Below are 72,089 nucleotides of genomic sequence, written 5' to 3'. Positions count from 1 at the left end.
GATTTCCTTTACAATTCCTTGAACATCTGATTTTTACTATCCCTTCATTTTCAACATGTTCATTAATATTATATTGATCTTTTTGACATATTACATTTTTGTCTACTCTTTTCTCACTTAATTTAATTTATATACTTTTTATGCTTTCTACTTTATGCTTGTCATAACTTACATCCTTTTATTTTTCAATATTATATTCTTTTCCCTTGTGACAATCAAACCAAAAATGTCCATTCTGCTCAGAGATTTTGCATTCATTTTTACACTTAGTCATCTTATGTCCTTTTTCTCCACAGTGGTAACATCTGATTTTCAAACTCTCATTTATAAGACGTTTAACACCACCACAAAATAATATGCTTTTGGCTGTCCTCTATATCTAATTGCTTCCACGTTGCCAGTAACATGAATAACACTTGGCAAATGTTTTACATCTTTTTGATACTTCAAAATTATATCCCACTCGAACCCCCATTCCAAATACCCCTTTCATATTTTACTTTTCCAGACATACTGAATCACACATTGTTAAAAAATAGCATTTTAAATCATGCATCTCAACTTCATCGATCAGAAATTTCACATGAACCTTCTTGATTCCCCTGTCCAGAAAAATATACTCATTCCATTGGGATTAAGCCTTCTTAGCTTCACAGTTAAACAAAAATACCTTCATACTTTTACAATGAAAGAAAACTTTGCCCATTGGTTCTTTGGTCTCAAATGTCAAGTTACACAAACATTATTTTCCCAAATGAATCAGTGGCCTAATATCTCTTGTTGCAAACCCTAATGGTAGGACTAGATTGTCCCAGATAAAGTGTCTATTTATAACTTTTCCTTTTTCTTATTCTTTCAGTAAATCATCTTTTCTTTTTAACTATATTAACAGTCTTTATAGTTCCTTTTGTCTTTCCTGCTGCTTCAGCATATCACCTTTTGGAAACTTTATCAGTCACCTCATTTAACTATCTTTCCTCCTGATTATTTTCATTTCTAGTCTGATCATTCTCTTTATGAAAGGATTTTCCATTACATCATGTTAATCTCTAATTCCTCTCCAGAATCACTTACTTAATAATGATACAAACTTTTCATCAAATGATCCACCAGATGCCTCTTCATTAACTACCATTTCTGTAGCTTAAAAATGCTAAACACTATTTGTAACATCCACTCCATTGTCCATTCTCTTCTGCCTGACTGACAAAATGCTATCTCCTGCTTCATGACTAGCATTGCCATCAGAAACACAAACTTCTCCATCCTCCATTATACACTCTGCTTCTTCTAGTTGACCCCATACCTGATATAGAAGTAAAAAATGCAACTACAAATATATTCCTACACTCAACAAAGAGTAGGGGAAGTTGCCCTGACATCCTGGCCAAATTTCCCATAGTAGTATAAATACCCCTTTGAGTCTACTCTGAAAACAGCCTACTAGTCTGGTATGACTAACCTGGTCAACAAAGAATAAATAAATAAAATACTATTATTACTTATTAATACATTAATTACTAGTATATTGTTGCTTATTAACATATATTATTTTTTTAAATTACTTCAAAATCAGTTATGCAAAGCAGGACATCACATGTCTGTATTGCACTTAATTTAATAGTTTACAAGAACACAATGAGTGACATTTTATGCCAGTTTTAAAATGAATCAATGAGCTATGACTCCTGTTGTACAAACAGAGTAATGGAACAGTGCCTTATTTTCTGTTATATTTTGAATTCTTTTAGTAAGTTACTGTTTAATCATGCAATAAATATATGTACAGTTGTGCTTGTCTTAAGCTAGTCTACCTTTTTTGCAAATTAACCACAAATTATAAGGCCCAAATATAAAGCAAGATATCTCAGAGGTCATTTTCTACTATAATATACAAATAAAATGTTGCTAGTGCTCAAACACCAACGCTTAGAGTTACATGATTTGTAACTTCAGAATAAGCTGGATAACTCATGTGATGGCACACATCTGTGCTGCTTTCCTAAAGCTGGTGGCCAATTATATCAATTATACATATTATACATTGCATACCTCATATGCCATGTTTCTAAAAGATTACCTTATCTTAAACAAAACTCAGCCATTAACATAACATTTTTCCCATTTTAACAGACCTACTTTCATTTGTATTTTTTTAAAGTTGATCAAAGGTTTTCCATCTGTGACTTGGTATAGGACCAAATGTGATCATTACTATTAAATCTACATACAACACTCAATAGTGTTTACTGTCATTTCTGTTAGTTAGATCAAAGATAGGTGACTGTTCAATAACATTGCATAGTTTGTCTGAGTTTGATGTTTAACTGTTCTTTTAATTTTAACTTACATGAGTTGGAGAATATACAATTTGATTGTTCGATACTCTTACCTTTGCTTTAATTCTACCACTTATCGTTTTGATTTATATGAATACAGGATGGTGATCTGCCTGATTGAGGTTGTTAATGTATAATTTCATTATTCTTTCAGGGGTTAGAGTGACATACCAGTTACAGGGGCCAATAAATTTGAACAGAGCCTGCTGGTATGCCTTTTTCAAGTCATTGAAGTCGGTGGGGATGTCAGAAGGGTGAAAGGGTAAAGACAAGAACCTGGTGGGTATATTTTTGATAGTTTGGGATCTGAGAATGGGAGCCTTTTGGCTTTCAGTTTTGAGGATGATGGTAGGAGCCTGCAGAGGTGCAAATGTTAATGTTGAGACTGCGAGACTACTATGTGTCAGAGAGAATGGCCTGACATTTTTCCAGATGATATCTAACCACCACCTGAACCCCCCCCGCGATAAGATCACAATCCTATATTGCTACCTCTCAGTCCCACCCAAAAGTTTTTTGTTCCAGCTGGGCAAACACTTTTGCTGACATGGGTGTATAAAGGCAATAGCAGTGATAGCACAGGGGCTTACTGGCAGTTAGTACAGAAGAATATGACTATGAGTTGTTAATGATCTGGTTTCTATAGCCCACTGTTTGAATCTTTCAGCCTCCTCCTACCTGCTGTATAACTCTAAGCACCTCAGTTACACAGAGCTGTGGGGTAACTGGGGAATTGGTCTGCGCAACTTAATGGTCTTCTGGACTTCATGGTTAATAACAATTCATGAATGTGTAAGTGCTACAAAATAAATGAACTGCCTTTTTAATCAAGTGTGGACATCTGATTGTCCAGCATATGCGGCTCCTCATAGGTAGGATGTGATGTTTAGAGCAGATTTCACTTCTTCTGAGGTTGCAGCCAAATTAGATGATATAAGAGAAATTTCTTTCTAAGGGTTATGTTTGTTAGTGGAGTTTATTGACCCTCTACCTAGGGAACACATGGTTATTACAAATAACACTTTATGTACCTTTTTTGAAAGTCAGAATGTATTGTATCACATGGATATCTTTGCTTTGTTTAGTTAAGATTTCTTTGACCTCTTCTATCAGTAGTCCACACCTCCTTAGACAGGCAAAGCATGTTAGGTAGAGGTTGGATTCTGCAGCAAAGTTATGTGATCTAATATTCTCTCATTTCATACAAATTACACACTGGTCCATGTAATCTCCGAAGAGTTCCCTCCTGCATGGCAGAAGCTTTAGACAAAAAACAATAAATAGTCAGCAAATGGAATGAAGTAAAAAAAAAAAAACATCTCTTATGTAGCCTAACATAGTCCCAAAATTAGACCAAAAAGTCCAGTGGGATCAGTGCTCTCTCTCTCTCTCTCTCTGTTAACAATTTCAAAATGAATTAAAATAAAACAAAATAAACTATAAGTTGCTATGTATATATACTGAACATAGATAATAGCTCTTCAGTCTACCATTATCGCAGAATTGCACTCTAGGCAATAATGAGAACACCGGGCCTTATATAAGGTGAGAACACTGGGCCTTATATAAGTTGTGGTTAAGAATGCAAATAACTGCAAATGTAAACAGCCCTTGCCACACTTCCTAACAAATAAACACTGACTGATGTTCATTTAACCAGAAGGTTTTTTGACAGAAGCCGCTTAAATGACTGCCAACACTGTTTGCAGGGAACAATTGGCACCTGTTGTTCAGTGCAAATCATGCCCCTTAACAACTTATACCTAGGGCAGCCACCATTTTTGCCACAGCCTTGGCAAGGCTCTGGGATTATCCAAAGCAGAAGCTTTGCTGGAGCATCCACTACTCAGATAAAGTGATCTGCACATGGTTTACGCTGTTCTTAAGAAGGGTGGAAGTAGCACTAATCCTCAGTGAAAAACACTGTGTGAAGTGTAAAGAATACTCTGAAGAACATGTCCCTCTCTAAAAGGCCATGTTAAATGTAGCTGGTAAGAATAGATCCATTTCAGTAGATGGTGTCACTGGAGTGACTGAAATTAGACAGATGTGCACTCCCAAGGCTGCTGGACTGAATAACAGCTGGCTGGAAAAGTTGAAAGTGCTTGTTCTTGTCATATGTCATGCCTGATGAGTCTTTTTAGTGTTGCATATAAGATTGGAAAAGCAAAACTGGATTTGCAGACTGGGGTGGAAGACAAGACAAGACAGTGTGAGTCAGTTATAGAGGCATCATAGTCCTCAGCCTTCATGAACTAGCTTGGGCTAGGGTGTTTGAATAGACGAGTCTGTCCAATGGTCATTTCTCTGGTTCAGGTGGAGAAGTGCAGGTTCCATCATAATTGTGGAGCAATGAACATACCCTTTGCAACTGCATGGATATTGAAGGGGTCGCAGACATTTGTCAATACTATCTGCATCTGCTTTGTGGACTTGCAGATGGCATATGACTAAAGAGTATGAAATATCACATGAGAGACATTATAACAATATGGGTTTCTGAGACCACTGCTGTGTGTCATTCGGTCCTTGTATTTGAGAAGAGAGAGTTGTGGTTGCACTCTTGCTGATACCTTAAATATCTTCAAGGAGGGCACAGTACTCCTCAGTCCCATGCCTTATCTGTCCACTTGTATATGATTTCATTGGAAAGGATGTAAAAGAGCAGCTGAGGTTTGCGAACAATCTAGTATGGGGGTATATAAGAACTGCAACTCTGTTGTTTGTAGCTGATGCTGTCCTCTAGGCCTTCAAAGGTTCATAGATTCTTACTAAACTTATAGCCACAGAGATGAAAGATAAACTCAGCCACATCATCAAATATTTGTAGACACTAACAATGTCCCCATTAGGTATACTTTCTCCAAATATTTATGGTGAAAATTTGTAATCACTCATCCAGTTATACTGGCTGGTTTTAAAACCTGCTAGGGAAATGTTCTGCTTTATAGGTAAGGGCAGCATATTCCAGAAAGGCAGGCTTTAGGTAAATGTGATTTCTTGTGCACTGACATACATTTCCAGAGAGTGTGAAATGGTTGGGCTGAAAACTTGCAATTCTAAATCTAAAGTCAAGATTTTCTTCCAGAAAAAAGTAAATTGCACTCTGGGCAAAATTGAGAACGTTAGTCCGTATAACCCTACTTTCTCCCTTAGCAAAGATCATGAAAAAATGCATCCACAGACAATTGCTAGACCACCTAATCCAAAATAACTTACTTTCAAACTCTCAACATGGTTTCAGACCTTCCCACAGCACTACTACTGTCATCCTTTCCTTTACTAACTGTATTAACAAAAACCGTAACCTCAATATGCTTTCCTCTGCACTGTTTATAGATCTGTCTAAGGCATCCGATATGGTAAATCACCAGATACTTATAAATATCCTCAAATCCCTGTCACTAGATGCACTAGCTATAAAATGGTTCCAGTCCTACTTAGATAACACACAACAGGCTGTACTTTGGCATAAAATTCTATCTACCCATCTGCCCGTTAACATTGGTGTTCCTCAAGGGTCCGTATTAGGACATCTCCTGTTTTCAATATTTATCAATGACCTTCACCTAGCAATCCCCCAAGCTACATGCATACAATATGCAGATGAGTCCACACTTATATGCTCAGCCACATCTATATCTGAACTTCACTCCCTTACCCAAACTGTGTTTAACACAGTTGAACAATGGTTTACACAGCACTGTCTCCTTCTGAACCTCCAAAAAACTAAACTCTTATTTTTTAGTCCTACTTGTAAGTCCCCCCCAATAGACTTCACAATAACATCCAATAATGGTACTCTCATATCCCAGATCCAACTTCCAAACTACTAGGTATCACCATAGATAACAACCTTAACTTCGATACCTATATTAACAATACTCTAAAATCTGTTAATAGAAAACTAGGCTCTCTCTACAGGATCAAACCCTTCCTCTCTCCTGCAGCTAGAATAACTATTGCTCACACCCATATAATTTCTACTCTCCTCTATGCCTCACCCATATATACGAATCTCTCTAAAAACAACCTTAATAAAATGGAAAACTCCTACAATAACATAGCCAGATTTGCTGTTTTAATCTAAATCAGCTAGGATGGCTTGAATTACAAAATCAACTTAAATTCCAGCAACTGACCATTGCCCATAAAACCCTTTACCAACCTACCAGTACCCCTATACTATCTACGCTCATTACCCCCTACAACAATCTAAAGACCTTATGATCATCACATAAACTTCTTGTAAATATTTGTAAATCAAACAACAGGGCTGGGGGCTCTCTTTTCTCTAATACTGTTGGAAAATCCTGGAACCTTCTTTCTAACAAACTTTCCTCTCTTCCCTCTATATCGCACTTTAAAGCCAAATTGAAACTTTTCCTTGGAACACACTGGCTGTGCCCCTGTACTAAACCTGACTGATCAACTAGCTCTTCTTACTTGGTTCACCCTACCCTCCTCTTCTCAGTAATCAAGTTCCTTTTCTTAATCACAACTTACATTGTCCTTCAATACTGTTACTTACATCTTCAGTATCTCATTAAGGAGACTACCTTTACTAATATATTGTATAATTTCAGCTCCTACTTTTTCTTTATGACTACTTTTATTACTAATATATTGTATAATTCAGCTGCCATCTTTTCTTTATGATGCATTGCAACTACATTTTGTATTGTACTAATTGTATCTGTATATTTTGCACTATGTTATGAACAAATGACCTCTTTGATTATTCTCTGTACTGCACCTGCAATGTTCATTATATACATTAATTTTTATATATGTGATTTTGTTTGTTTCCTCAGAGCTCATCTCCCCGGGCCTCTACTGAAAATGGATATATATCCAGTTAGATTAGCCCAGTCAACAAATGTAAAATAAATAAATAAATAAAATAAATAATTTGTGGTTAAGAATGTAGATGCTGGTACTTACTGACTGTAATTCTCAGCAATTTACCAGAAAAAAAATACAAGGAGCAAGACAAAAATATGAAGCAGAATCAGGCATTACAAAGGGAATAGAACAATGGCTTTTGTGTCATGGTGCATTTTCTGAATGTTAAAAAGTAGGAAACTCAGATGTCTGACATTATTCACTAACTGCAATCCTCAGTGATTTCCCCAAAGAAAACACAAATATGAGCTGCAAGGCCAGAAATTATGCAGATATCAGCGATGGTCTGATAACTCATTTGGTTATAAATGTTTTGTTAGTTTTAGCCTCAGTTAAGGAGGTAAGCTTTATCAAGTGCTTGACAAGGATGCCAAAAGTTTTTAAGTTTGTCTTCTTAAAGTGCAATGGTGGATAGCATCAGGCAGTGATTTATTTTACTTGTTACAATACGAATAGTAGGGCAGCAGTTCACATCTGTAAAACTGCTCTACTGCTATAGCATTCTAAGCAGCATGCAAACACAGTACTCCATTATCACCTCACTTTGCAGGTGAGGAAGCAGTGATTACCTTAGGCAGAAAAGTGTCTTGTGACTTTGTTTACAAGTGGGATTTGAGGGGATTGGGATATGACCAAAGCTGAGTGCAGCAAGAAAGCAGGCATTACACAATAGTGTAGAGGGTAGAGCTATGGAAGGACTATGGATACTTTTCAGGCGCACTCAGTAGGCATGTCAATAGAATGGAGGGAAGCACAGGGTACAAATTATATTGCCCATAGTCTTAAACATCTGTGCCAAAGTATCATACTGACTGACATTGTTACAAGTACTTCATGTGTCATATATAAATTCATAGTTGTTAGTAACTGACGTTTGAACCTATATTCAGTGTAGCAGTCCCTTTTGACAGGTTGATTGGTTTTATGTCTAGGCTTTGCTCCAGGGTAACTGGACACTGGCTGGTCAGTAGCTTATTGACCCAGTACTGCTGGGCTTTTATGGTGGGTACATATTGCCCAATCCAACCATTAGCATTGGTCCCTGGTGTTGATTGGGTTCTCAATTCAATTACCATCAGCAGCTATCCATGTCCATTTTTTGGTGACATTAGTCAAACTGACCAGATCACCTCAGCCAACTTTTATATCATTGCATGTCTAGCTCTGACACTGCATGCAGTCTGTGATCTGTGTTCTCCTTTCTGGAGGATACTGCACACCACAGGTGATGCTTAACGTGGTTGCTATACACAAATCTTCCTTCAATTCTGCACAAAACTTCATTCAATTTTTGGGTGTATCCTGTTAGCGTACCTCTCAAGCTCAACTCAGGAGGTTGGGTTTGAACTCAGTACTTTCCATCTTCGAGACTGAAGCACTTAGCATGTATTTGGGAGGTAGGGGAGCCCCACAAAGGCATGAGAAGACCATGCAAACTCTGCACAGGCAGTAGCCACAGGTAAGAATTCAATTCTGCATGATGTGTCTAGGAGGAGATGGCATTAACCATTATATTAATTGTTTTGTGTGTATCGAGAAAACATGGTGGGAAGACAGTGCAGCTAAACCCAGATAAGTCCAGATAAATCTTCTGTGATCTAGAGTCTACCACTCAGAAGGAGGACAGCCTAAAATGGTCAAGGATTGCAACGAGAGAGAGTCTTCTAAAGACAAAAAGGGGTGCCAGCCGAATTGATGACAGATGCATGGCAATCATAAGTCAGTGAACAGATAGGGCAGTATTCATAATATCAGCCTATGCCCTGCAGCAAGAATGTGAGGCTAAGAAAATGAGTGCATTTAGGCAGTACTTTCAGTCCCTGCTAGATAGAACAGGACAAAATGAGTTGTTTCTCATTATGGGGACTTGAGCACTCACGCTGGGACAGATAGAACAGGATATGAGGATTATCTGGGAAAACATTGGTAGGGCAATAGGAATAGCAAAGGAGGAGCTATTCTAGACTTCTATCTGGCAAATGGTTTGATGGTGGCCACCGTATGGTTCACCAAGAAAGAGTCACAAGATTGCATACAAGAATGTACAAACTGATTAGCAATAATAGCATATGGGCACATTTTGCTGTAGCCACTGTAAAAAGTTTCCTGTTATTCTGAATGTTACACTATTTCTCATAACTAAGACAGCCAATCAAATTCTTGACACTTTTAATGCAATAATGACAATTGCCTGATTTTTTTGAAAAGTTAGTCATTTGTAGGCAAATGCTAGTGTTTATTTACATCTCTGTTAACAGTCTAAAGATCAGTGCTCTGTTTTAAAATAAATGCCAACTGCAATCCTTATGAGACTTCTTCTAGTTAGAGTAATAATAGTACAATTCTCAGCTAAGACACTATCCATAGCCTAGAAATGAGAAGCCTGTTACAGCTCTTACAACAAATCCTTTTAGCACTTTTTTAATTAAACCATGTAATCATCATATTTAGAAGCTAACCTCTTAACTCTTTTAATTTGTCCCTTAGGTATATTCAGAATAACATTCTGAGGATAACAGCTTGTGGATTGTGACATTTATTATAGTCTACTCACTTTCTATGAATTCTTTTATCAAAAGTGCCTGCTGATATATTTTTTTTGAAACAGTGACCTCTAAAAAGAAATTTCATTAAACTTAACACAATAATCAAATATAGTATAATGATAAATATTATTTTAACATTGAACATAACTTTTCCACTAATACACTATCTTCAGTTGATAAAAAAAAAACATTGCACAGTCTTAAATACCTTTAACATGTATTGTTGTATATGTGAAACAGACAAAAAGTATGACAAACAGTAGCTCTCATGGTGATATCTTTGTTTTGTGCTCTTAGTGTGATGTCATAATAAAAAAATACTTATTTTATTCTTACTAAAATATTATAATTAGTTTATGATTTCTGCTCTCCTTTCATTTTTGTATATCTGTGATGATGGATATCTTTCTGAAACAGTTGATACATTAAATTTCATTTTTTACAAAGAGTGTTTTTGCTGTTTTTGCTTAGAATATGTACTTCATTTAGCTGTTGTTGTTGGGGAGCTCCTGCATGAAATATTTTAATCAATTATCAAAAAAAAAAAAAAGCTATAACACATTTCAAATTCTGTACTTACCTCTCTATTATCTAATTTGGTCGTTTATGCACTATGTTGTACAATTTCATTATCTTAACTTCTCAGTCTTGAAAATGCTGACTGTGAAGCTATATGATGACTTAGTCTTTGGTCAACATGTCCTGTATATATGTCCTCAGTCTGTCCTGTAGAAGATTACAAAAGAATACATGTCACCAAATAGGGTATGTGTGTGTGTTGGGGGGGGGGTTAGACTGCAGGTACGAGGTATCTCTAACAATATGGGCTAGATATAGCTGCAATTTTGATAACATCAAATTATGGGAGGGAAGTACAATTGTTTATTGTGCTTCTTTGTGATTTATATTGTAGTTTATTACTGAAATAATCATTGATGAAGATTTGTCAAGTTAGAGCTCCATGAAAGAGTATTTTTAATGGTTTTGTCAGAACCCAGTCTTAGCCTGGATCTGCAGGGAGACCAAATAAACTCCTAATGCACTTTTTGGCAAGTATTAGTGGGCATACTGTAGAAAACTGAATGGTAAGATATTGTACTATGAGGCATATATGAGCCTTGTCAATGGCCTATATGAGCTTATAACTATAAGCAAGAATTAAATTAGAAAGGTTGGTTCTACAGGAATAGTATCCCTCTTCTAGGTAAATCCTGGCATTTAGTTGTGGACCTGAATATTTTTACTTAGTATCTAGGGAGGAAGCAGCAAGATTTAGATCAATTTAGTAGATGTCTACTCTTCTAATTCCACCCCCCAACTTGGAGATCTCAACAAAAGCAACCACGCTTCATTACCAAGTCCCATATAATCAGATAATTCACACAGTAATCTGCATCCTTCCTAATCTTTATTCAAATGGATTTAAAACAATCATTAGCTATGCATTTCTGTTCATGCTGCCTTCACTTAAACACCATTTTAATAACTTGTACCAGGCACAATAAAACCAGTCTGTATCATGCATATTTAAGTGGGTACATGTGTATGAAAATATGTATATATGGTTCCCATTCAGAAGCCTGAAACATCATAAGCCTGAAAATCAAAATCCTGAAACCAAAAGCCTGAAAATTCAGAATCCTGAAAACTCAAAATCCTGAAAGCCCAAAATCCTGAAAGACCAAAATCCTGAAACTCAAAATCCTGAAAACACAAAATAGACATACTGATGTCATTGTGGCTTTGCTATTGTTAGCCCTGTGGTGTTAGGTCATGCGTTGGGGTCAGGTAAGTGTGCGGTTGGTTTTATTTTAGGGTTAGGGCGGTTTAAGTGAGTTAGGGTTAGGCAGGTTAGGCATGTATGCAATAGTGACAAATATTGGGGTTAGGGGCGGTTTAAGTGAGTTAGGTTTAGGGCGCGGGTCAGGTGAGTGTGCAATAGTGACGGACCTTAGGGTTAGGGTTAGGGTCAGGGTCAGTTGGTAGATATTAGTGTCTGTATAGTGACATATTAGCATTATTTGTGTTTTCAGGATTTTGAGTTTCAGGATTTTGGTCTTTCAGGATTTTGGGCTTTCAGGATTTTGAGTTTTCAGGATTCTGAATTTTCAGGCTTTTGGTTTCAGGATTTTGATTTTCAGGCTTATGATGTTTCAGGCTTCTGAATGGGAACCGTATATATATATGGCTTTCTATCACATTAACTTAACATTTTGTTTCTCTTGTTGATTTTATTATTTTTACAATGTTATTCAATTGTTATTATTATAAACTCTGGAAGAAATAGTTTTTTTGGAAGGATATGCAGTCTTTCTTCCAAACATGCCTCTGAAAATGAGCCTTTGCTGTCTAAACCAACTTCTCCTGGTGAAATAAACAAATACATAAATACATATGATTGCTGATGAAAGTGAATGCCTTTGTTCTTACATGTCTTCTTCTGATAGCTATAAGCCCTATAGTAAACTCCCATACATAACTGAGTAAGTACAACGCTTTATCCATATTGAAATCAGCAGCACTGATTGCATGGAGTATAAGATGGCTTAGGAAGGAATGTTAATAATTGAATCTCTTTATTGATACTGACGTATTTGATCTAACTTGCTGTTGTCTATAGACACATTGCAAAGCTGAATTTTTTTTGATCTCACAAACTTATTCAACCAAGCACATAACCTTCTCTATTGTGAAGGCAATTAGGTACAGTTAGATAAAAATTTGATAGTCACTAAACTCTGTGATTTTCTAGAATTAAACATTTAAATTTGCCTGATACTATTTTTATTTGCTTTTATTACTTAACCTGTCAGTGCTAAATCAATCAATTTTCTCTGTTTGCATAAACAGTATACCTAACTTTTACTCTTCCACTAAATTCATAGACAAGAGGGTTTTTTTTGTCTGTACAAGTAACAATATGCCTCACCAGTCCATTACACTAAACAACATTTGATGTAAATTGTAAAAATGGCTGTTTGATGTTTGGAAATAAAACATATTTAAGTTTCTGGAATATTCTTCAGCAACCACCTTTTCGATAATGTAGGCTTTTAGGAAAAACATTAGACTGGCAATGAAGCACTGAGTGTGCAATGAGCCCAACAAAGAACTAAAATAGTCTATAAATCTTTCTCTGATTTGGCATTCACACTGCAGCCATAAGGCAGTCTGTCAAGGTAAAGCAAAGAATCCTGTACTGGAAATGAGCATGTGTAATAAATGCAGCCAGATGTTGCATATTAGGCACCTGTAGAAACATCCTGACAGTTATACACCTGGAGAAAGAAATGCCTGTACAGCAGACTATTAAACTTCTCCATGCAAAGGCTGACCAGTGGCATTGGAAGGCCTTGAGGTTAGAAGACATGGCACTGAAGACAGCATAACACCTTGGTGATGTCATAATATCATTGGTGGTAGTGGCTGAAGATGTCTAACTCCTGCTTGGAGATCTTGAGGAGCTACATTTTCAGATGGTAAACAGTTTTGTTGATATCCAGGTGGGCTAGATTGTTAAAATTTCATAGATTCTTATAGTGTTCTACAGGTATCGTGTCTCTTTATATCTATGCTCTCTCTTTTTTTTTTTTATAAAGGACAGTAAGTCACCACAATACCTCATTTCCTTATTAAAGTGACTTTGGAAAAAAAGGTACTATATTGTGCAGTATGGAGCATCATTTAATTTGTCATTTTTTCTAAGTCATTTGTCCTTATACTCACATTTTGCTTTAAATATATGCATGATTTCTAAATCGTTTATGACTGCTTCACTTACAAGATTTTATTGCTGACATCCATATCTTGCTCACATAACAATCTCTGTAAGATTAGAGACACTATTATAAATTTTTATTGTAAACCTTTCCATAACCTCAAAGAGGTGCATAACAAGTTTTCAGGTGTGTAGAGAACCATGATTATACTCCAATATTGGGAGAAAAATAAATTTGTAAAGTGCTTGTCTAGTGAGAGACATGACTGTAACAGTGTTTGGGAGTGTATGTAACTATTTTTACACACTCCTAAGATGTGTTATGATCGAGTATTACACTAAAAACTCATCTTGCCTCTCAACTGTCCCAAAGTATTTTGCTGTGTCACTAAATATTTCAGTCTGTCAAAAATGTCAGCAATACAGTCTCATTCTTTTTTTGCTCAGAAAATAAATATTGATGTAATACCTGTTGTTTCATTTATTTTTAAGTAAATTAGAGCAATATTTAACAACTTTCTGTGAGCTTCTTACTTTGCCTCCACTCCTATTTGTATTCTGCTGCTGCTGTCTATATGGCAGTACTCACCGCTTTACTAGCTTTCAAAGCCGATAAAACACTTTGTGTTATTTTTCCCCATTCCTTCTTTCTGTAACTAGTTGTACATGGAGGCGATAAAGCTTCACATACTAAAAAGAATTATGATCATGTCTCCAGTCATAAACTTTATGTGTTCTTGATATGACCTCTCAAACTTTGCTTTTGAGGTAAATTTCTTGGCATCGATATCCCAAACACATAATAAGCCAGTTTTGATTGGTGACCCAATCATAATTCTACATGTTCTGCATGACTCCCTCATTAGAGCATATACAGTGGCCACAGAGAACAGCAGTAAGAGGCTAAAATAGCTTTGAGAACCATAAAGCATTTCTTCCTGAAGTGTTCAATAGCTCTCAGTGTGTTTAGTCCTTCAGAGGTGCCCTTAACGTCTGGCTGCTGTCTTTGTGTTCATGTTAAGGATTTCATGGATTTCAAAGTCATAAAACACTTTGTGCTCCTATACTTTTATTCTTTAATTAGTTGCACATCACAACAGCTGAAGACCTGGGATCCAGTTACATCTAATAAATGATACTGATTGACACTCATTTGTGTTATCACTGGTGTAGGACCTGCTGGCTTTTCAGCAGAAAGATTAATTGCCAATGTACCACGAATTTCCTCTTTAACTGTGTAGATGTGACATCAGTGCTGGTATATATAAGCAGTAGGAATAGGGGTGCAGCTCCTCACATTTGATGATACAGATGAGCTTCCCGACTGCATAAATATCTTTTTGTATAATTTTGTTCATTTGAGCTCATATTTGTGAGATCATAAATATTTTATCAGGGAGCAGAAGTATCATGCAATACAATTAATTATGATCCACTCTCCGTGATCATAAGAAAATAGTTTTATGTTCTGAAAGTTAATTTCTTGAAGTCCATATCTCAAGCATATAATGAGTTGCAACAGTCAGAGTCCAAAGCATATTCATCTCTGTTATAGGCAGTGAAGCTTGAGTATGCATTCCAAAGTTAATATGTTTAGCATATTGTCTGAATGTAGAAAACCAATAATGCAAGAATGTAGTAACAAAGGATATTGATTTTAGTTCTTACTGCAGTGTCTTATTAATTATCTATAAATCTTATATATGTATTACTTATTCTTAAATGTCTACACTTGTAATATTTTCTCCAGGGCTGTACTTGAAATTGGACAGCTGTGACTGATGCACTGTCTGGTAAGCATATATATATATATATATATATATATATATATATATATATATATATATATATATATAAAATACATAGATTCCAATGATTGCAAACATGAATCACCTATATATGCAAGGAAGTACTGCAATTCTGTCATAGGGCTGTATTTGTTTTTAGGAAAAACAGCATCCCAAATAATATAACATAACATAACTAATAAGTAAGATACAAACAAACTGATGTAATTGGCAGAATGCACTTAATTTTTGCTTGTATGTGGACATAGTCATTTTTGCCTGCTTAGGAGGTAAAGTTGCATATGATACAGATGACTCAGTACCAATTATTATTATATATTCCTCAATGTTATTTTATAATCCTGACTTAAAAAAAAAACACAAACACTTTTTTCCCCTTGTTATCAACCAGCTATAATAAATCCATGAGTTTTTGAACATAGCTTTATCATCTGTAGACTGTCCATTCTGTCCATTAAAAAGACATTTTAGCAGTTGCAAGTTTTATCCTAGAAACTATTTACTCTTCATTATTTCATTTATTTATTTATCTGTCCTTTTAAACCAGGATAGTCTAACTGTGACAATGGCCCATTTTCAGCAGAGGTCCAAGGAGTAAATCTGAACAGATAATAATCATTTAAATGGTAGTTGAGTATCTATATAAGGAGAGAAAGTCTGGCAACAGACTACATATTTTACAATGAATTGGGAAGAAAGGCTCCAAAAAAGCATACATAAAAATGTTTTACAGTAGCTGATAACTAATTATATACAAGGGGAGAAAATCCACGCAACAGATTAAAACACATTGAAATACAGTTATAAAAATATTAGGAATATGATATGTACTGCATGTAGCAAGATACACTACAGAAGTGGGTAACCCATGTCAAGCAAACTAATACACAGTTATTCAAAATATTGACTATATTTCTAATAATATATGGAACTGAAAAATAGTAGAGTATTCTGCTGCCAAAACAGAGGAATAGAATGAGATAAGGAATAATGAGAAGGAGGGAAAATTAAGGACATGGAGAGAGAGAGTTATTATTATTACAACATTGAGACTGTCATGGAAGGATATGAGAGAGGAAATTAAACAGTAAGTGTTGGCTGAAGAGGTAGAAAAGTATTAGTAGTATGGTATCGTTAAAGGGAGGACTTCTTCTGATTTTGGGCCATTGCAACCTGATAAGATATGGAAGTTTCTATGAATTTAGAGTGAGAAAGGCATACTAATAGTGAGTAGGTGGTCATGCATCTGTTTTGAGGGTTGTGTATGTACAGTTCCAGGTATCAGATATTTTTTTTTTTAGATTTGCCTTGAAATTGGAAAGGTTGCTAGTATGTTCAAGGGATGAGGGAATAGAGTTCCAGGAGTGGCCTACATCATCATCAATCCCCATTTCCTACATGTAGTTGGGGTGTCATGTCACTTGTTACCATCTCCCCTTATTCAATAGCACTCTTCTACCTTTGTCAACACTCATGCCTGACTGTTGCAGGTCTTCTCTCAAATAATCCATCCACCTCAGGAGGGCACTACATAGCAGGAACAGAAAGAGGTTACTACTGACAAGTGTGGTTTTTAGGGGGTGATTAACATTTTGTTTCCAGACCAAAGTGGCCTAGCAGGGGTATATGTGTGTAATAAGTCTAGTAGGTCTTTTCTTTGTAACAGTTTGCATATTAATTTGTAAACTAGGAGCAGCTGTGTTAGTAAGTTGTTTGGGTAATTCAAGCCATTCAAGCTGCTTTAGTGCTAAGCAGTGCTAGATTCTGTTTGATGAGTTAGTGGCAATTTTTTCTGTTTTATTATAGTACTGGTTTATTTTATTTCTGATGGAAGCTTGAATATTAATTAGTACTGGGGAACCATATAGTAAAGTGGGGAATAGGAGTATAGAGGCCAGGAGTTTCCTGCATCAATCAGTTAAGTAGTTTTTTGCAATATAGAGTGCCTTAAATTTTTGCTGATTTGTTATATAGTGTGTTGCAAACTTAAGTCAAATTTAAGATTATCATCAATTGTCATACCTAGTGGTATGGAAAATGACTCCTATATGAGTGTTTTTGGACACTGTTTTTGAGAAATTCTGTTTGAGGTGTGTATGGGCTTCTGAGAGGAATAGCAGCTTTGCTTTTTGGATTGAGTAGAAGCTTTGAGTTAATGAGCCAGCTTTCAACTGATACAAACGATTCCTGGGTGATGTATTGTACAGTAATTATGTTAGTAGCAAAACAGACTAATATGGAGTCATCAGCGTATTGTATGTGGAATGTTTAATATTTGGCGGAGTGTATGTTGCTAGTAAATATTTTGAGAATCATTGGCCCAGTGCAGAACTTTGGAGAACACCTGTTTTGATGGGTAGGCAGGATGAGTGCAGATTAATCTATTTAAGTGACTGGAGCCTATTGGTCTATAGGAAATGTATCAGGAAAACCAGTTTGTGAATGTGTTTGGTAAGCTAAAGGACAGCCTTGTTTCAGAAGAAGACTATGGGAAATGGTATCAGAGGCCTTGGGTAGATCTAGGAACACAGCACAAACTGCATGGCCTTTGTCTCTGGCTATGTTAATAATGTTGGTGAAGTTTACAAAAACTGTGGTTGTGCTGTACCCAGCCTGAAACTATGTTGTGTGGGGGTGAGGACATTGTTAGTTTGTAAATAAGTCACTAATTGATTATGAATGCATTTTTCAGTGGTTTTTTAAAAGAGGCGCGAGAATAGCAATGGGTCTAAAGTTGGATATATCATTGGAGCTACCTCCCTTGTGAAGTGGGATGAAGTCAGATTTTTTCCAGAAAGCTGGGATGTGCAATTCCTAAACAGACCCATTTATGAAAATGGATACTGGTAAGGAAATTTAACTGGTTGCTGTTTTTAAGAAATCACCATGAATTCCATCTGGAGCAAGTATACTTGGTTTAATTTGTTTGAGGTATTTCTTGATTGTTATGACAAATACTGATTTAAAGGAGAAAGAGTAAATATTAATGATTATTCATCAAACCAATTATTCCTATATTTTTTCTTTATCTCACTTTTCAGTCTTTCAACCTACCAAATTATTGTATGAATGTTTGAAATCTTTTGAAAGGTATAGCTGTGCTTTTTTTTATCTACAGATGGCTGCATATTAATAAAGTCATTAAAATGAGAGTCCAGATCTGTCTTTAAGACACTCAACTAATTGACTATGCCATCCTTAGGGAAAATATTCTAGTGGAAATGAACTATGCATTTTCATTTTATGGGAAATCCCAAGTTAATGATGTGGGGATATGGTCAGAAGGGCCCAGAAGGCCATTTTAAATGCATAAAAATAAGTTGCATGTTGACAAAACTACCCTAGAAAATCTGGTAATCTTGTCTTCTTAGTCTCCTAGAAACTTGCTTTTCATCTAAATTAAATTAAAGTCCAGGCATACTTCTAATAAGTTTTTACCTTTCATTTACAAGCACTTTCCAAATAATGAAAAGTAATAGGGAAAACACCACGCACGGGATTCCCAAGCTCTTCAAAACCCATAGCAGTCCACTCAATGTACACTGAAAAAACAGTCTTTTATTCACATCGAAAACTTCATGCGATTTAGCACTTTTGTCTACTGGATCATGTGCCTGGTATTTTTCCCATTACTTTTTATTACTTTTTTTTTTTTTTGCTGGTTGTAAGGGATAACACTGACAGTTTTGGTTGAGTTACTTTCCATATAATAGTATCAACTATCATTTGGACTATGCCACTGGCCATTAACATATTATCTGTATTATTATCTTTATTAAGTTTCCTTATAGACAGGATAAATCTGTTCCATAATAAAACAATGATATGGTAGATACTCTTATTTGGCAAGCAAACATTTATTATCCAATCTATTTTTGAATTTTAATCCAGCTGCATAGCCTATACAGTTTGAGGCATAGCATATCCATTAACTCCTGGAATACACTTGGGTATATGTAAAGGCAGCTGAGGTGAAATTTTCCGAGCACCGGTTGCCTGAAGTACAATATGGTGATGAGTACAATGATGACTGCTCTTTTCAATAAGAAATTGCACCATGTACACATCTCCACAGGCAATGATTTCTTTGTTTTGGGATAATTCTCTTTTCTTTAAGTTGGCATGACCATGAAGTTGGTATATATTAGTTTGGGGGGTGTGGAGCTTGTCCCCTACATCAGGTTTATGGGGGGCTTGGTCTTTAATTCTTCATCTTTTGTTGATTCTGGCATTAGTTTTCATAGTTTTGGTTACTTGGAGATCAGATGTTTAGGGTTCCAGAGTAGAAATGCATACTCAATAAGGTCAGTAAACCAGTTTGTTCACCCTCATCAGAGTTAAAAGGGGGTTGCTCTTTAATATTACATCATTTGGAGTTTCTGGCATTACTTTTCAGAGTTTTGGTGATCTGATGTTTTGAGTTCCACAGTAGAAATGCACATTCAGTAGGCCAGTAAGCCAGTTTGTGCCCTGTAATGACAACAGGGAAACACTTCAAATCAAAACTGTATATAAATGGCCCTAAGCCCTCTTGCCATATAGTGAAATCTTGTTTCAGAGGTGCGTGTATGTGGTGGTGGTAGGGAATCTATCACACCATATACCATGATCTTGCGCTGACAAAAAAGCCAGTATGTACAATCAGCTGACTTTCAATCACACATATTGGCCTTCTCCCATTTTGATGAAATGAACATATGACTTGAGAAACTTATATTATATAAATCTACATATTGTATATAGGATTACTGTCAGGTGTGCAAAGCCAGTTAAGATAAATCTTGAAACAGTGAGAAAGCTATGAATGTCAAATCAGCATATGTCCAGAACACTGGAAAACACTGAATCCTGAATGTTCAAAACATTCTTGACACAGGAACAAGCAGTACCATGAGCCCTGCAGGGGGTAAGTCCAGTGGGTCAATCTTTTGCACTTTTGGCAATTTGACATTTGGAGCTTTTCTGTCGCTATTTCAGAATTAAACTGAACTGGTTTCACAAATGTGATAGTAAGCCTGTGTGTGTGTGTGTGTGTGTGTGTGTGTGTGTGTGTGTGTGTGTGTGTGTGTGTGTGTGTGTGTGTGTGTGTGTGTGTGTATAATATATGTATATATATATATATATATATATATATATATATATATAGATTAGATATAGATATATAGCTATATATAGATGGATTCCTATTACAAGAACGAAATAATAAAATAAAATAATAATAAAGTTCACTACTTTGAACTTGTAATAGGAAGCCTCACTTCTGCGAAAGTTCACTTTAACGAAAGTGAACTTTTGCGTAAGTGCACTTCACCAAAAACACCGCAATACAGTGGAGGACATAAAAAACAAGCTATGTCCTCCACTATGGTGCGATAGTCACGGACCTTAGAGTTAAGGCACGGGTTAGGGTAAGGGGATAGTTAGTAAAGCTATCCCCTTACCCTAACCCATACCCTAACCCTAAGGTTTGTGACTATCGCACCATAGTGGAGGACATTGCTATGTCATTCACTGCGCTGCAGTCATCACGGACCTTAGGGTTAGGGCACGGACCCGTGCCCTAACCCTAAGGTCCGTGAGTACTACACGGATGTCCAGTACAACACCCGTTCGTTGTACTGTACTTCGCGTAAGTGCACTTTTGATTAAGTGCACTTTCGCTGCAGTGAGCATTCCATGCACTATTTCGAATTTGTGAAAATTCGATCTAGTGTATGGAAACCATATATAGATATATATATATATATATATATATATATATATATATATATATATATATAGATAGATATAGAGATAGATATATATACATATATAGATAATATAGATAGATATATCACACACTGGATTTCTGTATGTTCTGTAGGTTCACAAATGTATATCTAGTATGCACCTGTGGGCGTACACACACACACACACACACACACACACACACACACACATATATATATATATATATATATGTATATATATATATATATATATATATATATATATATATATATATATATATATATATATATATATATATATATATATATATGTATATATATATATATATATATATATATATATATATATATATATATGGGTCCAGGACTAATGCTCAAGCGGCTGTTTCATCGAATGTGAAATGGCCGGGCATACTTATGCAAAAGTGCTTTTCACCGAAGAATCACTTTCGCATAAGTATGCCTGTTGCAGAAATCGCACTCCAGTGGGAATAAAGGAAAATTCCCTTTTCCCCACTGTAGTGCAAACTCGGAGTGAGAATATAAAAGTAGGGGGTGTGGGGGGCTTGCCCCCCTGCAAAAATGTAATGCTTTTTTTTTTTGAACACACTTTAATGAAAATGCTTTTTCAGTGAAAGCGCTTTCGTTAAAGTGTGTTCAGTGAAAGTGGATTTGGACTGCTGAATTTTTGTTCAACAGTCCTAGTTTTATATATATATATATATATATATATATATATATATATAGATAGATATAGATATGGATTCACTTTAGAAGCTTGAAATACTGAAATATAAAAATTCAGTATTTCGAGCCCATAAAGTGGAATCCTGAAAAGAGCGAAAGCTCAGAAGCACGAAATTCAAACCTCGCATACCGGAGGTTTTGAATTAGCGCTTCTGGTGTTTAGCTGTGGTTATGGATTCAGGTAAGTATTAATCTGTTCAGGGTTTGGGTAGGGGCTGTGGTGTGTGTTAGTGTGTGTTGTTGCTGTGATGTGTGTGTGTGCGAGGAGAATGTAGCTTGTGTGGTGGTGTTTTGTGTGTGTTTGTATATAGTGCAACCTCAGAGTTAGAATATTTAAGTGGGGGGTGTGTGTTTGTGCATGAGGAAGAAGGTGTGTGTGTGTGTGTGGGGGGGGGGGTAGAAGCACTAATTCAAAATCTCCAGTGTGCAAGATTTTGTATTTCGTGCTTCTGGGTTTTCGTTCTTTTTAGGTTTCGACTTTATAGCCTCGAAATACTGAATTTCAACATTTAAATGTTTTGAGGATATAAAGTTAATCCATATATATATTTATTTATTTAACATTTGTTGACTAGGAAAGTCCGACTAGGTTCCACAGATCCTGTTTTCAGCGGAGGCCTGGGGAGAAATGCTCCAGAAGCATGTTTTTAGAATGTGGGAGAAAACCGGAGTACCCGGAGAAAACCCACGTGAACGCAGGGAGAACATGCAAACTCCACACAGAAGGCACCCCAACCGAGAATCAAACCGGAGAACCTCTTGCTGTGAGGTGACAGCATTAACCACTGCGCCGCCCATAAATATATATATATATATATATATATATATATATATATATATATATATACATATATATATATATATATATGTATATATATATATATAGATATATATATATACAATACATATAATATAATGTATATATACGTTATATATATATATATATATATATATATATATATATATATATATATATATATATATATATATATATATATATATAGATATATATATATATATATATATATAGAGAGAGAGAGAGAGAGAGAGAGAGAGAGAGAGCTACATAGACAGAGAGGTAAATATCTCACACACAAACAGAAATATATATACATATGTATATATCAATAGCATATATCTAAATCATATATATTATATGCATTTACATGTAAACTACATGGGATGTACCTGGCAAGGCAGTTGGCATTGTCAGCTCACAGCCAGAGATTTTCCAGTTCATTTCTAAGCTTGGGTGCATTCCGTGCAAAGTCTTCATGTGTGTTCATGTGAGTTTTCTCTGGGTGCTCCAGTTGCCTCACACATTTTAAAGGCATGCAATAGGAGGACTGGACATGTTAAACTGAATGCAGATGTGAGTGTGTATGGTATGGAAGAGCAACTGTGGCAGTGCTAGCCATTGTTTTTAGATAATGGTCCTTGCTGACATGACAGCCTGACCCTGTCTTCAAACAAGGGGAAAAGGGGGGATGTGGATGGATTCATAGGTTCATAGGTGTTTACTAGGCTAACTACCACAGGGGCCTTTTTAAGCCTAGTCATGCATCCCATATATATATATATATATATATATATATATATATATATATATATATAGAACAAAACCTCTTATAATGACCCACTTGTGCCACAGCTCAAAAACCAAGCACCAAAAGCTCAAAGCTTTCTTACGTTGTCGTTTATTACACATCCATAAAAGTCCACGATAAAACTGTTGAGTGCTTTCGTCCCTCCACACATTAGTAATGGGAGGACATCATCAGAACAGCCATTTTATCTAAATCAATTCCTTTATACTATCCCTATCCATTAATTAAAATTCAAATTAACTTTTAAAGTGACCTATGTAATTAAATGGCACTTCTTATCTTAAAATCCATGAAAAAGTGTATTCTGTGCCATAGAATCATTTTCCATTCAAATTACTATCTATGTGTGGTAAAAGATTCACATTTATATAAAAAAAAATCACATAAAAATTCACCATATGCTGAATATATAAACAATATACATATATATATCACAAATACACAATTTCAAAAAATATTAAAATAAATTAGTATAAGCTAGGTTTGACTTACAATACACACTATATACATTTCTACTCATCAGTATCAAAAGCAAAAAAAAAAACATGAGGAAGTTTCTTCCTCTCTATTGTTTACCATTATGAAAAACCTATCAATCACAATTTTAAGGCTTTCTTTCTTAAAATAGGTAGTAAAGACATATTGTCATTGATGCCTTGGGGTGCTTACTGCATTCAATCTAATCTGCCATTGTAGTTCTTTCAGTTCTAACTTTAACTCCCACTCTCCACCTCTAGGGTCATTAGGGGCTACTTCCAGTATACCAAAATTAAATCTAGAGAAATTAGGGCATTCAATAATATGTTTAAATAAAGCATTATTAGTATTTGCTTTTTGTATAGCATACAGGTGCTCATAGATTCTTTTCTTAAAGTGTCTCTCTGTTTTACCCACATTGTATTGCCCACATACTACAAATATTCCAATATAAACAATCTCTTTGGTGTTACAATTCCCCTTTTGCAGTTCAGCCTCAAAAGGTATCCCCCTGTAAAATCAGGGTACTTTCCTTAAGTATAAACTGCCACTGCCTACATGGTCCACAGCACATCAAATAGCAGGATGATACTGTGTAAACTCAAATCCATGAGCTGACAAATCAACCCAACTTTAGGACAAATCAAAATCATTGTGTACTTCCAGATAGTTATAGTTTTAGATAAATTCAAAAGTCACAGATAAAATAAATTTTGGCATTAGTTTTTTTTTTTTTTGGATAGTATTTTTATTTTTGAGTCATTTTTTTTTTTTCAACATTTCATTTGACTTTTTTTTTTAATATTTTTTCTAAACACCCAAGTACTAAGCACCAAATAATATTATAATTAATTAATTTTAATGGAGGTTACTATTTAACTGAGGTTATTTTTCACTGCATAATGCTCAAGCTTTAAAGAGCCGAAAGGCGCTGTGATTTTTTCTGTGACTTTTGGGAATACTTCAGAAATAAAATACAGCCTTGTGTGGACTAGCAGAGAGTTCCGTTTTTTTTTTCAGGGTATGATTATTTTTTTACTTGTCTTTGGTTTTTTGTGCATTACTTCCAGATAGTTCCTCTAGGCTTCTAGCCCCAAACCATTGGGTATAGCTGTAAAAAGGCTATTCCCTTCTAATGTTACCATCAAGAGATCCCCGTTTCCCTCTGACACAATGAAGTCTGATAAAACACTTAAAAAGTGCCCTGTATCTCTAATAACAGTGTTGCTTGTTCTTACCACACTTTTTAGCAAATGCTCAACAAAAACTGATAAGGGTTCTGTGAGCTACAAATTCCCTGAACCAATGGGTCATAGCATGGGATCCCTCAAATCTTTGTGTATCTAGAGAAGGCCACTGATACATGGCACGTTTGGAGTCTTTTATCAGACTTCACTGTATCAGAGGGAAATGAAGATCTCATGAAGGTATAACATTAGATGTGATTAGCCTTTTCACAGATATACCCAAGCATCCTGCTATTTGATAAGAACATATATTGGCAGAAATGTGGTGTCAGGGTGGGGACAACATGCGCAAATTCATTCCACGACTAATATAAACTTTTTGGATGTAGAGATTTCCATTGATGAGTCGAACAACTTTAATATGAAGAAGTTTAGAAAAGAATGCAGGAAGAACAACCTATTGCATAGAAATAGTATGCATCCAGCATACACATTCCCAAATGTTATAAAGAATCATCTAGACTATGCACTAGGGAGAGAGATTTTGAAACAGTGATTGATAACCTGAGAGATGACTTGCTCACAAGATGCTATAAAGATAAGGAGACAGAGACAAGAGTAACCTGCATAAGATACTTAAGAGGAAATAAAGCACAGCCACTTATGAAGCGGACATGAGTATCTGATTCCCCTTTGGAGAGAGATATCCATAACAGTAGTAGAATAGCACGGACTGGCTCTAGTATGAGAAATCATATAAAACTGACTTATGGTGGCAATGTGAAACAGCTAAGTGACATCATAAGAACTAATTTGAATATCTTAATGTTAGACCCTGCCCTGAAGGACCTAGCTGGGACAATTCCATGCTTTACATATGGGTGAAATAAGAACTTAAAACAACTGTTATGTTATCCCTCCATTGGCACAACATTGTATGTTTTGGATGAATTGGTATGTTCCCATGCAGGTTATGTACCTGCTGTAAATATATTTTGACATCTAATGATTTTATAGATCCTCAAACTGGCAGGAAATATAAATGTCACAATTATGTGGATTGTAAGACTAAACACTTGGTTTATGTGGCAGTATGTCAATCATGTACATGCTTTTATGTGGGAAAACCTGATAGATGCTTTAAAGAGCACACCCAAAGCATGTAATGACATCAAATTACAAGCTATGAAGAATCCCCTATTTAAACATACCAATGATATTAATGGATATCATGTTTGCTTTATGGCACTACAAGTTACTCTGAATAATGCCAGGAGAGGTGATATTAATTTAGTAAGTGAACATAATGAAATTAAATGGATTGTTGAATTGTAGCCATGTGTGTTATCAGGGTTAAATACAAATATACCTTTAAACCAGCTCTTAAGGGGAGGAGGCTCCGCAGAGTAATTTGATTGGTTTATCCAATGGGCTATGCCCCTTTATGGAGTTTTTGATTGTTCACAATCTTTTTATAAAAATGGTGTTTTATTGAACAATGGCAGATCTGAGGAATGATTCACTGGAAACTCAAAAGTGCTTATCTGTCTGATTTTATTTATTTTATTAAAGTGTGGTTTATGTTTTACAGCCTGGTGGCAGCATCAGTCTTTTCTCTTTATTATTTATATAGTTTATGGTGCTGGCCTTTATTCATTGGATTGTGTTTGCTTGGCTCTCTCTCTCTCTCTCTCTATATATATATATATATATATATATATATATATATATAAAGTACATATAAATACATATGACGTACACTCAGTAGCTAACTTTCCATGCTAAGCAGAGCCTGTAGTCACTGTATTTGACCCAGATACTGCTGATGATCTGCCACATGGGGCAACTCCCAAACATTTCCACTGAGAATTTTCTCTTTGTACAATGTAAGCAAATTTAACTTGAAGTACCTTGCTGTGTATTAACATCAATGAGTCAAATGCATGCCTGTCTGTGCAGGAAATTATTTTTTAACACCCCCTCCCCCACTACTACTACAATTAACTACTAGGTTATGTATATTTCTTGGACAGGAACTCTAACTTCACTACATCTAGTGTGAACTTATTTAGTTTCACACAATTAATTAATAGCCCCACACATTATAGCAAGACATCAAATTCCTTATTAGACTAGATCCTGGTATTGGATCTTAGCAAATACACCATTTCAAGTACAATGTCTATCTGTCTCAGTGATGATCTCCCAAACTATACAACAAGACATCTCACACAACCACTTTAACTGCATGTATCTAAAACAGCAAACAGCCTTTCCAAGTTTAATCCAGAAATGTTCATTTCTAACCTATCTTCTATAAACTGGAACTTCCTAAAAATCCTTCCGTTAGATGATGCTGTAAATGAATTCAATACAGCAATAACAAACTTGCTAACTTTGTAGCAAATCCCGTTTTCAGAACCCATCACTGTATATAGCACTAAAAGGTCTAAATTGGGTAAAACTACCATATCAAATAACATATACACAGCTTCTTACCACCTGTAAAATTATTCAGAATCCATCTGCTTGCCTGGCCGTAAATAATAATTTACATAACTATGTTCCTAGTTGGTCATTATGATCCAGTCATTGTCTATACTTGTACCATATTACTAAGGCCTGGAACTCCTTATCTCTAGCCATCAGATCAATATCCTCCCTCCTATCCTAGAAAAAACATTCTGAAAGACTTTGTAGCCAAAAGCTGGCTCTGTTCTTACTTAACACCAGGATAAACCCGTAAATGTAGCTAAATACCTATTCATACCTTATATCTCCTTACTCTCCCTTGTTCTCTCACTTTCTTACTTCTATCAATTTCTCTACCCTATGGCTTTTTCTCTGACTATACCTTAAGCCTGCTTTTCTCTCACTTCATATTGCAATTCCTCTTTGTATTATACTAACTTACCTTTAATTTCTCTTTAAACAGGCTAAATCATTAAATCATTGTCATATAACTTGTATCAACTCTTAACAAATGTTTTCATATTATGTCTAACTTGGCATAATTATTTAAAACAGTATTTCTTTTTTGTATTATTGTTAATGACTGTATCATTATTATGCTTAAATCTCTCTCCCTCTCTCTCTCTCTCTCTCTATATATATATATATATATATATATATACAAAGCTCGATTAGCAAAACCAGTTTGTGAATTTTAGAAGCCACTGGCCCAATAAAACCTATTCCTTTGCGCATTACTTTGTTAGATTTGTTTGTTTATACATGTATATATATTGGTAATGTTTTTCACAAGGACATCCTGAATCAAACACTTTAATGCTGTATTTTGGCTTTCTTGGCAAGACTGAAACGTATTCATTGAAATATTAATGCCTTTTAGCTGCTAATATAAATAAATAACTGCATATTCACCATGAAAAATAAGGACCATAAACTGTACCTCGTTAGTATCAAAAATTAGTTTCATTCATGTTTCAAGATGGAGCTGTGAAAATGTCTGTGTGTGTTTGTGAGTGCTTATCTCTGTGCACATTTTTCATAAATGACGTCAGTCTTACTAAGCCATGAAGGACAATGAGTTTATTGTTTTGTGGAGCTATCCCATTTATCGAATGTGTTAGTGGTAAAAGTAGAAAGTTGAAGCACTAGATAAAACCTAGAATTCCCAGAACCAAGAAGCCTGGAATTTCCAACAGCAAGCAAGTGATATTATTAAACAATAACTAGCCATGAAAACGCAGAGAAGTTCAAATTAGTTTTATGTGTGAAGTCATTTTAATAAAGTAATACCCTTCTTAGCTACAGTGTATTTCTGGCATTAATGTTGCTTTTATTTACTGAGCACAAATTTTGAAATATGTGAAAAAGTTGTCCAGTAGGTGGTGCTAATGCTTCATGGTTCAAGCCTTGTTGCCCCAAGTGATAGTCTGTGGCCCTAAAATACTGCATGACTCCCCCAAGGTACTGACATCAATTCTAGGTGAACACTAAAGGAAAAGTAAACAGACTGCAATCTCCACTGGTTATGACTTTCCCTACATTTAGAAATTAAAATTACTTGCGTACAAACTTTAAAATAAATAGTCTGAAGGTGATAATTTGTTTACAACAGGACAATGCATAAAGAAAATTTGCAAAAACAAGTGAAGGCATGAGGGGACTGTAACAGACAGAGAAAAGACCTAAAATTTCAGGGAAGTCTAAGTTAAACGCTATTAGTAACAATTGTTTGGTCTGGGTGTCTTAACTTCACAATGCAGTCAATTACTTAGTGCGTAATGAACGACAAATACAGATTTATGATCCAGGTCATCTTATGCAAACTTCGAATCTAACTGTATAAGAAGTATAAAATCAAAAATGTGCTGTATCTGCTTTAATGGCACTGATCATTTTCACTGCTTCAAACAGAAAGCTTTATATGGGTGATGTAAAAGTGTTGTGCAGTTCTGAGCTCCATGCTGTTTGGCAGTCATTATATAATCTGTTACTATTCATAGTGGGTGGGGGACCCGACCTTTACAGGGTTTAGGCTGATGCCAGTCCTAAATGTATCCATTGTTGCAGTACTTCACTGATTTCTGAAAGTGTGCAGATACTATGAGCTTTATTATAACAGATCCAGTACATTCATTACTGTAAATGTGAACGTATTATCAACCATTGCAGTTATGAGTGTGTGGAAGGTCATATTAACCTTTTATGTTTGTTTGTTTATCTGCAGCTTAATGCTGACATATGCTACTTAAGTGTATACATTTTGTTAATTTCACATACAGATCAAGGTACATTTTGCTTACTTCTCACTATCAGGCCATGATTTGTTTATATTATTAAGAAGTGCACCTATGATGTGGGGAAACTTTTGAAGAGAAATTCAGGAATATCTATGTGCTTCCATTTGGAGATCTTGGTTTAACTTTTTAAGCTGCATTTTCAATATTTTCTGTAAAAAGAGAGGAACAGCATTTAGCATGCATACGCTTCCTTGTTATATGCTAGTTAGTCATTTTTAAGATGACTGTAGTCACAGAGTAGGAGAAAAGCTATCAGATACATTTCTTTAAATACATAGTCTTTATTCTTATTTATTGTTTGTTTATTTATTGATAAATTTAGTTATTTATTTGCTAGGTTACATTATTTTGTAGCTAATCTCCTTATGCACTTATATACTGGGTCAAGGTATGGTAAGAATTTTTGGGTTGTACATAGGTTTATATGTTCATAGGTGTATAGTATGTTAACCACTACCATCTTCCATTTAATAGCCATCCTGTCTGCACCCCAGACAGTGCATTTTCATGCTTTAAACAACATTATCTTTACACTCCTGAAATGAAATCTTAACCAAATTAAAAAAAAATTAGAACAGGCATTTAAAATATATATGTATGTATATGTATATGTATATATGGTTCTACCTCACTTCAACGACATGCCGGAACATCGACAGGGAAATGAAAATCAAAAGCCCAGAAGACCGCAAGACCGAGAAGACACGGCAGAGGGACCTAAATCGACAAGCAGAAGAGAACCCCGGCGGAGGATAAGCACGGCCGGGATGAATGGGAAAAGGAAAGGCTGTGTAAGTATGTGTGGTGTAAGGATGGACGTAGGTGCGAAGTAAGGTAAGTGTGGATAGGGGTGGGTTAAGTGAGTTAGGGTTAGGAGCGGGTCAGGTAAGTGTGCGTAGTGATTGTGTTTGGGTTAGGGCGGATAAGTGAGTTAGGGTTAGTGATTGTGTTTGGGTTAGCGGATAAGTGAGTTAGGGTTAGGGAGCGGTCAGGTAAGTGTGGTAGTGGTGGACCTTAGGGTTAGGGTTTGGATTAGGGTTGTAGGTAGTTGTGTATGTGAGGTTTAGTGTGGGTTTGTAGGGATTTTGGTGTGCTTGTGTTGTGTATGTGGTTTTTGGACAGGGAATGTGTTTTGTTTGTTGATTGTGGTGTGTGAAGTGTATGAGGTTTCGTGTTTGTGTACCGTCGGTTATTTCGTTGTCGGGCATGCGTTTTGTACTGTCAGTTATGTGGTTTAGGTATTGCGTTGTCGGTGTTTTGGTGTTTCGTTTATGTGAGGTAGAACCGTATATATATATATATATATATATATATATATATATATATGTGTGTGTGTGTGTGTGTGTGTGTGTGTGTGTGTATATATATATATATATATATATATATATATATATATATATATATATATATATATATATATATATATATATATATATATATATATATATATATATATATATATATATATATATATATATATGTATATATATATATATATATATATATATATATATATATATATAGTCATATAGTATATTCATATGGTATAGGAATTCCCTGAGCATAATTCACTGAAAGCTCACTTCACTTGAAAACTCATTTGACTGAAACTCATTTTGTCTAAGCAGGTATATGCCCTGTTCACCCACTGTAGTGCGATCCTGGAGTTAGTATATATTGTGAGGGGTGTGTGGAGGGCAAAGTCCCCCCACATAGTTGGATATATATATTATTTTCTGGAAAGAGTTATTCATTTGACTTGTAAGGATCCATGTCTATGGTTTACAAAATTTAAAATAGGTGGGGGACTATGCCTCCCACAACCCCCACTGTGGGGGGTGTGCCTCCCACCCCCCCCTTACTATATAGAGATATATATAATAACTCCAGGATGACACCACAGTGGGGAATAGGGCATATACCTGTTTAGACAAAATGAGTTTCAGTCAAATGAGTTTTCAGTGAAGTGAGCTTTTAGTGAATGTCATGTCATAGAGATATGACATGGTCGTGCTTCACAATACAGTTGGCATCAAGTTTTATTAAATTGAGATTGAAGGTCCATTTATGTTCAAATCACCAGGGAGGGTAGCATTAGTAAGGTATTTCAGACAGCTGCTACTTTTACGGTCTTCAGAAGCCAATGAAGTACACACAAGAGGTTGCTATAGTCTTTGAAAATTCAACAAACCTTGAAGCTGTTTGTTTATCTGGCAATTAATCCTGTTACATTCTTAAATTGCATCAGATACATTATGAGAAAGATACAGAACAGGATATGGAATTCTATGATTGGTCTAATTGGAGATATTTAATGGGGACAATTACCTCACTTGCATGAAATTTAATTTTACAAAGAGTCAAGTGGAGAATCTATATGCTTTGTGGATGGTAGTGACTATATGGATGTCAAAAGAAAGGTCATCTGCAAGGACTTCAGGATCTTTTACAATTCTGTCAACATTTAGTTGTTTCTCACCAATGATGTATAAAGCTGATGGAAGGATTTTACCAAATGATGGAATGCTTCGTTTTATGACATTGAAGGTAAGGACATGCCTCCTGCACTATTCATAGGATCATAGGCGGTTACTAGGCTAATGGCCCTGGGACCCTTACAAACCTAGCCAGGAGTTTATCCCCGGAAAGAAAGCTCTGTCAGCACCTGTCAGTGAGGGACTCTGGTGGAAACCCTGGGACAAATTTGTGTTTTTTCATTCTCTCATCAAGGTTGTGTTTGAAGAGGGTCAGCAAGGTGCTCTGTTTGATGTGTATAGGAAGTCTATTACAAAGACGGGGCAGCCTCCGGGAGACACCGCTGTCTCTCCAGCAGTTTTTGTTGATGATGTATATTAGATGCAGGCTTTTTTCTCTAGTAGGGCAGTGTCCAAGATTGCCTTGTAGGTGGGACACAGATCACCCCTGGGCAATCTGTATGATACCGAGTAGATTGATACTGATTTGAGCATGTCTGCATAGGACAGGTGTTGGAGGCCATGGATTCTCTTTGTAAAGTATTTCAGTGGCCTTTCCAGTTGGTGCAGATGTTTGCAGAGGTACATCCCAAATGGGGCATTACTAATGAGGGAGGAGTATAGAGGTAATAACCTCATTTTTTTCTATTCATGCATAACGTTAACTGCTGTTTGATGGGAGGCAATATCAATGAAGTTAAGTCCAGTGTTCCTAAGTTTGAAGCCATCTGCATGTTTGCTGAACCAGACAATGGAGAATATTTTAATTGTTTGTGTCTTTCGGCTTTTCCCGGTTAGGGGATCGCCACAGCGGAACTCCGGTCCGCTAATGATTGGCAGTAGAGTTTTAAGTGCTGGCTTGCTGGGCCTAACACACAACCTTCAACGAAGGAATGCCCGTTCATGCATGTCGCCACACAGAAGACACTCTAACTGAGAATCGAACGGGCAACGTCTAACTGTGAGTCGACAACGCTATGGAGAAAACAATGGAGAACATTTTAATAAGGTTCTTAAAAAGAGTGGCGTTAGGGCACAGTCTTCAGGGGCTCTGCAGTGAGGAGAGAAGCCCTCATATTCTTTCATCTTGTGTATGAACATATAGGCAGTTATGAATCAATGTTGTTATGGCTTAATTTACTTATAGATAACTAAGATTATCTATGATTACTTTATGAGGTATCATACTCAACCCTTTGCTGAAATCAACATAAGCTGCATTGGCAGATAAACCTTCATCCTGGGTTGTGGTCACATTCTCCAAAAAACTTTACAGATTATTAAATATACAAGATCTACCTTTAAAAAACATTCTGATTTAGGACCTGAATAATGAGCTTAGCCATATTTGACTGAATTGGTTCATTGATGATGCTGCCCGTTTCCTTGCACAATATGTTTGTGAGGCTGATAATTGAACAATTACTAGGGTCTGTAGTAGATCAGTGCTAATAAACAAATTACTTAACATCCAGCACATGTACCTCTCTGTCATCTCCCCTTATCATCATGTCCATGATCAAATTTTACAGCACTCTGTCTCCCGATACGCACTTTCTTTTTCTGTCTTGTCCTGTGAATTTTTCATCAGGTGAGTCCCTTCTTGTTGTCTAGTGAGCGGACTTTGCTGTGGAAATGTTGATGGTGTCAAAATGTGCAGTAATGTCTGTTTTGCCTGTTTTTCTAACATAATAACCTAGAGCAGTGGAAGTTGGAGTCTGCAGTGGTGATTGAGCTGATGCGGAGTGTGGGAAAAGGAATTTTGTTTGATTTTTTTTTTTTTTTTTTGAAAATGGACTCCTTGAATGTGGCCATGGTTAGAGTGATGGAATATGGAGAAGGAGATTGTCTGGATGTTGGTCTGTGATGTCGACAGAGAGGAAAGACTTGATGGTTGCTGGTGATGGTGTCGTCAGTGAGGCCAGTCAGGCCTGCAGGTAGAGGTGGTAGACTGTGGTCAGACGGGGTCGGATGGAGGATTGTTGGATTAGAAGTTGCTATGGATGGTCAGGACTGTAATGGCAGTTGACTGCAGGCAGCAGCAGTTGCACTGATGGAAAAGGACTATTTTGATAATGTTGATCTTTGGTTGCCTCTTTAACTGTTGTTGTGTTATTACTGTTACATGTAGTTGTGTTGTGATGTTATGTTATTGTGCATGAGCTTGGAGGAATGTAATTTTGTTCAGCTGTATTCTGTATGGTTGAATGACAATAAAGTTTGATTTGCTTTCCTTTGCTTTGAAAGCACCAGTTAATATTAATAAATCTCCTGCCCCCTTCCCCAGTATACACTGCCATGTCCAAAGCACCTTATACTGTTAGCAGGTTCCTGACTGTTCATCTTAGTACCTTCTACACTATTACTAAATCATTCATTTATATTACTTCAAATGGTGTGGAAATGATGGCTCTGTATCTATTCATTGTATTAGAGGTCTTTTATGTAATGTAAATATGTTATAAACTCTCTTTCCTCCGGAAAATGCTAATATAGGTTGTCTGGAACATAGGAAAGGATGGGCAAAAGCTTTTACACAGGTGCCTTTGTGACATGACATACTACACCACCTCATCTGTGAACTCCATACTGCCTACACACTCATCCTTCATATCTCCCATATTGTGTTTACTGCTACATATTTATAAGAGTTTGTTCTAAGCAAATACCATAGCTCAGAATTACACATAGCTTTAGCAGTGAAAAACAGTGGTCATACATCTCTGTAATGAAGGTCACCATTCAAAATATCAGGACTCATATTGCTGCACCCCTTGGAAATCAGTTGGCAAAAAATCCTGACTTACATAAACAAAGTCCAAGATTGTCATTTCTGGCAATATTCCCTGTATTCCCTTTTCTCCAATATTGTTGTATGCGTGTGTGTGTGTGTGTGTGTGTGTGTGTGTGTGTGTGTGTGTGTGTGTGTGTGTGTGTGTGTGTGTGTGTGTGTGTGTGTGTGTGCATGTGACTATCTCTCTCTCTCTCTCTCTCTCTCCCTATATATATATATATATATATATATATATATATATATATATATATATATATAAAAACATACATACATAGATACATGTGTGTGTATGTGTATCATAGTTTGGGGGTGCAGCAGAGCTTGCCTCCTGCAGAAAAGAAGTTTAAAAGAAAACAGTGATATTCAATAATCATACTTCTGCTGTAGGTTAAGACTTTTTTTAGTGTTTGGGGCTCAGCTATGCATGTCTTGAGATTTCAGTAGGGAGTTATAAATGAGTTTGGCTCTGTGGTTTTCTGGCATAGCAGGAGATATAACATTTTTATTTTTGAGACAATATGTCACTGGAGCAAAAGAATGAAATGTTAAAGCTATGCTCACTTCTGTCCCATTCTTGAATCCTGCCAAGTAAGTTAGAAGCAAATATTAGGTTGGTATTCACAGTCATTTGTACAAATATGATAAGGGTATCACTGATGTTCACAAATGAATATCTTAAAGGCATGATTTACAGATGCCATTTATGCTGAAGTGAAATGCTTCAAGTTTACTGAGACTCAAGTACAAAGTTATATTGTGGCATATATAATCATGAAGTGTTGTTGTAATTTATAGTCCAGTATTCTCATAGTAGGCACATCCCTTGTGGAATACATTGCTTCATCTTTCATATCTGATTTGCACTCCATGAACTTCACCACAGCAATCCCTTCAGTCGTTTCTCCAAGTATGCACAAACACTTCAGTGGCACATACATTATTTCCCCCAGCAACAACACAAATATACACAAGCCTTAAAATGACACAAAATATATTAATTAGACCTGTGATTACTTCAGTAATTTATCCATGTATGCACAAGCACTAAAATTAAACATTTTCCTACATGATCCATTCAGCAATACATCCATGTATGCACAATTGCCAGTATAAAACATACCCCTATCAATGTCTTCAGTAGTTTGTCCACGGTACATATTTGTATAAACATTAAACACTTCTCAACCAGTCCTTTCAGCAGTTTGTCCAAGTATACACAAGCACCAAAATGAAACATGTCCCTTTTGTTGCCTTCAGCAGTCTGTCCAAGGTATACATAAGTACCTAAATGAAACATTTCTCTACCAATACCTTCAGCAGTATCTGCAAGTATGCACAAGCACCAAAACGAAACATTTTGCACTAATTCCTTCAGCAGTATCTGCAAGTATGCACAAGCACCAAAATGAAACATTTTGCACTAATTCCTTCAGTAGTATGTGCAAGTATGCACAAGCAATAAAATGAAACATTTCACCCACCAGTCCCTTCAGCACTTTGTCCAGGTGTGCACAATAACCAGAATGAATCATATCTCTACCGATCCCTTCAGCAGTTTGTCCAAGTATGTACAAGAAGCAAAATTAAATATTTCCCCACTGATCCCATCAGAAAAAGCCCCAAAATGAAATATTTCACCATTAATCCCTTCAACAATATGTGCATACATGCACAAGCACTGAAATGAAGCACTTCTCCCACTGATCCCTTCAGCAGTATGCAGAAGCAGAAAAATGAAACATTTTCTCCACCAAAACCTTCAACAATTTGTCTATGTATTCCCAAGTACCAAGATGAAATATATCCCCACTGACCCCTTCAAGCAGTAGGTGCAAATAATGTACAAGCACCAGAATGAAACATTTTCCCACCCGATCACTTCAGCAGTTTGTACAAGTATACACAAGCAACAAAATGAAACATATCACCATCAAACCCTTCAGCAGTTTGCCCAATTGTGCAAAATCACCAAAATGAAACAATTCTCTCACTGCTCCCTTTAGCTGTATGTCCAAATATGCACAAGCAAAAAAAAAAAATGAAACACTCCCCCCACTACTCCCTTCAGCAGTATGTCCAAATATGCACAAATAATAAAATGAAACAGTTACCCACTTATCCTTTCAGTTGTCTGCCCCTGTATGCAGAAGCATATCCTTATACAAAAATGAAACATTTCTCCAAGTGAACCATTCAGAAGTATGACCATGTATGCCAAAATACTGAAATGAAACACTTCCTTCTCCACTCCCTTCAAGAGTATGTCGAATCAATGTAAAATATTTCTCCCACCGATGCCTTCCAAGTTTGTCCAAGAATGCACAAGCACATCCCTGACACCAAATGAAACATCTCCCTCAACGATCCCTTCAGTAGTCTGTGCATGTGTGCATAAGCATGGCCCTGACACCGAATGAAATATTTCCCCCAATGATTCCTTCAGTACTCTGCTCATGTATGCACAAGAATTGCCCTGACAAAGTACGAAACATTTTCCTTTCACCTTGCAGCTCTATTTTCTGATGTTAAATTGCTGCTTACTGGCATAAGTTCAGGGCCATTTACATGCTGGAATGTAAATAATCTCATTAAGGATTCATCTTTGTGAATCCTTTTGATAAGCAAGCATATCAGCGTATTAGCTGTGCCTCTATCTCTTACGCCTTAAGCATATTATGCTTTTATGATAGGAAGACATGTTGATTAAATGCCCACCACATTTACATTGTCATCCTGAAAGTCTGTGACTTGCGTAACCATGTAATGCAACTCTATGTGGATTACCACTAACAACATACGAAATCCTGGATTATGAATACTGGCCTTAAAGGCTGATGCTGCAGATGAATAATCAATAATCATATTGTTATATCCTGTCAGCAACAGCAATCAGTTTTATTGAATAAGCACAGGAGGTTCAGAATTTCAAAATATATCCACAGCTCTCACTTCTCTCCATCCCTCACTCTCTCTCTCTCTCTCACTATATATATATATATATATATATATATATATATATATATATATATATATATATATATATGGGTCTACTATGGTTGATTGAAAACTCACTTGATTGAAAATGAAATTACTAGGACCACTTCACTGAAAGTTCACTTCACTAAAAACTCACTTGACTGAAACTCATTTCGTTGAAAGTTATAAATGGCCTTTTCCCCACTGTAGTGCGACCCTGGAGTAAGTATATAACGTAAGGGGGGTGTGGGGGGCACCACCCTCCACATTGGGTGGTGTGGGGGTGAAGCCCCCCACATATCTTGGTTATATATATTCTCTTTTGGAAACATTTATTGCACTTGTAAGTATCACTGTGTATAATTTAAAATGTTTATAATATGTGAGGGACTATGCCCCCCACCCCCTCTTACTTTATATGCTAACTCCAGGGTCACACTACAGTGGGGAAAAGGCCATTTATAACTTTCAACTAAATGAGTTTCAAAGAAATGAGTTTTCAGTGAAGTCAGCTTTCAGTGAAGTGGTCCTAGTAATTTCATTTTCAGTCAAGTGAGTTTTCAATCAACTGAAGACCCATATATATATATATATATATATATATATATATATATATATATATATATATATATATATATATATATATATATATATATATATATATGGGTCCCTGTCAAAACACTGAAAATTCATAATTCTGAAATCCATAAGTTTTAACCCATTTTACAGAAAACTTGTAACAACAAAAAGTCATAACACTAAAATTCATAACATTGAAAAGTGTATAACTGTATAGAATTGTGCAGAATGAATAGAATGGTGTCATGTCTTATCATAACACTCATGTCCTGAGTGAGTCTAGCACAGTATGTGTGACTTGTGATGGTCACCATCATGTTGGACCCACAAATCTGTAGATGTCCATATTTTATAGTAAGCACTAATTCACTGTCTGTGTTTTTTTTTTCTTTAAATGGTTGTGTGATCATGGGGTTAGTAATAAAATGAAACAGTTACCCACTTATCCTTTCAGTTGTCTGTCCCTGTATGCACAAGCATATCCTTATACAAAAATGAAACATTTCTCCAAGTGAACCATTCAGAAGTATGACCATGTATGCCAAAATACTGAAATGAAACACTTCTGTCACCACTCCCTTCAAGAGTATGTCGAATCAATGTAAAATATTTCTCCCACCGATGCCTTCCAAGTTTGTCCAAGAATGCACAAGCACATCCCTGACACCAAATGAAACATTTCCCTCAACAATCCCTTCAGTAGTCTGTGCATGTGTGCATAAGCATGGCCCTGACACCGAATGAAATATTTCCCCCAATGATTCCTTCAGTACTCTGCTCATGTATGCACAAGAATTGCCCTGACAAAGTATGAAACATTTTCCTTTCACCTCGCAGCTCTATTTTCTGCTGCTAAATTGCTGCTTACTGGCATAAGTTCAGGGCCAGTTACATGCTGGTATGTAAATAATCTCATTAAGGATTCATCTTTGTGAATCCTTTTGATAAGCAAGCATATCAGCGTATCAGCTGTGCCTCTATCTCTTATGCCTTAAGCGTATTATGCTTTTATGATAGGAAGACGTTGATTAAATGTCCTCCACATTTACATTGTCATCCTGAAAGTCTGTGACTTGCGTAGCCATGTAATGCAACTCTATGTGGATTACCACTAGCAACATACGAAGTCCTGGATTATGAATACTGGCCTTGAAGGCTGATGCTGCAGATGAATAATCAATAATCATATTGTTATATCCTGTCAGCAACAGCAATCAGTTTTATTGAATAAGCACAGGAGGTTCAGAATTTCAAAATATATCCACAGCTCTCACTTCTCTCCATCCCTTTCTCTCTCACACTATATATATATATATATATATATATATATATATATATATATATATATATATATATATATATATATATGGGTCTACTATGGTTGATTGAAAACTCACTTGATTGAAAATGAAATTACTAGGACCACTTCACTGAAAGTTCACTTTACTGAAAACTCACTTCACTGAAACTCATTTCGTTGAAAGTTATAAATGGCCTTTTCCCCACTGTAGTGTGACCCTGGAGTAAGTATATAAAGTAAGGGGGGTGTGGGGGGCACCACCCTCCACATTGAGTGGTGTGGGGGTGAAGCCCCCCACATATCTTGGTTATATATATTCTCTTTTGGAAACATTTATTGCACTTGTAAGTATCACTGTGTGTAGTTTAAAATGTTTATAATATGTGAGGGGCTATGCCCCCCACCCCCTCTTACTTTATATGCTAACTCCAGGGTCACACTACAGTGGGGAAAAGGCCATTTATAACTTTCAGCTAAATGAGTTTCAAAGAAATGAGTTTTCAGTGAAGTCAGCTTTCAGTGAAGTGGTCCTAGTAATTTCATTTTCAGTCAAGTGAGTTTTCAATCAACTGTAGTAGACCCATATATATATACATATATATATATATATATATATATATATATATATATATATATATATATATATATATATATATATATATATATATGGGTCCCTGTCAAAACACTGAAAATTCATAATTCTGAAATTCATAAGTTTGAACCCATTTTATGGAAAACTTGTAACACCAAAAAGTCATACCACTAAAATTCATAACATTGAAAAGTGTATAACTGTATAGAATTGTGCAGAATGAATAGAATGGTGTCATGTCTTATCATAAGACTCATGTTCTGAATGAGTCTAGCACAGTATGTGTGACTTGTGATGGTCACCATCATGTTGGACCCACAAATCTGTAGATGTCCATATTTTCTAGTAAGCACTAATTCACTGTCTGTGTTTTTTTTGTCTTTAAATGGTTGTGTGATCATGGGGTTAGTAATATATAAGTAAGGAGGCTGTAGGGGACATGCAAAATTATGTTTTTAGGATATATTTCTTATGGAGAATGGTTTCAGTATTATGAGTTTCGGTGGTATGAATTTTCAGTGATGTGGGCTGGACCTAATGAGTTTCAGTGTTATTAGTTTTCAGTGTTATAACATAGACCCCCCCCCCCATACACACACACACACACACACACACACACACACACACACATATATATATATATATATATATATATATATATATATAGATATATATATATATATATATATATATCCATGCATGTAGATAGGTAGATATAGATATATGGGCTTAGATGTTTCTGTCAACAGTGGGTTTGAGCGACATCTGTTTAGTGATATTGCTTTTGGTCAACTAAATAGATAGTCAACAGCTGTGGGGGATCATGCAAATTCTTGAGGTTTGGGAATATTCCTTTCCCCCTCTTTTGTCCAATCTTAGAGTTAGTGTCTATAATTTGCAGGAGAATTGGGGGGTGCAGCCTCCACCTGAGGGTGTAGAGAGACCTGTCCCCTATAAACTATGATATTCCATTTTTTTCTATGTTTTGCATGTACTGAGGTTGTGTCTTGGTGCATACATAGTACTGCATCAACGTTCGCATTTTTGACTTATTGTGATGTCTGCCTGGGATATTCATAAAGCAAATGTCAATGAAAGCTAGTATAATCATATATATATATATATATGGACATATATCCAGTTAGACTATATGGACATGTATGAATATGGACATGTATCCAGTTAGACTATATATATATATATATATATATATATATATATATATATATATATATATATATATATATATATATATACATCAAATCTGTATCTGGACACAGCAAATCTGTATCTGGACTAGACTAGTTACAGGAAAGCGGGGAAACAAGCGCAAACACAGGCTTTTACGCCAGAAAGATGAAAGATATGGAAGAAACAGGCCAAAAGGCCAATAAACCACAAATCTGGGCTTGAAACCAGTCCTCTTATGGTAGCTAGGCTACCTAGTGCTTACCACTCCCACTAATAGGCTAGAAGGCTTCCCTCCAACACAGAAAGGCTTGGGAGGGCTTATGAGCTTACAAACAGTCCTGGATACAGCAAATCTGTATCTGGACTAGACTAGTTACAGGAAAGGGGGAAACAAGTGAAAATGCAGGCTTTTAAATCAGAAAGTTTAGAGAGATGGAAAAACTGCCCAAAAGGCCAATAACTATCATTTTTGGGCCAGAAACCACTCCTTATGTAGTAGATAGGTTTCCTACTGCTTACCACTCCCACTGATAAGCTAGAAGGTTTCCCTTCAACACAGAAAGGCTTGCGGGGGCTCAGGAACTTACAAACAGTCCTGGATACAGCAAATCTGTATCTGGACTAGACTCGTTACAGGAAAGGGAGGAAACAAGCTTAGAATTTTTATTTTTTTTTTAGTAAAGTGGAAAAGGAGAAAGCTGGAACAGAAGTTAATTCAAGGTTAAGAATCTAAGTGGGTTGGCCTTCACAAATGTTCTCTCTCTATTAGGTAGAATGAACTAATGACACTAGACTGGGATGAGTGTCCCAGATTAAATATACGGTATGGGCAGACAACTGCAAAGCCACCAAGTATTACAGTTACTAGCTGTAGCCACTAAATGAAAGTTTTAAACAGATACATGAGGAAGGAGACTCTAGAGAATGCTTTCAACTGCAAACAAATCAGTTATATAATACCTGACTAGAACACAGAAACCTCAAAAAATCAAAAATGCACAGGAAAGCACGGATAGAGCACTCACAAACAGAAAATACAACTCTCAATATGAAAAAGCAGTTTACAGTTAAGTAATTCAGTAAACATGCAATTAGAGTAATGAAACCATTTGTAGCGATGAAAAATAAAGTTAAAACAGTATTAAACAGTACATAAATGCAATGAAGCAGTAAAAAAAGCTTTATAGCAGTGGAAAATTGAATCGATTAACTGTATAGCACAATTATTAAGAGTTACAGAAGTGCAATTCAATGAAATAAGTGAAAGAAATAATTTATCCTGCTCTTGGAATCTTAAGGAATTTTTGCTTAGTCTCAGTAATGAATCACAATCCAAAGCCTGGTAAATACAAGCACAGCCTTTTACAAACACAGGGTTTATATACCAGACAGGATGGAAGAATCAAGAAGATCGAATTACTACTCAGTCCTACTAGCCTCTGCTATTACCCAATCACTCATACTACAGAAGGTCAGGAAACCCTGTAACTCTCAATAATAATGAAGACAACAGACTATCAGCAGAAAATGGCTCCCAGAAATACAGGAAACTCAACAAACAAAATTACAAGGCCTGGACAACAGCAGGCCTCTATCAAGATTATGCCTCATGAGCAGAACACAGAAACCTCATGATAAATGCATAGAAAGAACTCACAAAGAGAAAATACAAGTCTCGGTATGAAAAAGCAGTTTACAATTTAGTAATTAAATAAAAATGCAGTTATAGTCTTTTTCTTCTTTCGGCTGCTCCCGTCAGGGGTCGCCACAGCAGATCAACTGTTTCCATTTCTTCCTGTCTTCTGCATCTTGCTCTGTAATGCCAACCACCTGCATGTCCTCTCTCACCACATCCATAAACCTTATCATAGGTCTTCCTCTTTTCTTGTTACCTGGCAGCTCCATCCTTAGCATCTTTTTCCCAATATACTCTGCATCCCTCCTCATCACATGTACAAACCAACGTAATATTGCCTCTCTGGCTTTGTCTCCAAACCTTCCAACCTGGGCTGACCCTCTAATATACTTATTCCTAATCCTGTCCATCCTCGTCACACCCAGTGCAAATATTAACATCTTCAACTCTGTCACATCAAGCTCTGACTCCTGCCTTTTTGTCAATGCCACTGTCTCCAACCCATATAACATAGCTGGTCTCACTACCCTCTTGTAGACCTTCCCTTTCACTCTTACTGGTACTCGTCTGTCACAAATCACTCCTGACACTCTTCTCCACCCACTCCATCCTACCTGTACTCTCTTCTTCACCTCTCTTCCACACTCACCATTACTCTGAACTGTTGATCCCAAGTATTTAAACTCATCCACCTTCGCCACCTCTACTCCCTGCATCCTCACCATTCCTCTATCTTCCCTCTCATTCACACACATATATTCTGTCTTAGCCCTGCTGACCTTCATTCCTCTTCTCTCTAGAGCATATCTCTACCTCTCCAGGGTCTCCTCCACCTGTTCCCTACTCTCACTACAGATCACAATGTCATCTGCAAACATCATAGTCCACGGGGACTCCTGTCTGATCTTGTCTGTCAACCTGTCCATCACCATTACAAATAAGAAAGGGCTCAGAGCTGAACCTTGATGTAATCCCACCTCTACCTCAAATGCATCCGTCACTCCCACCGCAGACCTCACTGATGTCACACTATCCTCGTACATATCCCATACCACTCTTACATACTTCTCTGACACTCCCGACTTCCTCATACAATACCACAACTCCCCTCTAGGCACCCTGTCATATGCTTTCTCTAAATCCACAAAGACACAATGCAACTCCTTCTGACATTCTCTGTACTTCTCCATCAACACTCTCAAAGCAAACATCACATCTGTAGTGCTCTTTCCTGGCATGAAACCATACTGCTGATCACTAATCATCACCTCCCTTCTTAACCTAGCTTTCACTACTCTTTCCCATAACTTCATGCTGTGACTGATCAATTTAATCCCTCTGTAGTTACTACAGCTCTGCACATCACCCTTATTCTTAAAAATTGGTACCAAAACACTTTTTCTCCATTCCTCAGGCATCCTCTCACTTTCCAATATTTCATTAAACAATCTAGTTAAAAACTCCACTGCCATTTCACCTAAACACCTCCATGCTTCCACAGGTATGTCATCTGGACCAACAGCCTTTCCGTTCTTCATCCTCTTCATAGCTATCCTTACTTCCTCCTTGCTAATCCACTGCACTTCATGATTCACTATCTGCACATCATCCAACCTTCTCTCCCTCTCATTCTCTTCATTCATCATCCCCTCAAAGTACTCTTCCCATCTGCTCAACACACTCTCCTCGATTGTGAGTACATTTCCCTCATTATCCTTTATCACCCTTACCTGCTGCACATCTTTACTAGCTCGGTCCCTCTGTCTAGCCAATTGGTACAGGTCCTTTTCTCCCTCCTTAGTGTCCAACCTTTTATACAACTCATCATATGCCTTATCCTTAGCCTTCGCCACCTCTCTCTTTGCCATGCACCTCATCTCCTTATACTCTTGTCTACTTTCTTCATCTCTCTGACAATCCCACTTCTTCGCCAACCTCTTTCTCTGTATACTCTCCTGTACTTCTTCATTCCACCACCAGGTCTCCTTGTCCTCCTTCTTCTTTCCAGATGTCACACCAAGCACCTTTCTAGCCATCTCTCTTTCTAGCTCTGCTGCAGTTACCCAGCTATTCGGTAACTCTTCACTGCCTCCCAGTGCCTGTCTTAACTCTCCCCTGAACATCACCTCACAATTACCATTTTTCAATTTCCACCATTTAATCCTTGGTGCTGCCCTCATAGTCATCCTCCTCTTCTTGATTACCAGTGTCATCCTACAAACCACCATCCTATGCTGCCTAACTACACTTTCCCCTGCCACCACTTTACATTCTCCAATCTCCTTCAGACTGGCCCTTCTACATAAGATATAATCCACCTGTGTGCATCTTCCTCCACTCTTGTATGTCACCCTTTGCTCCTCCCTCTTGTTAAAATATGTATTCAACACAGCCATGTCCATCATTTTCGCAAAATCCACTACCATCTGACCTTCTGCATTCCTTTGCTTAACACCATATCTACCCATCACTTCCTCATCCCCTCTGTTCCCTTCACCAACATATCCATTGAAATCTGTAATGCATACTATTACAGCTACTAGCTGTAGCCACTAAATGAAAGTTTTAAACAGCTAAAGGAGCAAGAAGACTCTAGAGAATGCTTTTAACTGCAAACAAATCAGTTATATGATACCTGACTAGAACAGAGAAACCTCAAAAAATCAAAAATTCACAGAAAAGCACAGATAGAGCACTCACAAACAGAAAATACAACTCTCAGAATGAAAAATCAGTTTACAGTTAAATAATTCAGTAAACATGCAATTAGAGCAATGAAACAGTATGTAGCAATGAAAAATATAGTTAAAACAGTATAAAACAGTACATAAATGCATTGAAACAGTAAAAAAAGCTTTATAACAGTACAAAATGTAGTAGATTAACTGTATAGCAGAATGATAAGCGTTACAGAAATGCAATTCAATGAAATAAGTGTAAGAAATAACTTATCCTGCTATTGGAATCTTAAGGAATTTCTGCTTAGTCTCAGTAATGAATCACAATCCACAGCCTGGTATATATACCCTAGCCCTGAGAAGCATCCTACCACCACCCAGAATGATACCACAGTACAAGCAGAAAATGATTGATTTCAACAATTGGCTAAGTTTCTGGTGTCATTCTAAGGGGATCCAGTATCTGTCTGCCTGGGATGACATGATTGATAGACCTCGATGCTTTGCCAGAGATGGCCTGCATCTATCACCCCTGGGCTTCCGGATACTGGCCAAGGCTCTTGCCACCCCTATATTGCCTTTTTTAGGTGGTGTTCCAAACACCAAATTACCACCGCAACAGCTACAAACAATTGTAATCTGAGGGTCATATTGCTAAATGCTAGAAGTCTAAATCTCAAAATGTACTCGATCAAGGCACTCCTTAAAATGGAGAACATCAACATTTGTGCTGTAACAGAGACCTGTTTCAAGGCAGCAGAAAGCACCACTGTACTACCAGGCTATAACTCATTCCACACCTTTTGACACCAAAACTTAGACCGAAGCTCCAAAGGAGGTGGTGTTTCCATATTCATAAATGATGTTCACACCTCCAGACTGGTAGCCCAACATAACACATCAGAGATACTTCAGGTGCAGCTAACATTGGGTAAGACAGTGATTCAGGTCATAGCCTACTATAGGTCCCCAACCATGTCACAAGACTCGAACTCCACAAGCCTAAGCACCCTGGAAAATATTAGGGTCCAGACTAACACTCTCTTACTAGGCGACTTCAGTTACCCCTCCATTATCTGGGTAAACTTCTCATGTACCAATACACTTTCCCAACATTTCCTGGAGTTCATTAATTCCAATGCCCTGGACCAGATCGTTCTTACCCCCACTACAGGTAGCAACATCCTTGACCTGGTCATTACTAACATGGGTAACCATTGCTCTACACCAATAGTCAGCTCCTCCCTGGTTAGATCTGACCACAAACTAATCACCTTGGTAATCCACATCCCTCCCACCCCTACAGCAAAGGTAACCACCATGAAACCTTCTCCAAAGCTAAGTTTGGGATCCTAAAAACAGAGGTGACTTCACGGCACCCATGCAAATGGAGAATAGTTGTATGACTTCAGAATCATACACCAGTGCATGAACACGTACACAAATGCTTGGATCTCGCCATACCCAATAGAACCAAGGCACTCTCCTCCAAAAAAGGAAGCCAATCTGGTGGTACCCTGCCATAAACAAACTCTACAACAGAAGGAGGAAACTGATGCGGAATAAGGTGAAGTCCCAAGACTGGAAAAACTCCTTTATCTGACTCAACAAAAAGTTGAGATCCCTCATCAAATCCTCTAATGCTAGATATGAAAACAGAATTGCAGCAGATAGTAAAAACAACCACAAGGCCTTCTATAGTTATTAAAAGAATCTCCATGGCAAAACCCAGTTTTGCTCTGAGCTACCGCTCAATGGTACCTCCTATACCGAGCCAACAGATATTGCCAGTATAGTGGCCGACAGATTCAGTGCCAAATTTACCCCCCAAAAGGACCAATCACAATACCAGTAGATTGCCAGGCACCCAGTATTACTGCTGCACAGGTTAAAACAGCACTGTCCAAGGCCAAGTATACAGCTTCTATGGGACCTGACAATATCCCTGGTTGTATTCTACATGAACTACGAAGTGAACTGGCACCTCACCTGTGTGCCCTGTTCAATCACAGCCTCACCTCAGGCTTTGTCCCTGCTGAATGGTGCACTGCTATAGTCATCCCTCTCCACAAAGGAGGAGCAACTACAGACCCTGGGAACTATCGCCCCATTAGCCTGAAGAGTCTGATATGCAAAGCTATGGAATGCATCATCATGGACCTAATAAACAAGGACATAGGGAATCTCTAAACTCTGGATCCCACACAGTTTGGTTTTGTGAAGGTAGATCATGCCAGCTCAACTTGGTTGACTTCTTTGAATCAATCACCAGAGCTGTGGATGAAGGAAAGGTGGTTCATACAGCCTACCTTGATATGGCCAAGGCCTTTGATATCATTCTCCACTGAGGAATCATAGAAAAACTCACTAAGCTTGGCACCAATCCCTATATCACTAGGTGGGTTGCAAACTGGCTCACAGATAGAACCCACAGTGTGAAAGTAGCTGTCTGCAAGTCAGACTGATGATTAGTCATGAGTGGAGTCCCACAAGGTTCGGTCCTGGGTCCTCTCCTGTTTGGTATCTACTTCTCTGAAGTCCAGGCCAACACGAAGGTACTCTGGCTGACAAAGTTTGCAGACGATTGCAAGTTGGCAGCTATTATTAACTCCCCAAGTGATGTTGACATCCTACAGAATGGCCTCACTGTGACCAACGACTGGTGTCAGAATCATGGCCTTAAGCTCAATGCCAAAAAATGTGTCATCATCCCCTTTGGGAAAAACCCGGTTCTCATGAATTATCACATTGATGGTAGTCCACTGAACACGGAAGGCATTATAAGAGATCTGGGAACACAGGTTGACAGCAACCCCTCTTCTGATCACCACATTGCTACTGTGATCAGAAAGTCCTTCTATGTAGCACATTTCATTACTAAGGGTTTTGCATCCAGGAAGAAAGAGGTCATTGTCTCCCTCTACTCTTCCCTCATTAGGCCAATCATTGAGTACAATGCCCCATTTGGCATGTACCTCACTAGACACCTGCAACAACTGGAGAGGCCACAAAAGTACCTCACAAAGAGGATCCTAGGCCTTAAACACTTGTCCTATATGGACAGACTCAAAAAAATCTAACTATTCTCTGTCTCATATCACCTGCTTAGACACAATCTCTGCTTGACTTACAAAGACATGTCTGACCCAGCTCTGCTAGGAATTTTACATCTAAAGAAATCCCAATCCCTCTGCACTACATGCTCCAGAGATCTCAACCTCATTACTACAATTAACAGAACATGCTGGAGGGACAGTTTCATAACCCAGAGACTGCCCATGCTATGGAACAGACTTCCCATATATGTCAAGCAGAATACCTCGCTGACCCTCTTCAAGAGAAATCTTGATGAAAGGATGGGAAACAGAAAATTCACCCCGGGGATAGCACCAGTGGCTCTACTCAGCAGAGGGACTGGGAACTAAGGTCGAGTGGCACTATGCCAGGGTAATCCTACAGCTAGGCTTGTAAAGGCCCCAGGGCCATTAGCCTATACACACACCTGTGAACCTATATGTGTGTTTTTATTATAATACACATTTTGTGTGTGTATATGTGTGTGTGTGTGTGTGTGTGTGTGTGTGTGTGTGTGTGTGTGTGTGTGTGTGTGTGTGTGTGTGTGTGTGTGTACATGTGTGTATGTTGATTAGTGTGCAGTCTTGGAGTTGATATATAGGGATATAGCCCACCATATAGGGGGTGCAGGGAGAGCTTTTTTCTTGCAAATGACAGAAGTCTATATGCACATTAGTGTTTTAGGCACATTTGCACTGAGGAAATGTTAAATATTTCAGTAATATCCTTATGGGAGTAAACCATAAAACATAGGTTCCTGACCCAGAGACTCCCCAGACTCTGGAATAGACTGCCCATACATGTCAAGCAGAGCGCTTCTTTGGCCCTCTTCAAAAGGAACCTTGACGATTGAATGGGAGAAAGGAAATTCACCCTGGGGATCACGTCAGTCGCCCTGCTAGACAGGGGTCCAGGAAGTAAATATTGTGGGAAGAAATAGCCAGGGAATTGTTATGGCTAGTCTTGTATAGGCCCTAGGGCCAATAGACTAGTACCAACCTATGAACCTATAACCAAATCAGATCAGAGTACCCCCCCCAAACAGCAATTACACTGATATTGCATGATTCTCACCCTTTTAGTAGGACCCACATTTCCCATTGTGTAAATATTGTAAAAGTGAGTGCACAGCAGGAATGGTACCCTAAGCAATTGCCAAAACCTTGAATTTAATTTGCTGGCTCTACTTTCAGTGACAGTGTGATATTATACTTCCTCCATTGTTGAGTGACCTCAAAATATATATTTGTTGAAAGTAATTTCCACAAATCTAATTCAGGGATTCAACATTTGCTAACAATGCTGTTAACCTATAAACTTGGATCTTGCACAGCAGTGTTGAAGTAGCATGTTTCACAGTATGACGGAGAACAAATGTTAAAGAACTTGTTGCCGATGTTCCACAGCCTCACGATTTAAACTGATAATGACACCAGTATAAAAATTTAGGCAACTGTGTGCACAGCCTAAGGTCATGCTTGGATGACGAACTCAAAACCAATGAAATTAACTACCCATTCAAAATGGCAGCTGAGGGTGATACTTTAGGATACAAAGAGCCACAGTGGTAGGCCAATCTATGTGTATGTAAATAATTAATTAATTGTATTTATTTATATTTGATTACAGGAAAATCCGACTGGGTAGGAGCCCATTTTTAGCAGAAGCCCAGGAAGAAAAGCTCCAAAGTAATATATGTATAGAAAGATAGATAAATAGATTGATGGATATACAGATATAGTTACTGATATCACAGATCTTGACATATCACAGATCTTGAGTGGCTTCTATACAAATTTGAAGCAACCAATCTTTTTGTTTTACTTTAGTAGATTCATAAAGGTAAGTGCAGTTGACATTTAATGGGTATTCCAGAAAGGATAGGTAAGGTTAAACCCCAGAACATATATTGATAGTGATAGAGAAAATATCACCTGTTTTTCTAGTAAAGCACAGATGCTGCAACAATAGAGGGCTAATAAAGTTTGTTTTTCCTGCAGTTCTTGTTTTCATTTCCTTACTCTCTATCTGCATAATGTAATTTTGATGAAGTCATTTTACAAGACGAAAAATTCACCTGTGAAAAGAAGTGCTTAATCTGCGGTGATGTTGACAGGTTAAATAATAATAAATATAAACTTAATAACTAATATCATCAGAGTAGCTGAAACTCAGAAATCATGAGGAATTACAGTAGTCAAGAGTTGTAGAGAAGCCTTTAATATAGATGTAAGGATTGTGGAGTGAGAAAAGTATAAAGCGTTCAGAAAACAAATATGGCTCAGATACAGCAGTACTGCAAAAACTAGATCAAAATCTCCATTTATCTGAGACATGTCTTGTCTATAAGATATAGAAAACTAAATTAAGTGGTGGAAGAAGGAAGCCAAAAAGGAATATCCATGCTGTTAAGCTATTTATAATTCCCAGCCTAACAAAAATATAATTCATACTAGCAGCAACAGTAATTACGTATCTGTGAGTATCTGCAAACATTTTTGAGCAAGCATAAAGTATAAGTTAAAAAAATATGAAACTGGCAGTTTTAAGACATTTAAGAGATGTTAACCAGTAGCATATTCATATTATATTTGTACAGCTAAAAAACCCTTAATGAAATGGCTCTGTCAAAGTAACCAATATGCAGAGTCCCAGATCTCTGTGAGGAGTTCTGGGAAACAGTATATAAATCTTTGATATCATTTTTTTGTGATATAGGTCAAGTCACTATGGATGTGTGACACAGTGTTTGTAATACAGACTAGGCTGTCTGTACATTCCTAGCAATGGATGACCTATCCTTCCTTGTCATCACTATTCTTTACTTTACTGTAATTTATACATGACATTCATGCTAATAAACTCAGGCAGTGCTCATTCATATCTTCTAAGAAAGCAGTATCAACCAGTTTTGTATCAGCCAGATTTTAAAGCTATAAAGATCAATGTCTTTGCAAGTTGTACATAATGGCTGACATTGCTGAAATCTTTGTGAAAGTCCAAAGGGCAAGGATTGTGATCTCAGGTACCACACTTTCCACATACTGTTAACGTAGCATGGAAGGCCTCATTGGTAGTCTCTTGAATATCTAGATTTTTTTAAGCAGTTCATCATAACCTAACCCAAATTAGCCATTCTATGAAAAATAAATTATCTTCTTGCAAAATTAGCTAGATTTCTTTTCTCTGCAAATAAATGCAAAGTGTTTGTTACAAAACACAATCCAGTGGGGGATCGTTAAAGAACAGCTTTTAACCTATGGGCTTTGCTTTCCTATCTGCATGGCACAGAACATTTATCAATACACAGTACTAAAGCTAGCACCAGGAAATTCTGTGCTATACATAAACAGTTTATCTTATCTGCAGGACACAAACTGATGTGGGTATTTTGCCCTAGAACTATATTTATTTATTTTGTTTTTGTATTAAGTACAGTTTAATAATTCAAAGTGACCCTACAGGGCAAGGAACAAAAAAAAAAAAAAAAAAAAAAAAAATAGGTGACTATAACAGAAGGTAAAGAAGCTCTGTTGAAAGTATTTATTTATGTTAACGTTTCTTAGCCAGGCCACTATTCTCGTCCAAATACTACTTTCAGTCATGAGTCAAAGGCAAAAAGGAAGACAGTATTACTATATATTGAGAACTAAATAATAATTACAAAAGAGCACACAAATGTACAATTACATTAATAACACGGTAGTTTACAATATGTTGAGGTTCAACCTCCAGCTACAGTGGAAGCACAAAATTATACAAGGCAATCATCTTGAAATGGTGAAATTTTAGAAAGGAGAAATTTCGAGATAAAGAGTTAGGAGACATGAAAAGGGGCATGGAATTGTGGAAGAAGAGCAATGACTGTATATCAGATAAAGTAATAGATAACAATATAGCATGAATACAAAAGGCATGTGTTGGGAATTAGGTAAAAGAGTAAATAGTAAGAGATGCTACACAGTACAGGACAAGGATTGCTATTTCAAAATAGGAAGAGGCTTGTCAATCACATATCTTGTAGGTTGAAAATGAAGAAGAGATAAGTCAAATGCATACTTTGTGTATGCATAATAGTGATGTTATCAGTTGTCCGCTACAGGAAAATGAATTGGAATAGGGGAGAGATAATCTGAGTTGAATCTGTGCTATAGATATAAGTTAAGGTGTTGTATACATGGGAAAAATTTTTAAGCTTAAAATAATACCACAGAAGTATGTGTCCTAGTAAATAACTACTACATAAGCTAATCTTTTAATTAATGCTAGACTTTATAAGCACAACAAGAATTTACAGTGTCTTTTTTGCTAGTCGCCATGAAAAGTAGACGCCAGCAGCTCCTATCCTTTCTCTTTGGTTACCCACTATCCTCATACTGTTTCTGTGTATATTCTCCTGTTCTGTACTTTACCCTTCCCTGAATTCATTTCTAGCCTCACTCATAACTGCCTTTCCTAGTGCACCAGCCCTATTTTACTGTATTCAGACTCTTACATATTAATGTTTTTTTTATTTTTTGCCCAGCTTTTGGCTGCTAGTAATACCTCTCTTTCCCCTTCCAAAGCCCCTCTCTATTGTAGCTTATTTTCACCATACAGCACTGGGTTTGCTTCAAGTAAATCTACTTGTGTAGCTTGAGGCAAGTGTCCTTTTGTAAGCTTACTTCTGCTCATATTTTATTTCTTTTTATTTTATTTCTGGTGACTATACCTTTAGAAACTTTATATCCTTGTCTTTCAAGCTAGTTTTTTACTATCTTTTTCTGACTTCATCTTGACCAAGGTGCTAGCCCCACTCCATTCACCGTCACTACGCTTGGGCTCACTTCGCTCCCCTACCTTACCCCATTCCCACCCACCCCATTACAATTACCTTTATACCTAACTATCCCTCCCCTTCCTGTCCCACTAGCCACTACAATTTCACTTCCTGCCTATTGCCACAACAACCTTACTAATCTGTCAATCTTGTCAACATCACTTCCTCTATGCCACTGTCTCTACCTACTCTATCTGACCATATTTTATTCCAACATGTATTATTTTCTAATATCTTCTACACTACTCCTTATTCTCTCTATCTCCACCTCCTACCACTCCAGTCTCTCTGACACATTCCTATTGTCACCAGCTTCTCACTCATACAACATATATCCAACTACTTCATCTTTTACTATCCCCTAATCTCTTTACTACATCTACCTCAAGTCTATATAAACTATCCATATTACAGGTTTTTAAACCTTCCCACAAAGCTAAGTCAAAACTATACAAACTCCATCTAGCATCTACTACACACTCTCTCCTCACTAAAAATCTACTTTGTTCTGGAGATATCCATCCCAACCCTGGCCCCTCTTCTCTCCCTAAAACTACCTCTACACTGCCTCCATCTTACTCCTCTAACAGTCACCAACCACAATCACAACAATCATCTCCATCCAAATACGTAACTATTTACTCATTGAATATTCAGACTCTAGCAAATAATGTCACTGAGCTGCACTCATGGATAGCTCTCAATACCCCTCACATCCTCTCCCTATCTGAAACCTGGCTCAAGCCACAAATCTCAAATAGTGAAATACTCCCACCAGATTATAATATCTTCTGATCTGATAGACCTATAAAAAAGGTGGTGGCATGGCCATCCTCTACTCTACAATTTTAACCTCTCATCATACCCTTCCCCAATTCCTGACTTCCTCCCAGCTGAAATCATCATCCTAACTTCCATCTGAATCCCCACAAAAAACTTGCAATTGCCTCTACCTACCTTCCTCCTGGTAACAATCTGCCCATTCTTGAAAACATCCTATCCTGATTCTCCCACAACATACCATATGAGACACTTATCCTTGGTGATGTCATCATTGATTGGTCTAAACTCACAACTGACTCCCCCCAACTCAGTATCCACCTACACAGCTTCCACCAACTTATAATATCTCCCACTTGCTTCCATAAAAATTCCACTTCCAGCTCCATCATAGACTGGATCCTTACCAATTCCTCCCACCAATACCACAATCCCACCACCTTGCCTGACTCCCTCAGTGATCATCTCCCTACCACCATCTTAAAACACTACTCCCATATTCCTAAACCCCACCTTATCAAAGATTGTCAAAAACTATTGACTTTCAATTCATCCCAATTTAACTCCATTCTCCACAACATAGACTGGTCCGTCCTAAAACACCTCCCCCTAAATGATGCTGTAAGCACTTTCAATTGCATCTTCATGAATACTCTAAACCCCTTAGCTCCCCCTAGGAAGATAAGAGTAAAATCAAATCATGCTCCCTGGCTCTCCAAAGAGACTAGGTCCCTTATGAAACAAAGAGGTCATGCTTGGAAAACCTAGACTAAAACTAAACAACCACCTTTTCTTCAAAAATACAGGCAACTGAGGAACCTTGCAAAAAACATACAACTAATGACAAAAAGTTATATTATAGCTCTGCTCAGCCTAACAACAAATCCAATCCTCGAAACTTTTGGTCAACCCTCAACAACATACTCTATCCTGTAAAGCCCTCTAATCCCTCCCCATACCCTAACTCTTCCTCTCAAGAAACAGCTACCCTCCAGAATAAACACTTTATCTCTTCCATCCAAAATCTGGTAACTATTGATCCTAAATCCCAAAAAGACCAAACTCCTACTTGTCCGTCCCCATTCTCTTTCTCATCACAAAACCTCCCTTTTATTACATCTTCTAACAATACAACTATCCAACCTGACACCCACACAAAACTCCTAGGAGTCATTATCGATGATGAACTAAAGTTCAACCTACACATACTCCAATGTATAAAAAAAACAAACCAGAAACTAGGTCTGCTATAGCAGAGCAAAAAATTCCTAACCCCTGAATCTAGACTTACCCTGGGCCAGCCACTCCTCCTCCCCTCCTTCTTATACGCCGCCCCATTTCTTACCAGTATCCAGGCCTCCACTCTAAACAAACTCCAACAGACTTACTATAAAATAGCCAGATTCATTACTAACTCCCCATACAACTCACACTACTGCATGTCTTTAAACTCTCTTTAATGGCTTGAACTTCCCCAATTTCTCCTAGCTTATCAATTTCATATGCTACACTCTTTTCTTTATAAACCCTCCTTCTGTCCATCTCTATCTTCCTTAGTCTCCATCAACATCCCATCCTGGACCCTCCATACTTCTTACCAACAATTACTTGATATTTACCACCCAAAAAGGTCAGTAGGCAAACTACTCTACAAACACTCCCTTGCCCATGCTCGGAACAAACTTCCCCTTCTTACGTTCAATCTCCCACACCTCACACTTTAAAAATGAACTAAAAGCTTATTTTTTCAATTCCAGAACCTGCCCTTGCCATGTCTCTACCTAGTCTTCCTTCCCTTTATGTACCCTCAAAAGGACCATACTTAGTACCCCATTATACCTCTCTCTCCAATGTGTCTGCTATGCATTTGCATAATTTTATACAAACAAAATGTTTTTATTGTTGACCTATTGAACTATATCAATGTAAAATTGTGACTTAGCTTCTTTTTAATGCAACTTTAACTTTATGCATGTAACCCAACATATGTGAATCTTTTTGCTATAACTGTTATTATATCAATTTTGTTTAAAATTGTACTTGTCTAAAATGTACTATTGGAGATTTTCTCCTCTGGTCTCCACTGAAAATGGGCCACAAGCCCAGTTGGACAAACCAGGTTAACAAATGTCAATAAATATAAATAAATAAATAAATAAATAAATAAATAAATAAATAAGAGATAAGCAGATGCCTTGAATGTATTGAAAAGAGTTGATCAAGACAGCATGGAAGACATGTGATAAGTTGTAGTAGAACAAAATTAATCTAGTGTCGCAAGGTGGTAACCTAACCAAGAGTGAAAAGGCAGTGACAATGAGATGATTTTTGATGTGATTCTTCAGAGGTTTCCTGACGTTGTTGAGTAATGCCGTAGGTCTACAATCTGCAGGTATTTTGTTCCAGTACTCCAATGCTGTTTTAGAAAACATTGCTATGCTATGGAAAGGCCTAATGAGGAGATTAGCATACACATCTCTGAGGGAGGAAAATGTGCTCCTGTTTTGGAGGAAATTATTCAGGCGAGGACAATAATGTTCATTCAGCAATTAAAAGGTAAGGATATTCAGTATGAAGGGGGCTTTACCTTCCACTGGAAGCAAGTCACATTTCCTCAGGGTGGTGCAGTATTGTTCCTGAGAGGGACAGAAGTAATGGAATCATAATATTGCATTTTCTGTCCCCCGAACAACCTGAATATTTTAAGGGGAGTGTAATGTTATGAAGAGGAGAGACTATTCTAACTTAGGGAGTAGGACATTGACAGCTATGGCATGCATTGATTCATTTGTTAACAGCTGACAACATGTTATAGGCTACTTTAACTTCAGATGTTGTGCCTGAGTGTGTATATAAGGTAGGGAAGAAACAGTCTGTTCTAACAAGATAGTGTTGGTATTTTTGCTGAGTATCAAAAAGTATGGAGTATTGGAGAGGGTCAATGATGCGAAGGGGATGTACTGAGGTGGCCCATCTGTCTTTAATAATGTACCTGTAGATTTTGCTGCATTTTGAGACAGTTTATTAAGCACATCCAGTTCCACAGAAGCCTGAAGTAATTTTGCAATAAGTGGGTGATTTCATTTTGTCATTCTGATGCCCTATTCATGACAATGTCAACAGCATACAAAGTAATATCTAAGTTGGCTATATCCCAGGAGGTATCATTAATCAATAATGAGGACGGCAGTGTTCTTAGCATTGGCTCCTGGGGCATGTCCATGTAGGCAGCAGTGTTAGTACTCATGGTGAAGGTTTTTTTTACAGTAGAAAGTTTTTAAACCAGTTGCACTGAAAAACATTTAGATGCAACCTTTGTCGACCTAAGCATCTCAAAATAAAGATATTCTTTCTTCAAAATTCCTTCACTAACCAGATCAGTTGGGCTATCACGTCTCCTTTGGCATTTGATTTCTTTTCCTCAGACTTGAGAAATATCTTTTAGAGAAAATAAGCTTGCCTCTAAAAATGGCAGTACAAACATGTGTGGCATGTTTGCGAGAATGCCTGGTAATGTTAAGATAACTTGTTAAAAAGAGTGTGTAATAATATGTGTTTGTTACATTAACATCCCTTTCCTCCATGTAATATTGGCCATTAAAAGGATTGTATACTGAGATGTAAACAGTTTGATTTTTTACTAGTTATACATTTTGAGTGCAATAAGATAAACTGCATCATTGGGTATGAAAGGTGATTTCAAAATAAAAATCCATAGTCTCTTTTCTGATTAGTGAAGCACTTGGGCCTAAATCTGAAAATGTTAACTACTATATTCATGAAACACATTGAAGATATGTGAGCAAGACATGGCTTCTGTTTTCCTGTATTGAAAAACTATTCATATTTATAAGTACAATATGATCAGGGTAAATAGTTATATGGCAGAGTTTTGATGAAATGATTACTAACTGCAAATACTATGAACCAGGCAGAATGATACTCATGTTACCAACAATTAGACACCCATCTGTCTTCCATTTTATATTGTTAAGATATAACTGTGGAGCAGCAATAACATAGTTGGTGTGAGTTTGGGGTGCTTTGCACGGGCTTGCAGCATATAGGTTACCAGGGTATAAGCTGAATAATGCTGGGATGCACCAAAGAGGGCTTGTTGGGACTACAAGACTATCCACAATGGCAAACAATGTACCATTTTTCAATAACTACGACTGGGCATTTAGCTAATTGCATCATTTCATAAGAACGCACTGTGACCCGCGGTGGTGGTGCTGTGGTAGCATTGTTGCCTCACAGTAAGACGCTGTCCAGTTTGATTCTCAGCTAGAGCGTCTTCTGCGTGGAGACATGCATGAATGGGCGTACCTTCGTTGAAGGTTGTGCATCAGGCCTGGCAAGCCGGTATGTAAAAATCAACTGCCAATCATTAGCGGACCGGAGTTCCGCTGTGGCAACCCCTAACTGGGAAAAGCCGAAAGACACAAACTGTCATGTGATTTTAGGAGTCTGGTATCTGAGGCATGCAGGGAGATCCTGGATACTCTTTTGCTGTTTTTTTGGAAGAACACTAGTTTTGTTGTTGTCTTCATTGCTGTCATCTCATATTTAATGCTAGTTTGCTCTCAGCATGAGAGCAAAAGAAGAGATATAATACATGAACTCCTAATAAATGAAACATTTTTTCAGGCATATCCCTTAAAGTTTGATCCATCCTATTCATAAATCAAACCTTAAAATATCTGCACAACTATATGCCATGTCTTACAGTTGTTACCAGAAAAACTAAAAAACATTTTGAAAGAAACAGAAACATTACAAAAAAAAAATATCTAAGAGTGTAGTAACATTCAGAAGAACCAAACGAAGTGTGTAGAATATGCAAATTTGAATGAATAAAAGGTATAATTCACAAGAATGCAAATACTCATTTTTTAAATTGATGCATGTCATGAAAACAATTGTGAGGGTATTGCAGGTGATGAAATATCACTATAATTTATATAGAATATGAGCGAGATAAGGAAGTCTCTGACAGACATATGAGAAAAAGATTATTTCTTGCTACTGTTTCTAACTGCACTTAGGTTCAGTTATCTATCATATGTATTTCTATAGAGGAAACATATTTGTCTTATTTATTCAAAGATTTTAATCTGAAAATAAATAAATAAAATATATAAATAAATAATGAAGCTTTGTGCTTCATTTTATATATATATATATATATATATATATATATATATATACACACACACACACACACAAATATATATATATATATATATATATATATATATATATATATTCATAAGTGGCTTATATAAAAGTCTGAAAACTGTTTAAAAATACTCAGATTACTTTATCAAGATGTATCTGTGGCAAATGAGTAACAAGTTAATCATACACCAAGAAAAGAAAATTAACTGCAGAGATCTTCAGATCATCCCAAAAATTAATTAAAAATGCCACATTAAAAAGTTGACAAAGCTAACAATTTTAACAGTAGGATCAGGGTTTCTAACTTTAATCTACTGTTGACTTTAAAACTAATCTGAAATTAGGTAAAAATCAGACATTAAAACAAGTCAAAGCCTGCTGCATAGTTAAAAACCTAATTTCTTTTGACTTAAAGTACAGCAGCTGGATAATAACTTCTGGGTACAGAATTATAGCAACCACTTCCTGCTATAAGGACTTCTGGGTACAACATTAGAAGGACTTCCGGGTATAAAGTTATAGCATGCATTTCCTGTTAGAAGGACTTCTGGGTACAAAGTTACAACATACACTTCCTGTTATTAGTATGCATTCCTTTTACAACAGTATGTTATTCCAAGGAGTCATCCATAAGATCCGCAGCTTTATTTCTGTCTTGTATTCCTAGAGCACCATCATGTTTCCCTTTCCAAAACTAACTACCTGTTATTTTTATTTCCAAATTGCTTCTATCTTCTCTTACTTTTAAAAGAGAACATCTGGAGTACTGCCCCTACTCAGCCCATAGACTAAAATAAACCGCATAGCATTTGGCTTTAAGATCACACATCCAATGTCGTCTAAGACTGAAATGACTTTACTTTGCATTAGACACAGGCCTTGCCACTTGAATCCAACTGCTTCAACCAATCAGAAAAAAATTATAAAACTCTGTCCACTTTTCAACATTCCTGCTTGAGCACTTATCTTCTGTTTATTAGGTTATGAGTATAAATGTTGCAAACAAAATAATTACTATAATTCATCAGAACTACTCAGTGCAATGCAACTGTGCATTACTGTATATTGTTTTTACACTGTATGACAATAATTTTATCTGTCTATCTATCTACCATTTTCCTTTTATATGGATGTCTGTAAGCACTTGACAATAATATTTTTCTATCCCTTTTCGACATACTGTATTAATTGGAAGCAATTTGTGCTTTCTTCCTGAACATTTCTAACAGCATCTCATTTAATTACTCCTTTCATTCTGGAGCCTTTTAGACATCCATGATTTGCAGCCCATGCCAAAAGGTGCGGAGGTATTACTGGCTATATCTAATGTAACATATGCATACCTATACTCCATCTTGCCTAGTATTTTGCCTTTATTTCCTAGTGAAATAAACATCTATTTTACACTTATTTCCTTCTCCAACTTTTCTGAAATCATAGTGTCTTAATATGCCTTTAACGATCTTTTAGTTTAAACTGTACTCCTGGTAAATAATCTTCTTCTTCTTTTGGCTTTTCCCAGTTAGGGGTCGCCACAGTGGATCACCTGTCTGCTCATGATTGGCAGTGGAGTTTTACAGTGTCAAGTTGCCAGCCCAGCACCCAACCTTCCACAGAAGGCACACGCACTCACACCTAGGGCCAATTTAGAGTGTGCAATTACCTTATTTACTGTTGTCCAGTGCTGCTCAAATCTATCTTTTCAATCACACCTATTTTTAATCATTTTCAGTCTTCTAGCTCAGATAACCTTGTTTCTTTGTAAAGTGATATAGCTTTTAAAAAAAAAAAAAAAAGATCACCAGCTTCAACAATTCTTGTAAGGACAATATTCTCCACAACAAAATTCTTCCACAGTTAGTAACAAACTGTACTGCTCCAAACACCAAACACAAGGATTTCTACAGCATCACAGCAATTAATACATCTTAAAACTTTAATTATTAGAATAACAATTTATTTAAAATACATAAAAACATATGTCTTAGGGCCTATAAATTCTTTTGTTCTTAAGTATAGGCTTCATTTGAACCCTATCATTTATACCAGGATTTATCAGCTCTTAGTCTGATAATCCATTTGAGTTCACACCATGTCCCCATCCCCCCTATGTATCATTTAGGTTTTCTTTCTATCACATTAAAATCACTAAAAATCATCCTCAACTTCCTCTTGTCTTTGTCTAATTGCTTTTGCCATGCTTCTTCCTTATGTCCATAAATATGTTATATCCTACTAAATTCCCTCACGCTGCCCTGAGCTGCTTACCCTTTTAGAGAGCGCAGCACAGGAAGCGATCGGGCAAGATAATATATAATATTGGTTTGTGTAGTAGTGTCAGTCCCTAAAGAATGTATTCAGCCTGCATAGTTGGATGTTGAAAACTTATTCTATTGTCTATAAATAAAAGAACCTTTTTTTTACTGAATTATTGGTTGCTGGAGCAATTTTTTCGCAGTTTGTTACTAACTGTGGAAGAATTTTGTTGTGGAATGTGGCTGGAGTTGCAGGAAAGTTAATCGCTTTGGTGGTGTCTTTGAGCTGGTTTATCTATATTAAATTCTTGTAAGGACACTTAATCCATATGCCCATAATAAAAATGATTATGACAAAACTGTAATTTGCTTGTGGAACTTTTTATGTTAATTCCATTAATATATTTCCAAACAAAGATTTTAAAAGCAACTGTAATGGTTTCTACATTATCCACTTCCCATAAATTAACAAATCACACTAGAACCCTGTTCAGAAGAATGCAGATCCACATCTTTACTGTCCAGAACTTCATGTTCTCCTGTATTCTTGAGCTGCAATAAAAGTCTTACATGTATGTCATACAGATGTCACCATATGTTGCTGCATGAAGTAAGTACATTGATAAAATGCAATAAGAGTTTCATTTGGTTCTGAATTTTGTCAGATTATTACTGGCTTGCCAATAATTTAATGTGATTCCTGTTAATGATCACATACAGTTCATTTATCTGTTTTCCTTTATTTGCAGAATGTATATTGCAGTATACCAGTATACATTACTGGCTTGAACATCTATTTTCTTTGAGCCATAAATCTAAGTGCTAGATATATCTACAGTGACAAAACACAAAACAATATATGTGCATATACACAAAACAATATATGCATATACACAAAACAATATATGTGCATATATACAAAACAATATATGTGCATATACACAAAACAATATATGTGCATATACACAAAACAATATATGTGCATATATACAAAACAAATATAGGTGTTGCTTGAATTAATTTGATAGCAATACTTCCTTTTAAAATGAACATTGTATGTTTATTGCTATAAGTAGTATGTTGTCCCTTTAAATCTGAATTAATGGCAATGCTACATAAAGAATGGGTTAATTGTAGCTGTCAAGAAGTGAGTACAGAGACTGCACTTGTTAGTTGTTTAATTTAGTTATGTTTCAAATAAGGCAATTCACATTTCCAGTACAGAAGAACTAAAACTGTAATAGTTTTTGTCATTTGCACAGCAATTTTACTCCTGAATGCATAGTTTTAGGCAGGAATTAATAAAAATTGCATGTGCTTCAGGTGCTCTGTAGTTCACCCTTTTCCACGCAGCCCAGCCTGGAGCTGTGAATGCTCCTTTTCTTATTATCAGTTAATAATTCTTTCTCATTGAGGCAAATTAGGAACTTGACTGTGTTAGAGAGTCCAGAACACTGCTAGAGGCAAGAAGGGACTAAATGGCAGAAATTCCTCTCTAAGCGAGATGCATGAAGTACAACATTGTGCCCACCACAAAAGCCGCTCTGTATTTTTGATCCTTTCTAATTTAATTAGACCAAGAGGTAGCACATTAATTTGCCAAGAATTCTTCTGATGCAGAAAGCTGCCCCATTGCAGTGAGGGAAAATAACCTGCATGTTACTGTGGCATGCTAGTAATGAAAAGAGGTTATTTTAGTGTTACAAATGGCTTTGCAGAGTTACAAGAGACCTTTAAACCTTTTTTTATCTCTGGTTAGGTCACATGTATCACAAAGTACTAATTAACCAGTGCTGCTCCGGAAATCGTTTACAACGCAAATCCATTATAATGCTATAAAGGAAAGGGAGAGCCAAAATTTCATCTGCGCAAAACAACTCGCAGGGATATTTATTTAAAGTTTAACTGCCTGCTCATGTGATTTCTGCGTATAAGTCAGAACAATAGAATGTAGATGTGCCATTGAAATGAGAACCTTTAAATTTCCTACATTTGTAGATTACAGTTGTCTTTGTTCTTGTTCTGATCAGCGATATCCTTCATGTGTGCAGGATGGAGCCTTCAAGTCACAGAGAATGTCTCTTGGCTCTTAATACTGTATTCATTTAGTAAATTGTCTCCATTTTGCTTTGTATGAAATACTTGGGAGTCACATTTAAGAAATCTCTGAATAAAGCTCCTATTAACACCATATGCTTCTGATATATATGTATTTCAGTACATGGATGGTTCATTTATTCATTAAAGCTTAACCAAAGGAAAGAAAAAAAAACATGCACTGTTTGATAAGTCTTGTGTTGAATTCTGAGCTGTTAATTAAAGCTATAAGATCATTTGCATTTCATTCATTTGCTGCCTCCATTCATGTAAATCTCTAGGCTATTCATTTCTATAGATCGATTCGCTTCCTCTCACATTAGGAAAACGAAACAGAGAAACAGACTGTCAAAACAGGTCAGCAATAGTTAACGTTTTTAGGTTTTATTAGCAGCTATGATGAATAACAGTAACTGACTGCTCACGGGCTGGGCTACGTTTGTACTGAAGTGTAGTTATGAAGTCACATTATAATGAGTTCAAGTAAAGTATCTTTTATCAATAGTGTTACACGAGCAAAACTGTACCAGCTTTGTAGGTTACTTGATATCTGCAAGGTTTAATCACTGCAGTTTTCAGCGGATTTTAGGCAGATGCTTCAAATCCAAATTAAGTTTATTTAGAAATAGTGATAGCATTCATGTAGCATGGGAACTTTTGTACCATTGTTGTATCAAACACTATTGTTGTAAAAGCCCTTTTAACAAGCTTTACATCACATTTTTTTTTGTGTTGAAGACTTACTGGTAACTATATTATAAAATCATTAAAGATTCATTAGAGAAGGAAAATATATATTTTTATTAGCATTAGTTCTCCTTTATTAGGACAAGGATTATTTTGGTATAAGCAGTGCTTAGCATAAGCTACATGATATCCATGCACTGCATAGTGATATCAAAACGAGGGGAATGCAAAGTAAAATCAGCTTTCCTTTTATGACGGAGGTAACAGTCATTTTCTGCCATTGTCTCAGCACAAGAAAGAGGGCAGTTAGGGCAAACATAGACAGCAAAATACAACTGGGAGAGACAAGACTATAGGTGCAATGTGCAGATATCTATTGAGAAGATTATCTGTCAGGGTAGCTGAACAGTAAAAATATGAAAGGAAAGAAAAAGAATGCCTGCCCCTTTTAAAAATTATAAGTCCCACCTCTCAGTTTGTTAGCATGACTATAACCATTGCTCTCCGCACCTTATTTCTAGCACATCTCTTCATGTGTCCTTGGTACTCTATACTCTCCTACGGTAAATTATATGACAAACATACAATGACAAATCCTATGTGCCTGATTATCTTAACTGTAGTTTGCAAGCATTATTAGTACATCATGTAATATATAGCCTTGTGCTTTCTGATCTCTACTGCAATGTTTTTGAAAATATGCTTGTTACTTATCTGTACTGGAACTTCTCTCCCTAGGTCTCCACTTAAATGGATCACTTCTTTTGCCTAGTCAGACTATCCCAATAAGCAAATGCTAATAAGAATAAATAAATACATTTTGCTTCACGGCATGATATTTGATAGCTTAAATTGTGCTATATGGGAGGGGGGTCATTAAATTGTTAAATATTTTCATTTTCTAGACTATGTAAGATGTGAAACAGAAACCAACAACTTGTAGATCTGCTAAACAGGAAGCATACTACTATTGTTTCATTTAATCAGTATACAGCTGTGATACATTTCATTCAATGTATGTTAGAACATCCTGTGCCTTTAATATCAAATTATTACTTTTCCCTGTCTTAGATTTATAGAGATTCATGATTGTATTTCAAATGATATTCTTCTTTTTGCCAAGCCTCAAAAAAGTACTTCCACATGTGTGTGTGTGTGTATGTATGTGTGTGTGTGTGTGTGTGTGTGTGTGTGTGTGTGTGTGTGTGTGTGTGTGTGTGTGTGTGTGTGTGTGTGTTTGTGTATCAACTCCATGGTTGCACAACACTGGAAAAAAGGCAGCAGTTAAAGTTTGTTGAAGAATGTCTGAATGAAAATGTTTCTTTGAAGCTGGATCTTAAGTCTCGGCTCCTTAAACTTTAATATTTAAATGTCAGGTGTGTACCTTTTTCATGATACTATTGGTTCTGATAAGTTTTCCATGTGACAATTTTAATATTCATGCTTTTAAAGGTTTTTTTTTAATACAGCACATCTTCACTGGCCAGTTCCTTGTTCCAGTGGGTTGTGTTTTTAGAATGGAACATTGTTTTCATTGGAGAATGTCTTTTTGAATTTATATATATATGTGAGTTATTTGTGTAACTTTGTTTTCTTCAAAAGAGATTACCTTTTTTACTGAAGTTTGTTAAAATGTTAACCTTTTTTACTGAAGTTTATTAAAGTTTTAAGCCATGGTGTCTGAAGCTGCAGTTTTCCTTTTACATTTTGTTGAAGAATGTTTCAGCAGTATCTCCTTTGTGATGTATATCAGACAAATAACCATCAAAACCTTCTCATGCTTGTGATACACTTTACTGATATACTTTACTAGGACTGTGGAATGCTTTTCTACTGTAATGTTTGCTTTTAGTAAATAATTCACTTGTTTGTAAATATTTATGATATGCTAACCTGGTGATTTGTTTGTGTTTTTCAAGACAGTGACGACAACAATTCTATAATTGCAGCAACTCAAAGTAATGAGCAAAGTTGGTACTTAGAAAAAAAATGAGACAGTTTTCTTTTCTTTCAAGTTGATAAGCTTTGGAATTTGGAGCTTTGACGTATGGAAGAAGAGACATCAACATTAGAATGTATAGTTAGGTCTTCTTTCCTTGCAAAAATATGTTTTATTGCACATTTGTTTCATTGTTTAGGAGGTTATATGTTATATATACTTAAGTGATATAGTTAGTAATATGGGTTCACTACTCTGTGAGAACATCTCCAAGTAGTTTGAACTGTATGGGATATGCTTGGTTAGTTTCACTAGTCCAGGTTTATAATAGTAGAATCAGCACTTTATTATCTTTTGGGACAAATAACCAGTTTCCCTTGCTTATACATGTAAGTCATGCTATGTGAGGATGGTTGCTATGACATAACTGGAATGCCCTCTTGATGATGTGGCAATTTCAAAATCCCATTATTCGTTTTATGGAATGCAGCTTATGCAATGTCAATGAGGAAAGCTTTGAGGGAGTTTAGAGATTAGATTTTAGGAACTGAATAGATAAGCCAGTATCATCAACAACAGATGTGAATAATGCTAATGCTAATGTAGGATGCACAGATGAAGTCCTTATGAATCATTTCAGGCTTGACAATGGGTAATCCGTTACCTTAAAGGCATTTGCATAGCTACTTTTGCATCAATAACTGTGAAATGTGATTTACACTTCAGTGAAGGATATAGATATCAAAGTCACTCTTCACGCTATCTGTAAACATATTAGTTATATCCGATTGAGAGCAAGGTGCAATGATGCCGTAGTCCACATTTTCATACTACAGTCACATGCCCCACAGTGCATTCTACCAATGGTATAACTGAATTCCATCTCTGCTTCATTCAGAATATGAGACAGTTACAAGTGCTTTTAGGATTTTTACTTTTTTTTTTTCATTTATTTAAATGGTGTAGATCGTTTTCATGCTCAGCCAAGGAGATTACAACACAAAGACGATAATAAGTGTTGACATGTTCAAATAGAAACATGTAGAACAGTGAATAACAAAGTATGCTTTACTAACAAGTAATCAGCACTATTGCTAAAAATGTGACTATGAATAAAAGAGCAACTATGACTTAAAAAAATAAAACTGTTGGCATTTAAACTTTAAGTCACATTACACAACTGGATCAAAGTCACTATTCACTGTATACGGTAAATATGATAATGTGCATGGGGAGGGAGGGTAAAAAGAAGGATAAGTAAAAGAAGGGTAGAAGGAAGAAGAGAAATGGTAGAGCTAGAGGTGAACAGATTAAAGAAAAATAAAAAACAAACAAGCATGCAAAGTGATTTTTACAATGTCAGGATGATGTAAGAAAGGAAAAGAAAGTGTCATGTGATGATATTTACAAAATGTACTAGAGACTTTAGAGAATAATATGAGAGTATTATGATATGGGAAAAGAATTATATAAAAGAAATGCAAAAAAAATGAGGCATTACTCATTCAGCAAATGTGTTACTTAGAAGTGAGAATGGAAGGGGTATCTGCATATTTGGATAAAATAGTAAAGGAGGTCACTAGTATAATGACAGAAATGAAAAATGTAAAATGAGAGGTAAACAGAACACAAGAGTAAGTTATGAATATTGTAGTATAGCATGTGGAAAATAAAAGAGTCTGGAAAGTAAAAAAAAAATCCAGAATAAGTTAATGAAGAATTTGAAAAAGAAATTACTATTAGTGAATTGCATGAAGTAGTTAGGAAAGCATATGTTGATCTAGTATCAGGCCCAGGAGGAATAGGGTATGGAAAGTGCAGGAAATTAATGGAACGGCGAAGAAAGTATTTTGTAAATGTACTAAATGAATGGATGTAGGAAAAATTATTTTATGAAGAGTTATGTAGTGAAATATTAAAATTTGTATGGAAGAAAGATGAAAACAATTAAACACAAAACATGGAGACCTAATACACTAAATAACACAGATTATAAACCTTTTATTAGAATAAAACAGAGAAAAGTGAAAGGAAGGCTGAGGAATACTGTCTCCGTCCCCTTCAATAAACACATCACACTGAATGACATTTGACGACCTTTATTAAACTTCCATGACATAGCTTTGATAACCAACATGTATTAAATAGAACTGAACACAAAATAATTGTTTAAATCACCACATAACATCCCTGTAAAGTTAATTAGAACAGCATGACCTACTCATCCTGCCCACGTAAGCAGCGTCCATACCTCTGCTCACTTACCTTACTTATGAAGTAGCGTCTAAGACTCACTTCATATACCATTTAATTACCCATCTAACCTTTACATACAAAGCAGCATCCAAGACTCACTTCATACACCATTTATTGAATTACCTTCGATCAAATAAACAGCATCCTTACCACTGCTTATTTAACAAGCAGCCTCCAGCTGCTCACTTTCTTTTCCCAAACCCTTGAAATGAACATCCAAACACCAGAGGGGAACAGAAGAGGGCAAGCCTGTCCCTCCTCTCTGCCTATCCATCTTCTCCACCTACCCTGAGTGATAAAATAACATTATCCCCACCAATCCATCACAAGAAAAGAGGGAGGGAGGGTGGGTAGCAAGTTCACGCCAAAATGTGATTACTTACCCAGCTACACTTGTCTAAATCCCTTAAGCCCCTCCCCACCCTTACCTCATTTCCTCCCACACATTCCTCCTTCCATTCAACTCTTCCCATTCCTAACCCTTTAATTCCCACTAGTACACTTATCCAAAACCCCCTTTGAAGATGTCCCAGGATAATTTTGTTTGTTGAAAAACTTCATTTGTCCTGGACCCCTTCAATAAACACATCACACTGAATGACATTTGATGACCTTTATTAAACTTCCATGACATAGCTTTGATAACCAACATTTATTAAATAGAACTGAACACAGAATAATTGTTTTATTCATCACATAACATCCTTGTAAAGTTAGTCAGGACAGCGTGACCTACTCATCCTGCCCATGTAAGCAGGGTTCATACCTCTGCTCGCTTATCTTACTTATGAAGTAGCGTCCAAGACTCTCTTCATATACCATTTACTGAATTACCCATCAACCTTTACTTATGAAGCAGCGTCCAAGACTCACTTCATATACCATTTATTGAATTACCCATCTAACATTTACATATGAAGCAGCATCCAAGACTCACTTCATACACCATTTATTGAATTACCTTCCACCAAATAAGCAGCATCCTTACCACCGCTTATTTAACAAGCAGCCTCCAGCTGCTCACTTTGTTTTCCCAAACCCTTGAAATGAACATCCAAACACCAGAGGGGAGACAGAAGAGGGCAAGCCTGTCCCTCTTCTCTGCCAACCAGCTTGACCAGGCTCTTCCCTACCAAACTTCCCTCCTAATTGCCCATTAAAAGGCATCAAGCCAAACATCATTCAGCGTACGGCATCCTCTCCAAATAAATTGGATCCATGCTATCACCTCCCAGATTTCTGTCACCTAAATATCCAAAACATCCAATTGCCTGAAAAGCTAAAAATAAACCCTGATCCCTCTACAGTGCTAAAGTACAAACCATAACCTCATAACCTGCCATAGTCCGTGTATATTGAGTAAACTCTCTTTACCTAATCCCCAATTCAAGCTTCACAGATTCCCATGTCATAACCTGCCAAATGCACCACCAAATGCTATATTCACTCCAGGCAAAACCTCACAAGCACAACTCACCACCAAACTCTAAAAAGCCCAATATTACCGAAAACCAAACACAGTCAATGACAAGCCATCATGCCTAACCACTGCCCTTTTTCCCCGCAATAGATATCCTAAATGACCAAATTGAGATTTCCTTTTAATACAGATCACATACCCAGTAATCCTGCCATTGTACCACTATCCATTCTAAGGCTAGAAAGCATCTGGCAAGCAGAACCCCCATTAACGCCACCATTACCTCACTGAAAGAATAACCACATACTCTGTAGGCCAATGACCTTCCATATGACCATGCCAACACTTGCAACCAGCTTAACTTGACAATAGGCAAGGTCTGCCAAACTTCATACTATCAAACCTATCCTTCTAGCATCTGAACCACCATCAAAAAGTCAGTAAATTAACATAACCCTATCCCCCGTGAAAATGCAGAATTTACAATTAAATCCTCCCTGACCAACCCTTACCCCTGATGTCTGCAACAGTACCCGGCCACTTACAATGAAGATCCCCATTACCCCACCCATTCCAAACAATATCTTCGCTACCCATACAACAGTGTGAAATGCAATCCTGATGCTCCCCACAGAAGATCAAACAAAACCAGACATTACCTTGTTACTGCAGAGAAGAAAACGGAACAAGCAAGCAACTCCCTATTCAGCCACACACCTCTACAGTGATCCATAAAAGAAAGACGATAAACATTCTAAACAAGCATAATGCAATTTCTTAATGACATTATGCCCCAAGCATCAAGTGCATAAAATGCAGCCAGTACCAGATGCAAAAATGCATGAAAGTTAAAACGTCTAAAACAAAGATCCTGTAAAATTACCTCCCACCTCACATAGTAACGATGCAACTGATACCCATGCGAAACAGTAAAACATTGCATTAAAATTCCTATTCAATAAAATCAGTCATAAAATCCTGCTCCATGAATTTAACCAAATTGGCAATGCCCTACCATAAGCCTCCCACATAAAAGGTGCCCCAAACTCTTCAAAACAAACCTTTAAACCTCAAACCTGATTCCTTGTGTAACCGAAATACACCAACCATACCACTGCTATATTAATCATATGAAAATAACTCCTAATCCTGAACAAATCCCACTGAAACACCCACTCCATATTACAGTAAAAGTCCAAATATTCAACAACACCCCTCCCCAATCATCCCTCCAGGTCACCCATGCAAATAATAATATCAAATAAACTTCCTCAGCCGACTGAAATGGCATACCTTGTTCCCAATCCCCCAATTAATTAAATCTTTTCATCAAACTCATTCCCAAACCAAAGCCAACAAAGACCACTCCATGTCAAAACAAAACACCACCTTGGTCCTCTTGAAACACAATTTGAACTGAATGAGTAGGTGCGACTTCCACCCAGGAGTTCTACCCCTTTCAGTCTTGGTCAAGGGCAACCAGCACAACCCGTGCACATAAGGTTAAAGTGAGTATAAAAGAGTTGAG

This window comes from Protopterus annectens, chromosome 6.part0 (genome assembly GCF_019279795.1).
Source record: "Protopterus annectens isolate FY-2018-M chromosome 6.part0, PAN1.0, whole genome shotgun sequence".
In the NCBI taxonomy this organism is placed as follows: Eukaryota; Metazoa; Chordata; order Ceratodontiformes; family Protopteridae; genus Protopterus; species Protopterus annectens.
This window is presented reverse-complemented; position numbering follows the sequence as displayed.